Genomic DNA, 72,089 nt, shown 5'->3' with positions numbered 1-72,089 from the left:
TATGGTTATCTTAATATTTTGAATGCATTTTTATATTTCCTTGTTTTCTTGTTAATTTTAGTTATTTTGGTTGCTATTTGTATAACTTTTTGGTTTTATTTAAATTTTTAAATGTCTATAAGGTTTTTAGAATTTTTTGCTGTAGTTAAACTAAATTTCCTTTCTCTATTTTACTTAATTTCAGTTAGATTTTAACTTATTTTTCAAGTGACAAAATTATTATTTTAGTTTTAATTAATGCTCTAGTGACACCAGGGTCATGGGTACGAACCCTTGAAGTTGCTTTGTATAAAAGCACCATCCAAATGCAAGTGTAAGCATAAGTAGTTGATTTGAATGGTTTATTCTCCCAGTAGTTCAAGCCTCTCACCTGTTGGTCTGCAGTGAGTGTGTGGCCAGGAGTGTGAGGAGCAGTAGGAGCGCTAACACCAGCAGTAAAGCGCTCACCCGGTGCCTCCACAGCCAGCGCAGACCCATCTCCACAAACACAAGACTGTGTGGAGCTGCTGAGCGCTCAGCGTCTGTCTGTGATGTGAGGATTGTGAGGGCAGGACGGGCCGCGTCTCTCACGGCCTCCTCTCACCCCTTTAATCCTGTAGGCTGGATCAGAGAAACACACACACACACACTGACGCATCTCACAGCTTCTGTCCGTCTGCCACACAGTGCTTTAGATTCATCACAAGTCTTGTCACGGCAGTCTGTGTTGTGTTTTGTTTCAAATGTAAAGTTTGGGTTAGTTAACGTGATCTGGTTACCCCTTCGCTGGTAGATGCTGTAACTATACCTTCATAAGGGTAAAACATGTTTCCTTTCAGAAGTCCACATGGGATCTTCTAAAGTTCTCAAAGTGATTGCATTAATTGCTTCATGCACTGCAAAAATGCAACATCTTCCTCAGTGTTTTACTGATGCAAAATGAAGACATGTAGATGTGTTTTCTGAGAAACTGAATCTAAGCATAAAGCAAGAATCCAGCAGATGTTTAGTCTTGTTTTAATGGTAAACTCATCATTTAGTTTCTCAAGCAAATGCATCGTGATTTAAGAACCTTTAGACATTGGCAATGGAAAAATCCAAATATTTGTCTTTCTATTGTAGTTGTTTTAGTGCCTGGCTCTTTAGACAGCTCAGGACAGCTGAATTAAAGTGATTTAAATATCAAAAATCATATTTTTTGAGGTTTTTCTAAGTGTGCATCTATGCATGCTGATATTTCCCACAAGCCTACACTACTGAAGAGTTTGCGATGGCTCTCTGTGATTTATTTTGTATTTTTTCCAGTTTAACTGGTTTATTAGTTGTTCGCTGTTATTATTACTTGTATGCAAATGACACTCTTTTATTGCATTATAATGAATGATGAATATTGATCAGTGGGGTCCTCTAGTGGTGGTCCGTGATCTCAGCTTCACTCTTTCAAGAGGAATATTTCCTATCTTCTGTGTTTGTGTTGTCTGTGTAAAGCAGGAGCGACGAGTCTCATGCCATACATGCCACTCTGTTATTAAATAAGATAATTTGCATGTGTTTTTTAAGAAACGGCAGGTATGTATGTCAAGTGCATGTATGCAAAGGAAGATTCTTCTCTTAATCTATTTATTACACCAACTCTTAATGAGGAGTTCAGATGTAACTGTTCGGTTGACTTCATTCAGATGACTTGGATGACAACATCATTGTTTCTGGTTTATTGCCTGTGAAGAACATAGTTTTTACTCCCTGAAGTAGGTCTATTAATAGAAAGTTTATTGTTAAAACTTCACAGTAAGTTTCCATAAGTTAATGCTAATGTATAAACTAACATGAACAATACATTTATTGCACTATTAATTAATATTTGTTAATGTTAGTTCATGAAAATACTGTCGTTCATTGTTAGTTCATGTTAATTCACAGTACATTAAAGTTAACAAATAAAACTTTTGATGTTATTAAGGCATTAGTAAATGTTGGAAAGATTAGCTACTGTTACCAGTATATTTGGGAGAAAGAAAATGACTCATTTTTTTGACAATTAACATTTTTTAAAATGTTTATATTTTTGTTGATAGTTTTTTTAAATTAAAATTTAAGCTCATTTAAACTCATTTTATTTTCAAGACTGTAATGCACAATGTACATGTATATAATTTATATAATAAATAATATACAATATATAATTTTTTGTAAATATTTTGAATTTGATTTTATTTGTATGTTTTCTGTTTTTGTTTTAATTGTACATTTTTTGCATTTTTGTTTTTGTCATTGACATTTTTACTATTTTTAATCTATAATTTTAAAGCTTTAGATTTTAGTTTGAGTTATTTTAGTACTTAATTTAAAAGAAAATGAAAATGAGAAATATAAATAAAATGTGCTTACATACAAATTTTTTATTTACTGTAATTTTGACCTTTATTAATAGTTTTTTTTTTGTTCTAAATCAAAACTTGTATCTGTGAATGATAGTGAATGCTTTGTGAACAATTGTATTTTTATTAACTATCATTCACTGCTGAGAGTTCATGCCAACTTTAAAGGTCAGAAATTCCCAAAATGCAGGAGTGAAAAGATTTTAAACCCTCACTTATAAAAGAGGCTTTCGTGCATGAATGTCATTCATCAGCTCACATCCACACCTTTCTGCTGAATTTCACCCCAGCTTCACAAGCACAAGTCATGTTTTATATAAAGAAAGCACTTTGCACTAACGTCTGATTAGCTTACAATGAATAACAAACTTTTACATCATTTATTAATAAGATTTAATTACAAAAAATCTGTTGTTCCCAGTGCATTCACAGATACAACTTTGGATTTTGAAAAAAAAATCTATTAACAAATGTCAACATAACAGTACATTACACCATAAAAGTAAGGACTCATTTGTTTACATTAGTTCAAACATTAATGCAATCAGCAGTACATTTTACTGCATTTAATCATTAGTTTAAAAGATTTTACAGCCGTTGTTTGTTTTCGTTCACAATGCATTAACTGTTAACAGATGCAACTTTACATTTACAAATGCATTGAAAATAACAAATTAAGGTTATTAGATGCTGTAGAGGTATATTGTTCATTATTAGTTATGTAGACCTCTTTTAAGAAGACTATATTTTTTTTTTGCATTTTATTTTTGCGTGTGTGACATTATTGTCTTCAACAAACTTGTTGCAGTAATGAAAGAAAATATTTATCGTAATGCATCCAAAAATGTATTCTCAACATTTAATACAGTATTTTTTATTTATTTAATCAGGGCAGCACGGCAAAACATTTTTTTTTTCCAAAATTATAGGTTTTTTTTGCTTGAAATTACTGACAATCTAGAGATTAGAAAAGTATGATGAGAATGGTAATGCTACAGTTTTCTGCTTGACCTGCTGCAGAGGTGAAGGGCGAGGCCAGCATATTTCCAGCACTGTACTAGTGTAAATAAATACTGCAGAAATATGTGTGGAACGACACGATAGCGATCGGTCCTGTCTGATCGGCAGCTGAAGGTGTGTCTCAGACTTTACCTGCACTAAAAGTGAAGAGCCTTGACAAGATGTAGGCAGCTGACACTGTACCTTTCTGTGGTTTAAACGATGAGACCTCCACCTCAAACCTGCTGAGAAACACACACTTTCACAGCTCAGTTACACACACACACGGCCCTCACTGTGTGCTGATAAGTTTTGATTGTTGGTGTTATTACACACTTTCACCTCTGGCACACATCAGGCAGCGCTGCATTCTTCAGATGCTGTTATTTGCTGCTGATAAATGTCATTGTTAAGGGCAGATGCTCAGATGACAGACGCTGAAAGCTTGTATAGCAGGTACAGCGCCTCAAACACTTGGAGAATCATCAAAGTTTTTTAATGGTTAAACAAATGTCGTGTTAATACATGCACATTAACATGACAAAGTCACAATTCTTTCGATTTCGATACCACAGCAATTTGAGTTGAGTTTTTTAGCAGGCTATTTTACAGTCACTAGATACTAGGTGAATAGGGTCAAACTAACTAATAACCACGAGCTAATAACAAAGCTATGTTTTCCGATATGCAAATTAATATTTAAATATGCAAATGAAGACTTGACTAATTGAGTATGCGCTAATTTGCATAGAATTCCAGAACATAAATCTGAACACTGGATAAATTTAGGTTCAAAATTCTAAAGTTAATGTTTTACTGAAGTGATTTTGTAAATCAGAAAATTCTGTCAATAACAGTGTTATTCTAGTATTATTTATGTACTATTATAGTATTTATTTATATTTTGAATAAGCTTTTAACATTTTTAGTTGTCATTATAGATTAAGTTTAAGTAATTTTATTTATGTATTGTTTTTTTTATAATAATTATCTTTAGTTTTATTTCAGCTTTAGTCATTTTAGTACTTCAGCTTATTTAATTTCAGTTAGGTGTCAGAGCAACCTTTCTAATTTTCATTTAAGTTTTTTATTTTAATTTTTTATTTTTTATTTAATTGTATTCTGTTCTATTTTGGCTTCATTTCAGTGAACAAATATTATATATTTTTTTTAATATATAAAAAAATTAAAATAAAGAATGAAATGATATATAAAACATTTTTTTAATAATGTGAATGAACCCCACAGTTTAAAAACCTTTAGAAAATATATAAGAATAAAACTGTACAATTTGGTGTCTGTGTGTGGTGCTGACATGGAAAAAACCCTAAACTTTAAAATGTACCGTGATTGAAATCTACAGATGCAAATAGATAAGTAAAAAAAAAAAAAAAAACACTTATGTGAATGAAAACATATTTATGGATGCAAAATCTTTAAAGTGCATGAAAAGCTGTGGCCTCTTGTGTCTTACCTTCATTTAAAATTCCTATTTTAGATTTTAGAAGTTGCAAACGTGACACTAAAGACACGAGTCTCATCTAGAGACCTGAGGATCAGAGCATGGACTTTAAGACTCGAAACCGTAAATTACTCGACTGTCAAGCACAGTTAAACCACACTGGTGTTTTATTCACAAGATATAACGATCTCCTCTTCTGTGTTTATAATCAGCTGTAGTTAGTTGGTGGAGCTGGACTCATGTTTTGTAGTGATGTATCTGGGACTCTCCCTGTAGTTGTGTGTGTGTGTGTGTTATATAATTTCTCTTCAGTACTCTGAGTTATAAACTGTGTATTTAGTCTTGAATGAGCGTAAAATTGTTCTTTTGTGTTTGTGAGCAGAGCCTGCAGGGCAACAAGACTATTTGGAGAAAAAACAGAACAGTTATGAACATCGGTTATGATGATAAGTTATCATCAATGCCTTTTTTCATTTTATTTTATTTTATTTTATTTAACTTAATTGTGTACTATTAAATTTTATAAAACTGTAGTGTAGGCTACACTCATTTATTTTATGGAACAGGAAAATGCTGCCATTTTAAGAGTTGACGATTTTGTCTTAGTTCCTACAATGTAAATCAATGGAAAACATACGATTTAAAGAGGTAAGAATGAACCTCCGCCTCTAATTATAACCATAACTGGGGCACGAGGATAAAATTAAAACAAATTAAAGTGATAGTTCACTCAAAACTGAAAATATGCAATTAACACACTCACATTTTGTCTTTACTGTTCTTCTTAAGAAATAAGTCTCCTACATCTGAGATGGGAGAGTGAGTAAATGAACAGCAAATTTTCATTTATGAGTGAACAACACCTAGGTGGCGATTTATATGCCTTTGTACAATGCGAATAGTAACGTATTTAAAAAAAGGAAGGAAGCTCCGCCCCTAAATATAACAGGTCATTTTCATGTGCAAATTCATGTGCATTCACATTAGCAATATTTCACAACCGAGCATAATGATGTTTGAAACTTCTTCAGCCTCACATGAATCTCCCGATTGTGCAGATATCTGTATTAAAACAGAAATTTGGAGAAACAACAGTGAACGTGTACTCTCTTATAGCCACTATTTCTGCAAAAACTGAATCTTAAACCTGAATAAACAGCGACTTATGCACTGTGGGGACACATGGGGAAACACTTTTAAATCATACCGAATAAGTATTTTTGGGAATGTAAAAATGCAGAAAGTTTTCTGTGAGGGTTAGGTTTAGGTGTAGGTCGACGGAAAATACCATTACACCCGTGGAGAGTTCCCACATAAGAATCGTAGATGTATTTGTGTGTGTGTGTGTGTGTGTGTGTGTGTGTGTGTCTGTACCCAGGTATTTAGGTGTGTATCTGTGTCAAGTGCCTGTGAAGGGTGTGAAGGAGACGCGCCTGTTTCAGTAGTATGTCTTAAGAACAATAAACTGCATTTCCACTCACCATTCTTTACAAAAGTTTTTTTTTTTTCATGCAGAAACAAAGAGGATTGCAGATACTGTACGAAAATAAACACATGATGTCACACATATCGGACAGGTCAAGCATTCCACTCATGGTACCGGTTTAATGCAGTCAGTGATTGTTACTCAAGTTCGCTAATCTGTTGCTGTTCAGGAATACAGACTGTTTCAAGACAAGAAACAGGAAAATATCAGTGTTAATGTTGTAAAATTAATCAGAAATGAAATTATTTTTAGCAGATCTACTGAAGGCAGTAGTGTAGAAATAAGAAAAAGTAAAATAGATGCATTATTTATTGTAAAAACAAAAGGGGGGGGGGGGGGGGGTGAACAAAGCCGTTTACAGTTAATCATTTGGCAGATGGTTTTAGCCAAAGCAACTTATAAATGAGAACAATAGAAGCAATCAGACCAATGAGAGAACAACAACAGATAACTTAATTGACATGACAAGTGGATAATAAAATCCATGCTTCTGAATGACAGATCTTAATGATGACATGTAGATGGAGAAGAGAAGAGGTCCAAGTACTGAGCCTTGAGGAACCCCAGTGGCAGGAAGTTGTGACTTAGTAACCTCACACCTCCAAGACACCATGAAGGGCCAACCTGAGAGGAAGGGCTTGAACCACAGGAGTGCGGTTCCTGAGATGCCCATTTTCATGAGAGAATGAAGAGTGGTTAACAGTGTCAAAAGTAGCAGACAGATCCAGCAAGATGAGTACTGAAGATTTTGAAGCTGCTCTTGTCAGTCTCAGGTCTTCAGTAACCGAGAGCAGGGCAGTCTTAGTTGAGTGGCCGCTGTTGAAGCCAGATTGGTTGCTGTCCAGGAGGTTGTTCTGTACAAGAAACATAGAGAGCTGGTTGAACACAACTCACTCAAGTGTCTTTGCAATGAAAGGAAGACGGACTCCTGGTCTGTAGAGAATCCTTTTCTTCTGTATTAAATAATAACAGATGTGCATGTCATACATCATCAAGTCTTTGTTTTAAAATAAGTGAATGGCAAAACTATATTCTAAACAAGACAAATTTGTCATTCAAATAAAGTTCCGAATTTTGAATTCTGATTGGACGAATTTGGAATGTTCAGTAGATTCTAAAATGATGCAGTGAATTGGTACGTTGCTTGGCAACCGTTAACCGTCTCCTGTACAGTTACACTGACACTTATTTTTGGTTGTTGATATTGTGATTATTATGATAATTATTGAGCCTCTAAATGGCTTTATACACAATGATTCTGTAGTTAGTAATGAATGTTTAAATAAATATCTGCCAGTTCATTTAGAAAAATAAACGTATAGTTGACCCAAAATTTCTAATTTGCAGGTAATTTACTTTACTTTCAAGCCACCCAGATGTACTGTAGATTAGTTTGTTTCTTCATGGAAACAGATTTGCAGAAATGTAGCGTTACATCACTTGTTCACCAATGGGTGCTCAGCAGTGAATGGGTGCCGTCAGAATGAGAGTCCAAACAGCTGATAAAAACATCTCAATAATCCTCAAGTAATCCACACCACTCATGTCCATCAGTAATGTCTTGTGAAGTGAAAAGCTGTGTTTATTAGAAACAAATCCACCATTAAGATGTTTTTTTTTAACTTCATACCATTGCTTCTGACTAAATAACACTTCCTTCAGTGAAAATGTCAATCTCCTTTTGTCTCTTACGTCAACATCCACCAACATAATTGTGTAGAGCTAATTAGGACTGTTTTAAATCGTAAACGGAGCTTGATCTGTGCAGATTTCTCTCCTGATTCAGACCAGATTACTTTTTATTGGAGGAAGCAATATTACAGATAGAAGACTCGTGTTTTACAATGGATTAAAGTTAAACATCTTAATGATGGATTTGTTTCTTACAAACACACAGCTTTTTGCTTCTCAAGACATTAACTGATGGACTATTGTGATGTTTTTATCAGCTGTCTGGACTCTCATTCTGACGGCACCCCTTCACTGCAGAGGATCCACTGGTGAACAAAATAGTTAACTATGACACTAAACGCTCATTTGAGACGCCCTGCGGCCTAAACACACTCTATAGAAGAGCACTAATGCTGGGAACCTCACACTAACACGCCGATGCATGCATGACGGAGCAGGTTTAGATTTAATTTGTGCTTCCGGTGTTTCGTCTGCCTGTGGGACGCCAGTACATGTCAGGGTCAGAGGTCACGGGGTACTGTCCCTGATTGGCTTAATTACATACTGTAAGTTTGTCGTTTGTGGGTGGCTCAATGCCTCGTCTTTTGAGTTATGATGATAAATGAGCAGTGACAGAGAGAGAGTGTTTCTAAAGTTGATCTGACTGGATAGACCGCATTCCCGCTCCACCACACACCAAACACTCATGCATTTCCACACCTGTTATCAGGTGTAAGAGCAGATGAATATTTCTAAACCGAGAAACTGCAGGAGTGTTGATGAATCTAATGGTGTTTTTGGTTCATTTTAGAGGCTGTATGAAGTCAAGACCCCACAAACAAATACAATACTTACTGACTGTCTTCATCTTTAATGTTAGATCTGTTTTTTAGCATTTTATGATCCAATCATTCTCATTTTTGTACATTTTACATTGACATTTATGCATCTGGTAGACGTTTTTTCCCCAAAGAGACTTAATGTAGAGGTAGTGTAAGATTTGTAATGTTTTTGAACGAAGTCTGTTCTGCTCACTAAGGTTGCATTTATTTGAGATACTGAAATGTTTTTGTCGTTTCAATTAGTTTATTGCTGTGACCAATGCTGAATTTGTCAGTGTCACACGATCCTTCAAAACTCATTATAAATATGCTTGTTTGCTGCTTAAGAAACAATTCTGATGCTGAAAACGGTTGTTGTTTTGTAGAAACTGCAATATATCTCGTTCTTCAGGATTCTTTGCTGTTAAAAGAATAGTAATAGAAATCTTTTCTAACATTAAAAATGTCTTGACTGTCACTTTAGATAAGTTTACTGTATCCTTGCTGAATAAAAGTGTTATGTTCATTTTGAAAGGTTCATGACACATGTAATGTCTGTAGTGTCTGTGGTTCAGGTATTTCCAGAGGACAGTGAGCGTGCAGAAGAGGAAGAGTTCGCCGGAGGGATTCAGAGGGCAGGAACAGGTGCGTCCAGTCTGAATGTGACACACCTGTTTAGTGGGCGGAGCCACAGCAGGTGACAGACAGCCATAACAGAAGACAGACGGGAGCTCGACATCACTGAGCCCCACACAGACGCAGACGCAGGACCCGGGATGTTTAAGAGGAAGGAATACAGTCCCATCAAGCCCGAGCAGTGAGTTTCCATCACTTCATGTTTTATGTGAACTTATGTCTCGTTTCTGTTCGCTCTCGTATGATATTTATGCCTTTAGCAAGAGCCTTATGGCTCATTAGATCAGATCAGAGACACACACCTGAATGAATGAAGGCATTTTAGAGTAGAAATGCACCAGTGTTTATGCATTAAAACTGTGAGTTGACTGGATTTGTGTGTGATTTATCTTTATGAAAGGGGAGGCATTATCTCTCTTTCTCACACACACACACACACACACACACTAGCATTATCACAAAATAATGCAGGATGGGGCGATCCGTGTCTTTGGGCGATAATGAATGTGCCTGATTATTCTGCTCATTAAGCAACTAATTACCATAAAAAGGGCCCCGAATATTGTAATTATTTTATTTTGTGATGAGAAAAACCAATAATGCTTGAAGACAAGATTCCATTTGTTATCATTGCATTAGTTAACATGACCCGACAATGACAAACAGCATTTATTAATCAGTTAATAGTTGTTTCTGTGTTTACTACTACATTGAAAGTTGTGTCTGTTAGCTGTATTTAATGTACCTCAGAGTTAACAATTGTATTTTTAACTAACATTAACAAAAATTGATGAGGAGCTGAGTTTGACACCCTGTTATAAAGTCTTCCTGAAACCTCATTGCACATGAATATTAGATGGCGTCAGCCAATCAGAGTGCAGGATTCAGTGTGCCATGCAGCTCGTGAGGGGAACTGGTTATGACAGTGAGTCAGTGGTTAACAGTTTAGTGCTGTGTGCTGTGGGACGTCTAAACTACAGCGTCTTCTGAGGAAACGAGTTCATTTATCATATTCAAAGCACAGAAACACAGTGAACGACAGAGAGACGGCAGATGAGTGATCAGACACTGACAGCAGCAGCAGATGGCCTCGGGTGGAATTATTACACATGCATGCAGGCTTTATGATGCTATTAATTATGCATTAGGTCATTTAAAAATGGTGGCAAATCTTCTTTTTTTTCTTTTTTTTTTTTTTTTTTTATGAAATTTTATTATTGAATAATTATTGAGACAAATTTTTAAGTCTTAGCCTGCTAAATAAAGCATGTTCATGTTTAGTCTAATGGCATCTCTTGGCATCTTTAGACATATTCAAGGAATTTCAGAAATGTTGAACAGAAAAATGATTATGTGAAAGTGAAATTTTTATGTAATTATTATTATTTTTTAATTATTATTTAGATTTAAAAAAAAATCATATTGTATTTTTTATATATCATAAAACATATTTATAATTATATACACAATTAGCAATTTAGCAAACTGCCAAAATGAAAATACAGACATCAATACAGAAAATCATATACTTTTAAGTCCTGTGAGTTCCTGCATTAGAAACAAAAGGATTTGTTTTATTTTATTTTTATTATTTCATTTAGTTTATTTTATACATTCTATGTTTTGTTTTATTTTTTCATTTTATTTGATCAGTTATACTTTACATTTTTTATATTTATTATTTTTTACATTCCTTTTATTTTATTTTGTTTTATTTTTTAATGTTATATTTTCTATATGTTTCATTTTAGTATTTTTATTTTGTTTTGTAAATGATATTTGACCTTTTCTGTCAGTGCTGTGGAGAGGTCCCAGAACAGAGAGCTGTAGTAGTGCTCTCTGACACTGAAGTGGATCCAGCTGATGGTGTTTGAGTGTGTTTCCTTGTGTCATGCTGAGGCTCTAACTGCTGTTTGTGAAACACTATTGTGTGAGGGATTCAGGTGTGTGAGGGAGTTTTAGGAGGTGTGTGTTTAACCTAGAATTGAATTGTGTGCTAATCAGTGTGAGTTATTCATTTCCTCATGATAATGAGTCAGTGATTGTTCTAATTAACTGATGGTTAATTGTGTTTGAATGAGGAAATCTCTCTGTGTTTGAGCTCGACCCCCTAACAGAGAGAAAGAGCATTAGTTTGAGCACTGCTAGTTTCTCCTTCTGATCATTAAAACCTTTTTTAATCTCTTTTTTTTTTGTTTTTTTGTTTGTGTGCATTAAATGTATTTATGTGTATTTGTATTTATTAATTTTTTTATTTATTTTGTTTCTTTCTTTGTGTATGTATATTCTCAAATGGTAAATATGATCATTGCATGAATTAATATTTATAAAATGTATAGCAGTTTTTTTTTGAAGTTTTGAAATAATTAAATATTTATGCATTTGTTTTAATTATTTTTAAAACATGATTATGCCGATTGCATGGATTTTAAATAATTATTTTTTTTAAAGTGCAAGTATTTCATGCAGTCTCTCAGTTCATATTTGTACTATAATATTATATTCTTTTCAACATTTTTATCAGCTTTTAACTTTTTTAATCAAATATTTATTAATATATATTTATTTACTTGGTGATTATGGACTCGAATGGATTTTGACAAATTGATTTCTAAAAGTAAAGTAATTTTTTTAGAACATACGTGATGTTTATTATTTTTCACCATTTTTAATCACGTTTTGAGTCACTGCTGAAGTGCGCAGGCGGGAGCAGAAAGACTCTTCCCAGAAATGCATGGCCTTTAAAGAGCAGCCACACGCTTGATTATGTGTGAGACAAAGAGCCGCCCGCACGTCCAGGGTGTGACTTTACACAGCAGCAGCAGAGATTCCTGAAGAAAAGAGCAGGAATTCTGAGAGTTCCACCTCAACATTCCACAGACACGCCCACACACCTGTCAATCACTCTCTCTCTCTCTCTCTCTCTGTCTCTCTCTCTCGGTCTCTCTCTCTCTCTCTCTCTCTCTCTCTCTCTCGGTCTCTCTCTCTCTCTCTCTCTCGGTCTCTCTCTCTCTCTCTCTCTCTCTCTCTCTCTCTCTCTGGAAGGTGTGACCGTCAGCTCAGTAAAAGTGCAGATGAGCTGCTGACAGGGCGAGTGATTTGACAGATGAAGTCTGATACGGGCGGTGGAGAAAGTAGAAACTGAAATCTTATGGCATTTCTTCTGCTGAAGATGCCAAGACACCGATGAAAGCAGCAGAGACAGTGACTCTCACACTGTTAAACACGTTACATGAGCTTGATGTTTGAGAGTCACTGAAGCAGGTGAAGCGTCCAGGCGTATGAAAGGGCTGGAGCTGAACGTCTGTCGTGAGAGGCAGGAAGTGTAGGTCTAGCTCTCCCAGCTGCTTCCTGTTTTAACATTGCTGTGTTCTTGTCTTGTATTCAGTCTGAGCAGAGATTTCTGTGGTGTGAAGGAGATGGAGTTCACGCAGTTCGTAAAACAAGGTCTGTTTACCATTGATATACAGTACTACCATAGGTTTTGTTTATATTTTTAAATAGGTTTTATTGTATTGTCTGTTTCTTTTGTGAGTGTGTGTGTGTTCTGGGAGTTTTTATTTTAATTTCAAATAAAGTTTTCTAAATTTTTTGATTTTTTTTGTTGTTGTTGTTGTTAAAGGAACAGTTCACCCCAAAAAAAAGAAAATGTGAAAAATGTTGAAAATGTACTCACCCTCAGGCTATCCAAGATTTTTTTTTGTTCATCAGATTTTGAGAAATTCAGCATTGCATCTCTTGCTCAGCAATGGATCCTCTGCGGTGAATGGGTGCCGTCAGAATGAGAGTCCAAACAGCTGATAAAAAAAATCACAATTGCAGCTTAAACTGTAAATAAAAGTATATATGTGTACTAAATGTTAATGGATTTTGATGTGATAGACAACAGGAGATTGTCTTTTTCCAAAAGGATTGTGTTTGTATTTTAGCCAGAGACAACAGTTTAAAGTTAAAACATCTTAAAGATGGATTTTTTTTTTCTAGCAAACATTCAGCTTTTTTTCTTCACAAGGCATTAACTGATAGAGTGGAGTGGTGTGGGTTAGTTGTGGATTATTGTGATGTATTTATCATCTGTTCAGACTCTCATTCTGACGGCACCCATTCACTGCAGAGCAACCATTTCTGAACAAGTGTCTGTTCCCATGAAGAAACAAACGCCTGATGGTGAGTTATCTATCATGTTGAGTTTGAGTAGTAAATGATGTTATTTCTCCCGACAGTCGCTGTGGCCACCGTCCCTGACAGCGCGAAGGCCAGCCTCATTGACAGCCGGCTGGAACAGATCTATTTAGACCTGCTGAATTTAGAGAAAGACATGCAGAACCAAATGAGGTCTCCGTTAGATCGCGCCGCACCCATTGGAGACCTGTCCGCCAGAACCAAAGACCACGATGTAAGAGCGGGAATCAAAACTGGAGTTTTAAATCTAAATATGGTCTAGTTGGTTAAAGGAGAAACAAATGCTGGATAATATAGGAATTTGTAGGAAACATTGACTGACTCACAGTTTGCTTTGATTTCTCCAGGGTTTTGTCGCAACTCTAAGAAACCTGGAGGCCGAGAAAGCATCGGCTCAGAGGGACATGGAGCCCCTGATATCCCAGAAACCCCTGGGGCCCACCACATCCTCACTGCCTCTGAAGCTGAGCAAAGTCAACAACAAATTCGACAACATCACCACCCTCTCTGATCTCTACCACAAGAAGTAAGAAACAACACGAAGCCTGTATTATGTATTGTGGTATTTCTATGGTTTATGGACACATACTATGGTAAAAACTTGGGATTATTTCTTCAGGATCACGTCTTCCATGTTCCTGGAGAAACAGATCAAGAAGGTGTGCAATATGCTGACTGCGTTCGAGGATGATTTGGCTGCAGACCCTGGTGTGTTAGATGAACCCAATGCCATCCGCAATCACTCCGTACAGCTGCAGGTAGACACCACTGATCTCTAATAGAGAACTGAATGGCGTGACGTCATAAAAGTGAAGCCGCTGCGCCGCCATATTGGTATTCTCTGGTAGTACCATACAGTCTATTGAAATAATGGGAAATCGTACGATTTAGATGAGAAAACATCAAGTTTCAAGTTTCCCTGTACATTCTTACAAAACAAACGTCCGAAGCATGTAAACGGTTATTATGTGTCGGGAATTTCCCCTGCGTATTAAAAAGTTACATATCATATTCATCGCAGTAGCGTACATAAACATCAGCGGACGAGATCCTAAAAGAAATACGCATTTCAAATGACAAAGTGCTCACGAAATCTGAATAAAGGTTATGCTTTGTATACATTAACTCACCTTGTACATTCACTGTTTATGTAATTAGGTTTTATTTATTTTTTCTAAAGTAGGCTAACGGCAAATGTTTCAACAAAAATGTATTTAACAGCATTAATTTTGAAGCAGTTAAAGATTTATATGTTGGTACAATTAATAATTAATTAACCATACATAACATAACATAACGTTTTACTCCTGTTGAAAATGTAATGCTAGTAAAACTCCATAGAGTTCGCGCAATCTTGAAGAGTTTGAAATCGATAGTGCTCCATCGAGACATTAATAATAGATTGTATTATAACTTATTCAGCGAAATAATGCTGACTACGTATGCTACAGACTTCTGTTGGACATTAAGCTTTATTTCCAACCTAATGCATGGTAAGCTGTGAATTTCTGATATGCTTCAAGTGGGGGGATTTTAGGTCAGTGTTTTGGCTGTAACTTAATGATGCCCTCTGCTGGTAGGGTGTATCTTTATCTATAGTATTCTCATTTAGTTTCTTACTTTCTTAATATACATGAAAAATGCATTAACATGATTCGGTTTTATTTATTTATTTTAAAAAGAATTACATTTATCAAAATTTATCAAAAGTGACAGTAAAGACATTTGTAATGTTAAAAATGATTTCTGCTTCAAATAAATGCTGCTCTTTTGAACTTTCTACTCAACGAAAAATCCTAAAAAATAAAATGTATCATGGTTTCCACAAAATGATGAACCAGCATGAGCAAATGAGCATACTAGAATGATTTCTGAAGGATCATGTGACATTGAAGACTGAAGTAATGATGCTTAAAATTCAGCTTTGATATATATATATATATATATATATATATATATATATATATATATATATATATATATATATATATATATATATATTTAAATAGAAAGTTATTTTAAATTTTAATAATATTTCATAATATTACTGTTTTACTATGCTTTGCTCAAATAAATCCAGCCTCGTTTTTCAGAAGATACTTTTTTCAAAAACATTAAACAAAATCTTACGGATCCCAAACTTTTGAATGGTATTGTATTATGGATTATATTCAAAGTCTTCTTAAGCCTTATCAAAGAAACACACCAATTAAACAGTTCAAGTCATTTTTATCTACATTAAATATCTTCCTTTTTAGATTCAGTGCTGAAATTAAAGCAGGAATTGTTTAGATATGGTACAACTTCTCATTCAAAACATTGTATTGATTTGTTTGTATATCTACAAATGTTTTCTCTTCAGACCATGAGTAAAGAGGTTATATCCAAGAAAGATGACATTCAGCAGTTGAACCGTGAGTTGGCTGTCACAGAGCAGGCATGCAGCTCTCTGCAGAAGATCTTCCAGGAGTATTGCCCTGACATCACCCACCAAGAGAACGAGGTCAAGAACTTGAGGAATCGCTACTCCAACATCAACAGCCAGCTGCAGCAAAGGTGAGATGTCAAAAAAGGCATCTTCTTTTTTTGTGCTGACGTCTTTTTTGTTTATTGAGGCAAGTCTGATCTTTTACAGTGTTATAGTCTTTTAAAACTCTATCTGTAAACTTTTTACTTCACAGGACAACTCTGCTGCAAGAGGCCATGAATAAAAATACGGAATTTAACCGTGCCATCCAGTCGCTCACTGCTTTCCTCATCAATATGCCCAACAACGAAGTTTGGCCAGGTGAAAGTGTGTCGCAAATCTATGCCAAGCAACACTCTCAGTTGGTCAGTATTAAGTTTTATTGGCACAGCTTTAAAATGGTTGATTTTCATTAATTTGATTACTTTACATTTTTTATAATTATTAATATTATCGGATATATTTATTGTAAATATGTATTAATTCTTAAAGAAGAAATAATTCTTAAGACTAATGCTATTAGTATATTAATTGCTTATTTTTTTGCAATTCCGTTTAGTGCCACTAGTGGCATATATCATATCTCAGATATGTTGAATTATACTGTAATATCATGTGAAAATAATTTTGGTTGCAGAGGGCAGTTGAAGACATCAAGAGAAAGCAGGATGATGTAAACCGGGTGGTGAAAATTTCACGTGAACTGCAGGGCGTTCTTAACGTACGATGGCCATTTGAACATGATCATACTACTGCACATTTCGCATGTCAGTTCTAACTTGAATGTAAATGATTGCTTGCTTCTGTGTCTTCAGGAGTATGAATTGAATTCTAACAAATACCGCAGTGCAATGGGAAAACCAGAAATAAACACAAAAAGACTTGATTACATCACCCTGGCTGAAGCTGTGCAGAGGAAGGTAGGTTGCTTTACCATAATGACCATAATAACGACTTATTGTTTGTGTACATTTCCAAATATCTGTACAATTTGTTACTTTAGGAAAGGGATGTTGTGAACCTTTACTCTGAAGTATCAGCACAGAATAATCAACTGCTGAATCAAGTGATATTGGCCAAGGACCTCATCAGCAAGGTACTGTAATGTTGTTGAAGGATATAAAGCTACCATGAACTTCTTAACTTAACATAAACCAATCTTTTTTTTTCTTCCCATTAATAGAATGATGAAATTGTGAGCCATGTAGTGGTAAGGCAGCAACTTCAGATTCAAAGTCAGCAGAGGGACTTGGATGAAGTTGACGGTCTGAAGCGAGAACTGCATGAAGAAATATCTCGCCGTGCTCATGCCGAGAATGATTTAACGACCTACAGGAAACGTATGATGTCCCTGAAGAGTCGGAGAGGTGTTGAGCGTGTCGAAGAAAAGGAAACTGTTCATTACTACCGTGATCAGAAGCTGGAGGCCAACTTGGAAGCACTTAAGAGGAGGGTAACGGAAGAGATAAATAAACGATCCGAATTGCACACCGAAATTGAGATTGTCAACAAAAAAATTGTCAGTTGTGAACGTGAAATTGTCGAAGTGAAGCCCAAGCTGGTGACAAAGGTGCTTACTGAAATTGAGCGTGATCCCAAATTGGATATTGAAGCCAAGAGGATCAGGGAGCTCATGCTCAAGCTAAGGGAGGAAATTCGAGTGCACGAGAGTGAAACGGTACATATGAGAACAGAAGTTACTGTCCTGGAGAGCAAGAGACCTGTGATAAAAGAGAAATTGGTTTTGAAAGAGGTTGTGAAACTAGAAAAAGACCCTGAAATGCTGAAAGCTGTGTTAAACTTGAAGAGCGAGATCTCTAATGAAGGTGTCAGATGCCAGAACCTGAACGATCAGATATTCCAGATAAGGAGTCAGATCAATAATCTGGAGAGGATTATTCCAACTATACAACCGAAAACTATCATCAAGGAGGTGAAAAGGGTGGAGCAGGATGCTGAGCTCCTACAAGAGTCCAAGACCCTCCGTGTACACCTGGAAGAACTGGTCCGTGAATACAATATTATGATGAAAGAGTTCTCCAGCCTTCAGCTGCGCTACAGCCAAGTGGAGACCATCAAACAAAAGATAGAGTTTAATGAGATCATCCATGAGATCTACAGGATTGACCCTGAGACAGAGGTGGAACTGAGACGGCTGAGAAACGAGCTTCTTGAAATAAGCAGACGTCGTACTAGCATTGAGAATGAGATCAATGTGATCATGGTGGATCTGAAGACTCTGCGCTCCGAGAAGCCAAAGGTTGAACTGAAGGAAGTGACTCGAGAGTTGGTGAAAGAAGAGAGGAGTCCTGAAATTGTCAAAGAAATTAAGAGGTTGAATGAGCAGCTCACCATTTTGAGAACCAATTTTGACTCCACTATGAATCGGGTGATTCGTCTACGCAAGGACAGGGATGAGTGGAAGTCTGAAAGATCAAAGGTGGAGACCAAAGTGGTGACCAAAGAATTGATAAGGTATGAAAATGACCCTCTTCTGGAGAAGGAAGCTGAACATCTCAGGAGGGAAGTACGAGAGGAAATTCAACGTCGCCGAACGGTTGAGGAGAATGTGTTTGACCTTAAAAACAAGTACATTGTGCTGGAGAGACAGAAACCAGAAGAAAGGGTTGTGGTCCAAGAAATTGTGCGCCTCCAGACAGATCCCAGTCAGATTCTGGCCCACCAGAGGTTAGTCAAGACTTTGGAGGAGACCATAAAGGGTCGTAGGCAGCTAGAACTGGAGGTGCAGCAGATGAGATCTCTAGTCCTGGAGCTGGAGAAAAAGCTGGAGCTTGTGGATCGGCAGAAGAAGATCCAGGTAGAGACAGAGCTGAGACAAATCAAGGCTAGAATCTATGAACTTGAAACTTGTCCAACACCTGTTGAGGAAAAGATTGTTATAGAGGAGGTTTTGAAAGTTGAGAGAGACCCTACAGTTGACAAACTAATCACTGACCTTCGCGTTACCCTGGAAAATGAAAGTTCCAGCTTTTCCCGTCTGGAGAGAGAGATTCGAAACCTCAAAATCAGGATAGAGTCTCTGACCAAAGAGAAATCTGTGGAGAAGGTCATCCATAAAGAGGTTATTAGGGTTGAGAAGGACCAAACGGTGGAGGCAGAAAGAGAAAACCTTAGAGCCCAACTCACCCAGTTGAAGAATGCAAGAGCCCTCAAAGATGAAGAACTTCTGCGACTCAACAACAAAATAACTCGAATTCAGACAACCAGAACAACTTTCTCTCAAGAAGAGACCACCTTGATTGTGTACAGGGATAGAATCAAGAAAGAGATGAATGAACTTCTCCAGGAGTTGAGAAGACTAGAGTCCCAAAAACAGGAGATCACCATAACTTTCCAACATCAATCCAAGCTCTTGAGTGAGAGGAACCAAGTCAGCAGGCAAAACAGCATCAAGCTGGAGTCTGAAGTCCAGCGCCTGGAGAGAGAAATCCTGGAAGTGAAAGAGTTTATCAACCGACTGGAAATTACTATCATGGAGCTCCAGAAACAAATAAAGGAGACGCACCACACAGAGACAAACACCAGAGAGACCAACGTCTCCACCAAAGTCACAATTCTGGACCCAGAGACTGGCAAAGACATGTCAGCCTATGATGCCTATGTTGAAGGTCTGATTGATCGCAATCAGTACATCCACTTCCAAGAGCTTGAGTGTAGTTGGGAGGAAATCACAACCACTGGTCCTGAAGGTGAGACCACGCTTCTGCAGGATCGTAAAAGTGGAAAGCAGTACTCCATCGAGACAGCCCTGAAAAATGGCAGACTGACCAAGAATGAGCTTCAGCGCTACAGAGAGGGCAAAATGTCCATTTCAGAGTTTGCTCTTCTGGTTGCAGGGGAGAAGAAATCAACATCCCTCCCTCCTCTAAGTTCAACTCAAACAACAACTGTTCAGACACACGCCCCAACAAGCCAGAGCTACAACTCCTCTTCACTGACACGTCGCCTGTCCTACTCCAGCAATAGCAACTTAAACTCACTGTTGATCACCAGTGGAGATGAGCTTTTCCCGATTTCAGGCATCTTAGATGTCACCACAGACAGCCGCATGTCTGTACGAAGTGCACTTACACGCAAACTGATTGATCAAGACACAGCAATGAGGCTTCTGGAAGCTCAGGCTGCCACTGGAGGTATTGTGGACCTGAACAAGAAAGACAAACTCTCCATTCACAAGGCAGCAGAGTGTGGATTGATTGAGTCAAGCCATCTTCACAAACTCCTCAGTGCCCAGAAGGCCTTTACTGGCTTTGAAGACCCTGTGTCCAAAGAGCGAATGTCAGTGGGAGAAGCTGCCCGAAGGGGAATGATTCCCAACGACAGTGCCATGTGGTTCATGGAGGCGCAGATGCTGACTGGCGGACTGGTAGACCCGAAACGAGCAGGTCGTATTGACTTACAAAATGCTGTTAACACAAAACTGATCGATGCATCTATGGCCAAGCAACTTCAGGATGATTCGACCTTCGTGAAGAATGTGTTTGACCCCACCAAGAAGGAAAAGATCACATATAAGGAGGCCATGGCTCGATGCAGGAAGGACTACACCACAGGGCTGCTCCTGCTCCCTGCTGCCTCAACCGACACCGTTGACGCTCCATCCTATTCCAGCTACAATTTCTCCAAAAGATAAAGATCACCCAAAGAGTGATGACAGATATAAGTGCTGCATATCAAGGGGCTTTTAATTCTAGGGCTTTTTTCATAACCATATATAAAATAAATATTCTCTGGTGCCTCTCATACTGAGGAGTTTATCTTTTCCTGTCTTTGTTTTTAACATGCAGTTACTCATTATTTTCTGGTTCGTCTTGATGAATGGGCTGAATTGCTTTTTGAAATTAATATATAATAAAATATCCTACTTCACGTATACCTAAAGTGACTGTGTATGTTTTAATTTTCCAGCTAGGAAAAGTGACTATCTACAGCAAATTCAATCTCTGTTGAAAACGCTCAACACCAGGGTTTCCCAAATGTCCCCTGGAGGTTTGAAAGGGAACTGCAGGTGATTTGAGAGTCAGCAAAATTAATCATAAAAATCAGTTTAAAAAAATAATATTAAAATCACAATACACTTGCAAAAAAGTTGAAATAGTTACATGTTTCCCTGCATATCATGTGACTCCATTAACTTCAAGTAAATATTTTAACTGAGAGGGGTTCGGCTGACAAAAAGTTTGGGAATCTCATCAGTTTCATCAGTTTTGCTCCATAATATAAGGTTTCCCTCATAATAAAGGGGAAGTCATGGCCTAATGGTCAGAGATTCAGATTCGTAATCCAAAAACTGTGAGTTTGAGTCTTCGGCAGGCAGGAGTTGTAGGGGAGTGAATGTACAGTGTTCTCTCCACCTTCAATACCACGACTGAGGTGCCCCTTGAGCGAGGCACTAAACCCCCAACTGCTCCCTGGGTGCTGCAGCATAAATGGCTGCTCCCTGCTCCGGGTGTGTGTGTGTGTGTGTGTGTGTGTGTGTGTGTGTGTGTTCACTGCTGTGTGTGTGTGCATTTCGGATGGGTTAAATGCAGAGCATGAATTCTGAGTATGGGTGACCATACTTGGCTGTATGTGACGTCACTTTCATAAACATTAAACATTTTTAACCAAGAAAATGCTAAGAAGCATACCTTTTAATTCCACTCAAATAGTAGTAATATTACTTCAGTATTTGAACTGATTCACATATGTGATCTTAACATAAAAACAACATATATACAAAAAAATGTTTACCATCTGCAATTTTATTTTAAACATTTTCATATAAATGTATGACTGAAAAAATATAGAACATATTTTTTATATATATATATATAAATAGAGAGAGAGAGAGAAAGCATTTCACAGTACAGTTGCAATCATATGCACATTTTTAATCCGCAAACAAATCAAAGTACTTTAATTCAGATTGTTCCTGATCACCACAGAATCCCCTCTGATCATATACAGTATTGTGCAAAAATCAAACATCTCAAAATTATTTAAAATAATTATTCCTTCACCATAAAAAACAATATAGAGTGTTTACACAATTTTTAACCACGATACAATAAGTCTGACGTAAACTTGACTGCACCTTTCAAACTCATTCATTCATTGTCTAACAAAGAGCATCATCCATTCACAAATCAAAACTACGTCCTACGTCTGTTTAACACATGTTTATCATCTGTATGGCTTTAAACCTTTCAGTCATGGTTAGCCTGAATCTGTTCAGTGGTCTGTACAAGGCTGTAACAACATGTTCAGCAGGAAAAAATGTAAACTTACTGATGTAAACAGGTCGCTGAAAAAACATAACTTTGAGCTATATCATATCTAAGATACTGTGCTATTATTTGATATGATTTATTCAAAATACTTGAACCTGAATATTAGATGTTTAAAAATCCAGAAACTCAGTGCCAGATGAAAATGATATTAAACTTGTAATATAAAAACACACTGACATCATGAAACAGATTTGGTGTATGGGTGGCTAAGGTGTTACAAAATCAACAATACAAATGTATTAAGCAGTTATTTTGTATGCCATTGAAGAAAAAATAATTTCCCAGGAGTATCTAAAGGCAGCATTTTTGGTACATTTAAAAAAAACAATGGCTCATTTACGGCAGGCATCACAAAAACTTCAGACTGATGGAGATGATATTGAGATGATATTGAGATGATACCGTGGCAGGCGGCTGGTGAGGCTTCATCATAAACAAACATCTTCTGACAGTCAAACTGCTCTTAAATAATAATAAACAACACATTTTGATTTATATCATAAAATAATAAAATAAAGATGAACAACTATATCATATATTTTCAACATTGGCACTTCTGAAAATCACGATTGGTGGATCACAGCAGCATAAACTCTCACCCCCAAATCACATATTATACACCAAAATACATTTCACATTTACATGTACAGTACATACGTTAATTAGTTCTTTAAAAAATTATATTTTAGGGTTAAATGGTCAGAAAATAATGATTTTAGAGAGCTTACTTTATATAGAGTGAATAAGCTTTGCATTGGGAATGTTTGCAATTATTATTTGGAGTTTAATGATTTATTGTCATGAAAATAATGTTAATGTAAAAACTGACAATTTTCTTAATGCAAAATATAATTTCTTAGTATTTTATTTTTTTAATTATTTATTGGGGTGAAATGGCGTGGCACAAGCATCTGATTTCACTCCAACAGTCACAGAAAATAATTAAGAAAGTATGTTTTGCAGAAAGCAAAAACAGTCAAGCTTTATAAAAAATAAACTTATTAAAATAAGCAATTATTAGATTTTACATAAATAAAATTAAACTTATTTTGTGGATTAGATATTAATGTTTTTCATTGTGCTGTTTTTCAATTTAAAAAATTGTCAGGAAAATACAAAATAAAAGCCCATTTTATTAATGTAAAATATAATTTCTTTTGGATAAAATGCATCTTGAGCATGTTTTCAGATGCACAAGCATCAGAGATGATGAATCTCAACCTGTGCAGCTCATATTTCACTCTCAAAACCACAGAAAAAAATAAATTAGAAATCATGTTTTGCATGTGTGGTCAGAAAATCGCAAGTTGCTATTTATTTTCCGCAGCTTATTTTTAACATGAGGTGAATATGCTTTGCATTCTGACAGTTTGAAATAAAAATGTGGGATGTAATATGTCATGAAAATAGTGTTGGGATGCAAAAAATATCTATTTTCTAAATGCAAAACATAATTTCCCTTTATTTTTTTTACTTTCATTTTAGGGGCGAAATATGACCTAGACGTGTTTTTTTAATGAGATTTACTCAGTTACAATTCTTTAATAAAACAAACAAACAAACATTAAATTAGGGTGACGAAAAGTGCCATTTTCCAAAGAGAGCTCTGATCAGACGGCTTCTTGTGCTTCTGAATCGTCTCACAGTAATGAGATGTCAGACACCGATCGATCTGCTTCAAGTCAAACACTAGTATACACGTATTTGCATCGCTTTGACCTTTCTCTGAAGATCCCACCTTCATGCATGGGAAAATGGCACGTTTGGTCACCCTAATTTAATTCAAGTGTAACAGCAGGCAGTCAGGGTTGTGCGGTGGTGTAATGCTCCAGGTTTTAAACGGCTGGTTCACGCTGAGATGAGGCGGGCCGCTCCTCTGTGCACCTGCGCCTGAAGAGGCCCGTACTCCACGCGCTCGCCGTCCACCGTCATCACGCCGGCCGTACTCAGCGGCTCCAGCCTCAGCGCTCGTGCACGCCGGTACACCAGATGAGCGCAGCCCAAGTCCAGGTGCTTCCCGCTCTGCATGGCCCGGAAGAGCCGCAGCATCATGAGGCGTGAGACTCCCCCCGTCACGTAGAACAGGTGAATGAGTCCGTCATCGACCCGTGCGTCTGGAGCCGCCCGCAGATCCTCGTCCAGGTGCGCCTGGAACATGGCCAGCACCAGGACGAACTCCTGCTCCTCCACCTGCGTCCAGTCCTGCGGGACGGGCTGCTCCAGAGGGACCAGCAGACGGTCAGGCAGCCGGCTGTCTGCGCTACACCACCCAGCTGAGGACGACTCTCGCTCGCTTTCGGCAGGCAGGAACGCCAGCTTCCCCTGATAGACGCGTAAGGAGGCCAGACTCAGCAGCGTGCTGAGGAGGAAGCGCAGCGCTCCGATCGGCCGAAACCGCTCGCTCTCGATGTCCACGTCGGCCACGAAGCCCCAGGCCAGAGACAGGAAGGAGAAGAGACGAACGCCGGACGCCAGACGGATGGAGACCAGGTCCAGTTTCGACACCAGACCCTTACACAGCAAGAACCCACAGCTGGTGAGCAGATCTTCACCCCACACCGGAGACGCTCTGAAGAGAACAAGAAAACACACACACACACACACAACATGAGCACTAACTATAAAATATTAGAGGTGGACCAAACACCTACTACGACAGAGCTATTGTAGTATTATTTCCTATTACAGTATTTCTTATTATTCTGAATTAGATGTTTTTGTTTAAAGTGTAGCTTGATTTTGTCATTTTTATTAGTCTTTCCTTCTCCAAAAATATATATTACGCTTCATTTGTATGTATTTTTAACGAATACTTTAGTCATTTGTTTTAGTCAGTTTCTAATCTTCTCTATTTTAGTAATTTTAGTGCTAAAATGTTTATTTCGGTCATCTGCCAGGTTAACATTTCAACATCAAGTTTTTAAGTTCAGGTTTTTCATCTAATATTTATATTGAATTTATTTCAGCTTTACTTGAATAACAAAACATTTTTCATATTTTTAGTTAACAGTAACATCATAGATGAATTAGCTAATTACATTAGCGAAACTAAAATCAATGAAATTAAGTTTATACAAACAACAATATTAACCTTATAATATCCTTGCAATATAATATTTAATTAATTACTATTAATATTTTTATAATCAAATTTAATTTAATTTAATTCATTTATATTTAAAATTTTGGTTCTTTGTGCCATTTTAATTAGGTTTTTTAAATATTTTTATTCAGCTTTATTTTATTTTTTTCAGTTTAGTTTTAGTAATGGCAGCACTTCATCTTTAACTTATTTGATCTATTTTGATAAATTGTCAAGGCATCATTTCTCTTTTTTGTCAAGTTCACATTTGTTTCATCTAATATTTATTTGATTTCAGCTTTATTTCAGTTAGTGGATATTGAGGTTTATTCAGTAAATAGTGTACACAGTGCTAGTATTTCATCTCAACACATCCACAGTCTCGATCAGAGCATGTCACTTCACCGGACAGACATCATGACAAGACATTATCATCTCTAGTTGTTAAAGTACAGATTGTTTTAGCTTCTTTTGCTCAAAATAAGGACAAAACCGGCTCACATTACACCGCACAGGAATCAGGATTACAGCCGTTACATTAAGAGTTTCTATTTGATAATAACCGATAAGGTTGATAAACCAGGAAAATGGATTAACAAAGTTATTACTTGCACATCTGCAGTTCTGAAGTACTAATAAAGGCTGAAACATTGACTGTCTGTTTGCTGACAGTCTCATGATGTGACAGTAGGAGGCGTCTGTGCTTCATTAATTCATCTTTCATGCTTTCACTTCGTTTTCTCTATCAGCAGAACCGAACCTGTATTCTTTAGCTCAAAGAAATCCCACAGAGATGCAGCTCTCACAAACAGATGCTAATGACTGGAATAATGACTGCTTACATCGCAAACTTTAAACTGAGCGTCTGAACGAAGCACAGCACAGACTGAGTGTAATGGAGATCACTAATTCACATGAACACTGACTCCAGATCAGAGATTCAGAAAGGACTCGAGCTGGCTGGCTTTATTATTATAAGGAGTTTAGAGAGCTTATATCTGGGAAACTCTACAGAGGAAGCTGTGCTATTTTTATATCATTAAATTCTATATTAACGAGTTCTGTTTAAGACATTTAATGAGAAATGAATGAGATATCCAGTAGAGATGCACATTATATCAGAACCGCATTGGCTGCTCTTCTGTATCCTGTTCCTGTTTAATGGATGTGAATATTTCCCTCATTTTGACATTCAGATTATTGTTACTCTATTATCTAATGCTCATTAGAAACACTAAATAAGCCGGTTAAATGTCATTTTTAGAAAATTTCAAAATGAATTAAAATATGTCATACTGTGCATTAATGTTGTGGTGCCAAAATTCAAAATAATAATAATTTAGAATAAAATAAATATAAATAAAATTATATAAAATTTAATTTACTAAATTAATTTAATAGGGGTGCTCCGATCACGATTGGCCGATCGTTAATGCGCATCTCGTCAGTAAAGCCGGTTTTCTAATCAGCGGTTAATTCCATCAGGTGCGTGATTTCACATAGAGCAGCTGTTACTACACAGAGCCGTTGTTAATAGAGAAGATGCGCCAAAAAACGCTGAAAATGAAGTGGATTTGCGCATCTTCTCTATTTCTTCTCTACTTTTGACGCTCTAGCGGTTAATAAACAGAACTGCTTGCGTCTTGCGGAAGAACATCGTAGCCGGAACTACTTCTCTCTGTTTATGTCTATGAAGAATCACAAAGGTACTGGGTTACTCGGCCGCGGTATCCCCGAAGCAATCTAAAATAGTCCGAATATAAACACTTATTATAGGTGCACCCTAGTGATTCAGGACAAGCTAAAAACACGGTTTGGAAAATGGATTCATGGTGTACTCGCTTATTATATACATTTTTCTGCATTTTGAACACAAACAAAGTTACGGACCGCAGCTCTGATTGGTTGTTTCTTACCGGGAGCGATGTATTTCTGCAAATGGCAATAGGACACTGGGAGGAGCCAGAGGAGCTTGATTTTTTCACAGATTATCTGTTTCATATTCTACTGTCAGGACATAATGACAGGTTTAACAAATATGTAAAAAATATATTTTTACAAAAGTTCCCTACAGCACCTTTAAATTACATTATTTTTAATGAATTAGATTAGTTTTTATTTTATTTTTTATTTTGAATTTACATCGAAAAAAGAAAACAATTGTATTAATGGTCATAACGTGTGGGCTTTGGTCCAAATTTTAATACAGAATTTCATAAAATGTTGATTAAATTTATTCAAATATATAATTTATTTAAATCATTAAATATTTGAATTAAAATTTAGTTTTTAATTTTATGTCCAAAACAGAACATAATTTTATTATTTGCCATTGCCCGAATTTTGATACTTTTAATAAAACTTATATTAAATTACTAAATTAAATTTAAAACGAATAGGGTAATTCATTTAAATGGACTAAATTAAATTAAAGTTGAGGTTTTTTTTTTAGCATTGACATTTATTATTGGATTTAACACAATTTAAATAAATTAAAGTCAAATCTGAAATAAATTAGTTCTTTAAAGTAATGAAATGAAATTAAACTTTAGTTCGAAGTGTTTTATTTGTTAATTTCCATAGCTTATTTCATTATTGGCTGTAATATATTGCCATTGGCCAAAATGTTGATATCGTCTTTCATATTAACTCATCTCTAAACATCATGAGAAGAAGCAAGATCCGGTTGGTCCCTCTACATGTCAATCAGACAGCGTGGTGGGCGGTGCTTGTCCTGCATGATCTGAGGAGTTCTCTCTGATTGGCTCACCGTGTGTAGTGATGGACAGAAGCAGCCAGGGCATTTCCTGAACCCCCAGGCAGGATTCCCAGAGGAGTCTGGATGGCCTTTTCCCAATCCGGCCTATCCATTAGACCGTTCACCACCTAAAACACACACACACCCCTCTGTGAGCTGAGTGCACACACACACACAGAGACGGACACAAGTGATCTGCACACACCTCAAACAGCAGCCCGTCTCCAGACAGAACGACCAGAGCGTCCCACTGCGTCAGGTCAGCGCTCCTCACCAGATCCCGCGCGTGATTCTGACGCTCTGTAGGACACAGATCACAGCAGACGCTCAGATTTCTGAGAACAGATTCTGTCTGGTGCATTAAAACGTATAAAGGCAGCACTGGTGAGCTTAAATCACTAGCCCCCAAAGTTTTGAACACTAAACCTGGAGTGCTATGATATAATTGGCTCTTATGAGAAACTGCTTGTGATGTTCCTCGTTTGTAAGCTGTGTAAAGTATCAGCTAAATGAATGAATGTTAATTATTGCGTTATATACAGTTCTCAGAGCACAAGAAATATGTATGGAACTCCTTATAAGAGTTTCACAGTCTAAACTGTGTGAAGTTTTGATCCTTCGAGTGTGTGTGTGAGTAACATCACTGATGGTGTGTGTGTGTGTGTGTGTGTGTGTGATAGAAAGAGAGAGAGAGAGAGAGAGTAACAGCTCTGATGGAGTGTGTGTGTGTGTGTGTGTTTGTGTATGTGCGCGCGTATGTGTGTGTGATAGAGAGAAAGAGAGAGAGAGAGAGAGAGAGAGAGTAACAGCTCTGATGGAGTGATTGTGTGTCCATCATTTATCATTCTATCTTACATCATTCTATCATCCATCCATCATTGCATCATTCATCCATCCATCCATCATCCATCCATCCCTGCATCCATCATTATATCATCATCCATCAATGCATCATCCATCCATCCATCATCCATACATCATACTGTCATCCCTCCATCCATCATTATATCATCATCCATCCATCCATCCATCCATCATCCATCCATCCATCCATCATCCATCCATCCATCCATCCATCCATCCATCCATCCATCATCCATCCATCCATCATACTATCATCCATCCATCCATCACCCATCCATCCATCCATCATACTATCATCCATCCATCCATCACCCATCCATCCATCCATCATACTATCATCCATCCATCATTCATCCATCATTGTATCATCATCCATCATTGCATCATTCATCCATCCATCCATCTATCATACTATCATCCATCCATCCCTCCATTCATCATTATATCATCCATCATTCGATTATCATCCATCATTAAATCATCCATCCATCCATCCATCATTCTATCATCCATCCCTCAATCATTCATCAGTATATTATCCATCATTCTATTATCCATCCATCCATCATCCCTCCTTCATTCTATCATCCTTCTCTCCACTGTTCTATCATCATCCATCCACCCTCCATCCATCATTATATCATCATCCATCATTCTATTATCATCCACCATTTCATCATTCATCCATCCATCATTTTATCATCAATCCCTCAATCATTCATCATTCTATTATCCATCCTACAATTATCATCCATTCATCCTTCCATCATTCATCCATCCATCCATCATTCTATCAGGGTTGGGTCAAAAAAGAGCCACAAAAAACTACGGATAACTTTAAAGAAGATTAGAAATATTTACAATAATTTTAATTTCTAAGCCTAACAAATGTATTTTTATGATCTGGGTAATTATTTAAAACAAAACCACACATAATGTTTCTACTGTATCTCTCTGATATTTAGTTCAGATGAGTGCTGTCTCTCACTGTCTTTAATCAGTTCTGTTAATGACTGTATGCTCATTATTTATAAAGTAGCAACAATGTCGTTTGTAAAGTACAGTCTTAGGCACATTAGTATTTTCACCCCAAAAAAGGGTTTTAAGTTATTTACATATTTTGCTATAGTGTGTCAGTATGAAATACCAGTTTACAGTTTTAACATTCATTTTGTCATTCATTATAATAATAATCTAGTGAGATTCAGTATGGCAACAGCCGGTGCTCCACACAGAGATCTGATCTCACATTCATCGAATCTGTCTGTGATTACATGAAGAAACAGATGAAACTGAGACAAACTAAATGTAAACTGATATTTTCTACTGACAGACTACAGCAAAATAAACTGGCCGAACATGAAAATACTAATGTACTGTTTTACTAAATACTAATGCATGACTTTTGCACAGTAGTGAATGTGTAATTAAATGAAGTATATTAAGTATATTTAAAGTAAAACAGCTGTGTGTCATGAGCGGTGAACACAGTGAAAACTTTACAGGAGATGGGAAACCGATTGCTCCCTCCTGACCTTTTGTAAACTGTATTTATGACAAAGAACTGCACAGATACAGATTTTCTAACAATCTTATCTATCGACAAACACACACCTTGTGTCCTCTGTTTGTGTTTGAGTCCGCTCACGCTGCTCCCCTGCGGTCTGAGGATTGAAGAGCAAGACTGACTCTGAGGCGATCGCGAATTTGCTTAGCGAAGCCCATGCTTCTTGAGTACATTTCAGAGAACCAGGACAAATATTTCAAACGATTGCTCAGGCATTTAAGAGGCACCGAAATATCCGTTCAGATTTGGTTTGGTTCATACTAGTTCCATAGGTATGGCACCAGGTTTAGGTACCCAAACCTAATCATCCATCCCTCAATCATTCATCATTCTGTTATCATCCATTCATCCCACCTTTGTTCTAAACACAATGCTCTACCACTGAGCCACAGGAACTCTCTCTCTTTGTTGTTTAAAATGAGCTGAAACCACCCTGCCTGCTGTTCATAGCAGATCATATAATGCCATTAACAAGCTGAATCTGTCCAGAGAGCTTCTGTGTGTATGTGTGTGTGTGTGTGTTACACACCTGTGATGAAGAGTGTGTGTGGTATATCTGCCTCAGTGAGCATCCGCTGTATGTGGCGGTTATAGAGAGCCATCGCCTGGCCCTGTCCACTCTGAGGATTGACCAAAACCATCATGCCACGCGGTCGGCGGACCTCAGATAACAACACACCTGACACACAGAGAGAGAGAGAATCACATTTACATAAAAGACTTAAAGCTGAAATCCATATGTTTTGCATCTTTGTTGCCATCTCTGTTTGAAACCTGCGACTGCAGATATTTGAAGATTCTTCTTCATTGGCATGGCTCCTCTTTATGGAAGGCCAAAAGGGTCAAAAACAAGCGATTGTTAATGCGTCAACAACATGTTAATTAGGCATAAACAACACGCATTTAACGCGTTAAAATTCATGTGTTTTTGACCCTTTTGGCCTTCCATACCTCTTACCTGGGTTTCATTACCATCGTGCACTGTTTGATTATTCCAGGCTACAATTGATCCGGCAGCTGGAGCATTCACACACACGATGAGTACTGATGCAAAGACGAACGACTCAAATTAGAAAACATTATCACAAGCTTACCGTTGTGAATCGGGCTAAGGTCATGACGGCAATAGTTTTGAACACTGTTCTTTTGGATAATTTTTAACCAAGGTTTAAGACTCAAAATTGATAATACTAATACTAAAAAAGAAAACATAACAATATGAATTATTAAATAAATGTTCTGTGTTTTAGTGTTTAGTTAAAAAAATAAAATGATTACTTATAACATAAATAAACATCTAAACATAACACAAATAAATATACTAATAAAGTAAAATTTAAATATAGTAAAATACAGTAAAACTATAGCAAAAATGTAATTCTAAAAAGAAAAATGAAAATAATAAAATAATACATTTACAAAGCGAATAACATAAAATTATCAATTATAAAAAATAATAATCAATTATAAAATAAAAAATAAAATACAATTAAAATATAAAACTATAGCAAACATTTTGTGTTCTCATGCTGTAAATGTGGTGCCAAACGTGAGGTGTGGGGTGTTTATTTCAATGAAAACATTGTGAAATATTAGTTAGACAGACAGTGAATGACTGAGCTGTGTACATAATTATTAAACATCAAAAAATGGAGTGACAAACATATTCAGCTGCACTTAAACTGTTTTGTTCCTCATATTTGAGATGAATATTCCTCATAGTTTTGTCGTCACATTGAGTTCTGGAGTAAAAACATAATAATAAAGTATCAGATGACATATTTCACTGGAAAAGTCATTCAAATATGTGATTTATTCAGTTTATATCATGTGATGATGCATTGTTATGAAGATACTGAAAAACTAGTGATTGCTGCTGACATTTGTGCTATTTATATATTACTTATTTATTATCGTTAAAATTATTACATTTTAAATTAAAATGCATTTTTATAAAATAAAATAAAAAATGAATAAAAATATATATTTTTTGCATGCATTTTGTATTGTTTTATACTAATGCAATAAATAATTAAAGCTAAAGATTGTCCTGCTGAACTAATTTCCTGTTTTTGGTCTGGTTGTTTCGACATCTGTGGGGTAGAAGATTTGAATCAAGTGTTGGAAACATGATTTTAATTCTCTTTAAAAGGTTTTATGTTTGATGAATAGAGTAAGAAGAGAGAGCATGGTCTCGGACGGGTGGCAGCTGGAAGCGCTAATGCTAAAAACACACGAACAGAAGTGGCTTTGTCTTGATTTGGTGTGATGTATAGCTCTGAGAGTGTTTATGTATGTTACAGGAGCTCTGTGCTTCTCGTGGGACGGCGCTCGGATCATCTGGTCGAGCGGGACGGACTGGTTTCACGGGGAACGGTTTACTCGCGGGACGATGACCCTGATGACAGGTGAGGCGTGAATCCAGCACTCAACAGACAGCACACGCTCTTTTAAAGAAGACACACACACCTTCACAGAGATACTCATGAACACACACAGAAGAAGGTATCGGTGTCTCAAACAGGTCCTGGATCTTTACTCATGGCACAGTTTCAATACATCACAAATGATTCATGAGGAGCTTTGGTTTATTTATTTATATCACTGCTCCTGTAACTCATCCAAATGGACAATTACACAATGAAATCAGTTTTATCTGTTTGTGATTTTTTAAGTGGGTTTTAATCACCCTGCCTTTTTATAAAAGGTAAAATCACTCTAATGTAATTTAAAATAAATATTACATTTTTTATTATATGAAATATATTTTATACATAATATAAATACATTAAAAAAATCTTTAAACAAAATTTATAAAATAAAACAAATGTTTTTTCACTTAATAAACGAAACTTTTTAGAATAATAAGAAATAAAATAAATATTAATGCATATTTTAATTCACAATAATAGTACATTTAACAATTTATAAAATCAACAACAGTTTTATAAAGACAATAAACACCTTCTGTTTTTTTTTTTTAAATGCTCTGCATCATTTAACACTGGTAAAAACACTATAACGCTCCTATTGCATTAATAAATGATCTCAGCCACTTCCTGTGGACTGAAACCGTTTTAACCTCCAGCAGCAGGAGGATGTTTAACCTGAGATTCACCTGTTACCCAGAATCCTCTGGGGCTGAAAACAACAGCCACATGAGCCCTGTGCTTTCACAGTGAGACAGTGCAGATTCACACTGACGGACTCTAATTAGCAGCAGAGCGTCTGTCAGCATCATTAACTCAAACTACAGCGCTTCCCTTCATGAACAACACATGAACCAGCAGAGACCTCACACAGGAACACCAGGGAAACAAACGCTGACTACGAAGAGAACGAAGCTGCAAACATTTACTCTTTAAAGGAAAGGAGGATGTGAGGCATTTCATATCATTTAGATGCAATAAAATAAAAAAATACTTACATTTAGCAGACACTTGTATCCGGAGCGACTTACAGTGCATTTAGGCTACACTTTTTTTTTTTTTACCAATATGTGTGTCCCCCAGGAATTGAACCTTTTGCGATGCTAACACAATGCTCTACCACTGAGCCACAGGTACAATACTAGATATTTATTATAAATAAATATATTAAAAGAGAAAGATAGACAGAGAGAGATGTATAAGTGCTTAATCTCTTACACTGGAGATGATCTCAGCATCACAGCTGCTGAATTGTGAACACATGATAAGGATATACGGAGGTGTCTGTGTGTGTGTGTGTGTTTACACATCTATATGTGTGTGTGTGAATGAGAGTGTGTATGTGTGTGCGTTTACACATCTCTAAGTATGTGTGTGTGTGTGTGTGTGTGTTTGTGTGTCAGTACAAACACCTTAAACTATCCAAACACAAAAACACAAGTATTTAAAAACTTCTCTATGAATCACGCAGAACCTGTCAAGAACCAGATCATTTTTCACAACAAAACCAAAACATGAAGGGCCTGCATTCAGACACATTCACATTTGTTTACATTCATTACACTCAAACACACTCATCATTTTACAACATTAAAGCTGCAGTAGGTAACTTTTGTAAAAATATATTTTTTACATATGTATTAAACCTGTCATTATGTCCTGACAGTAGAATATGAGACGGATAATCTGTGAAAAAATCAAGCTCCTCTGGCTCCTCCCAGTGTCCTATTGCCATTTGCAGAAAAACATCGCTCCCGGTAAAAAACAACCAATCAGAGCTGCGGTCCGTAACTTTGTTTGTGTTCAAAATGTAGAAAAATTTATATAATAAGCGAGTACACCATGAATCCATTTTCCAAACCGTGTTTTTGGCTTGTCCTGAATCACTAGGGTGCACCTATAATAAGTGTTTATTTTCGGACTATTTTAGATTGCTTCGGGGATACCGCGGCGGAGTAACCCAGTACCTTTGTGATTCTTCATAGACATAAACAGAGAGACGTAGTTCCGGCTACGATGTTCTTCCGCAAGACACAAGCAGTTCTGTTTATTAACCGCTAGAGCGTCAAAAGTTACCTACCGCAGCTTTAATATATATATATATATATATATATAGACAATACATATACTGAGCTGAGCTACATGACATAAATTGTAGCTTTTAACATAATATCTATATTATATCTTTTATAATCTATAATCTATATTGAATTACACATCATGTATTCAGACTACTTTTTGATTACTTTTGATCAAATTTGCAAGAAAATATATTCCATCCTTTATTAACATCATGTATAAAACACACACACACACACACATATATTTATAATTTTTTTAGAAGAAGAATTTGGGTAAATCTATAAATTCTGAATCATTTACTGCCATTGTGTGAATTTGATCTTTCTGTTCATCAAAGAATCCTGAAAAATAAAACGTATCACAGTTTCCTTTCCATTCAGATATTCATCAGCACAACGGTTTTCATCATTGATGATAATCAGGAATGTTTCTTGAGCAGCAAACCTTCATATCAGATTGATTTCTGAAGAATCATGTGACACTGAGGACTGGAGGAATGATGCTGAAAATACAGCTTTGATCATTTTTATAATATTTCACAATATTACTGATTTACTGTATGCTTTATCAAATAAATGCTGCCTTGGTAAGCAGAAGAGACTTCAGACTTCAATCTTCTGTCACATTATAAAGACAAAAGCAGCTCAGCAGCTTCATTCACCACAGATATAGCGTGTTTCTAGCGTGTCCTTGTGTAATGAATGTCTTTGTGTGTCTGTGACCTCTGTGTGCTGACAATACCAGCCTTCAAAACATCATGCAACTGCTTCAACCACATTCTTTAGAGAAACGAAGGCTGCTCTTTGTGTTGAAGTCTCGCTGACCTTGTTGTAAGATATAAAGGCATGTAAAATAACTCTCATCCAGCAACATCTGAAAATCCTGAAAACACATTCATCAGGAAATACTGTACGATGCAGGAACACTCATCATTAAAGCCTCCGAACCACAGACATGAGACCATTACTCCAATAATAATGATGTGTTTGATATAACGAAAAAATTTATGAATTATAAAATGTAAGTAAAATATTTTTTAATATATGCAAATAAATACAATTAAATCATTTTAATTTAAATTAAATCAAGAAAAATATTATACTTTATTAAATATTACATTTTAGCAATGTAAATGATATCATTTTAAATATAAATAAATAAATACATTTAAGAATATTTAAATAAAATAACAAAAAAATAAATACATTAAACATTTTAAATATTTTTTTAAATAAATAAAATAAATACATCATACATTTTAAGTAAAAAAAAATTTAAATACTTTTTTAAATATAAAATACATGCATGAAGAATTTAAGCAAATAATTTAGAAATTATTAAAATAAAATATAAAGTAAATTAAATAAAATTCACATAAAAAATTAATGAAATAATTTTAAATCATCATAAAAAAATACTAAATAATAATAGTATGCTATATTTAATCATATATATAAAAAGCTACAAAGCTGACAATAAGTGCACCCAAGCCTTCTGTCAGAGTGGTTTTACCACATTTAATAGATGTGATGAAATCACTAGACCACATGAATATGAACATTACTCCAGATTTACAGCAGAAGACCGATGACATGCAGCTCATGTACAGCGTGTGTTGTGACCAAAGGGCTCGTGGGAATGTGATCTGACGCAGCCTGACAGCATCAGAGGAAAGGTCAAGAGGTCAAAGGTCAGCGCAGAAGCAGATACAGATCCACACACAGCATCAGCAGATGAGACGTGTCTCTCTGTCTCTGCAGTAACTGTGTCTTCAGTGAGTTCAGCGCTAATGAAGACGCTCCCGAGTTCTGCATGAGCGTGCATTATTAGCCACGAGAGCTCAAGAGCCTGATGAACAGAACAACCGCTGTCGTCTCACACTCATTTCAATTAACAGCTCTTTATTGTGACTAAAAGCTGCCCACTAATAAAAAGACTCTTGCTCTTACTTCAGAAGAGTCTCATAAAATCATCCATTCAGATCAGAGACGGCTAGATCGTATCCAGTTTAGTGTGCACTATGGATTCAACTGAAGACTCAAAAGATAAAAAACGAAATACAGTATGGGCTCTTTAAAATCCTCCACTGATGAAGTGTAAACGTCGACGACAATAAAACAACCCAACTCTATAAAAACAGCCCCAGAAAGGGTTTAGTCTTCCGTCATCTAGCATCAAGAGCGTCTCGAATGAATCACGATCAGGACATCTTCACATGTGACAGCTCTCTGCTCATTTAAAATACATGTATTCTGTTAAATAGTGTATTATCGTGTGCTGTGGATCACACATGCTGAAACAAGCTCGTCCATTAAACATGTGAATGCAGTATGAGTGAGCAGTAGATGCCAAGCTGTGTCCTAAACACTGAACCCTAACACTATACGACCGCTAAAACTCACCAGAGTCACATGATCTTCAGAAATCACTCATATCTGCTGATTTGATGCTCAAGAAACACTTCTGACTATTATCAGTGATGAAAACGGTTGTGCTGCTTCACATTTTTGTGGAAACTGTCATACATTTTATTTATAATTAAATCTATTGTAACATTATAAATGTCTTTACTGTCACTTTAGATCAACTTAATGCATCCTTGATGAATTAAAGTATTACTTTCTTAAGTAAACCCTTGCTTTGCATGCACATAAGTGTAAACATGAACAGTGTATTTAGTTTGGTGTTGACAGTGGTACAGAAACTAAACACTTCATCTTTAAAGTCTATGAAGACGCAAACATTTACTTGCACTTGTTTACAAAGTACCTTGAAATCAAGAGCTATTTATAATATCTAGAAGTTAAGACACTGATATCATTGTCTTTCATTCTGTATAAATACCACTGTCTTGGCAGCAAGAAATATACAGAAATATAGAGACAACAACCATCATAAATATTCACAAACGCACATGAATATGCATTGTTATGAATTCTTTGATGTCTTTGATGTAGGGATATTTTGGAGTTACAGTGTTTAATTTGGCTCATTCTTTTCACTCTTAAGTGCAACGTGAGGACAAACAGTGTGTTCAAGGAATAGTTTACACAAAAATGAAAACAGTGGATGCTCTGCAGTGAATGGGTGCCGTCAGAATGAGAGTCCTGTTTTTTTTTTTTGTCATGTTTTTTTTTTTTTTACTTCAAACCATTGATTCTGGCTAAAATACGGATCCATAATCCATAATCCCGAGTGTTTTACTTGTGGATTACTGTGATGTTTTAATCAGATGTTTGGACTCTCATTCTGATGGCACCCATTCACTGCAGAGCATTCATTGGTGAATGAATGATGCAATGCTACATTTCTCCAAATCTGATGAGCAAACAAACTCATCTCCATCTTGGATGTCTTGAGGGTAAGTAAATATAAGCAAACTTCCATTATCTGCTGAACTATTCTTTAAACACATTGGTAAGAGGTTTGTTTTGTCCTCACGGTACCTCACTATTCCTTCCACTATAACTCTGAGTTACAACAGTATCCTGGACTCATCATTAACACGAGCTCATCGTTCAGAACTTCCTCAGGTCAGTTCTAGAAGCCCAGATGTGTCTCATGATCAAACATCTGCAGGAACCAGGAGTTTGAGTCTCTGTTGTGTGTGTGTTTCCAAAAACTGAAAAACGCTCACGAATGGCATCCGACGAAACTTGTCTGTCCTATTTTTCCGTGTTCAAAGATTCAAACAGCTGAATTGTTTATGCTTGACATAATTACAGTATCTACTGCCTAAATTAAGCCTAAATAGTGTTGTCTTGTTGCATCAAACAACAACAGTGATTTTGGACTTTGCAAACCATAAATACAAAATACAGTTAGTTTAACCCTATAAACCCTTCTGTATATTTCATACACACATTTCGAGTTTCTGATCATAAAACATGAAAAACCTGTTGTGCACAATCTAATCTTAAAACTCATTGTTTAAGATCAGCTTATAGTTGCTTTTTCATTCTTTCATTTATGTATCTTTGTAAGGTTGTCCTCGAGTGTCTTGAGATGTGATCAAAAATAAAATGAATTATTATTATTATTATTATTTATCTACTAAATGCCTTTTTGTTGTGAAATCTTTGCTGATTCGTATCAAGAAATCATACGAATAACTTAAAGCCTCCAAAACATCTCCTATCTCATCTTTAGAGGAGCGTTTATTATCTCTCAGTCATCATTGTATTGCATTTCATTATATGTTTCAAAACTACAGAGCTTTGATCATCAAACTAATCATCTTACTAAAGATACTTTTGTAAAGATTTCATTTGTCCATATCAACATCTGCACTTAATTGCATAGTTTAGCTGAAAATAAATAAATAAATAGGTGTCTTCCTACATATTATCACTATATCAGACTAAATGAGCCATAAAAGCCTGGTGTATCAGATGTGATAATCATCAACAACAACTAAAACATGCAAACTTTTTTTTGTTTGGTCTAAAGGTTCATAAACTCTTTCATTTATACAGAAAAAATAATCTGATTATTATGTGTCTCTCAGCATCTCTTCACATCTGAGCATCAGCTCACACACACACACACATCATCACATCTCTTCATGTCCCAAATGAGCAAAAACAGCTCAAATCTGACCAAGTAAGATCATATCTACCTCTATCAGTGTTAAAAACACACACATCTCAGGTTTGTGATCAATTACAGTAAAGACTAGTCATCCAGCAGGTCAGACTAGTTGTCTCTGTTCCTCCTGGCAAACTGTCACACCTCATCCTCTCTCGATGAACCGGAGGAACATATTTACCAGAGTACTGAAGGATTATAGTGCTTACATACACAGATCACTGTATTTTCACTGTCAGACACTGACTATAAAGTGAGTTCTAGCAACTAACCAGCTAACAGAACGTTCTGGCAAAGTTCTCAACGGTTCTTAACAGAACGTTCATTCAGAAGTATCTGGTCTTTAACAATGTTCTCAAAACATTAACATGTAATAACGTTAATTCCACACGTTTGTGGAAGTTTCATCCTAAAACATTTTTTAGAAAGTTCGTGTAACGTTTTAGAATGTTATTACTTGTGTCAGAGAGTTCCGAAAACAACATTTTCGCAAAATGACGAGATGGAATGTTTTCTTGAATTTCGAAAGACCGAACGTTCAGAGAAAGAGAAGCATGTGTTCAAAACCCATGATATTTGCATGATCATTTTTTAGAGCTGTGTAGTGTTTGTTGATGTTATATTGTTGCAAAGTGTTATCGAACGCGCGCATAAAAGCCTGTTTATTGAGTAAAGAGGAGTTTAATCTCTGTAGTAAGTTGGTTTCTTACCGTGCGCGTGTTCCGCGCGCTGCGCGCTGTTGATGGCGCGCGCCCAGCGTTCCGCCTCGCGCAGGTTCGCGTCCTCATCATTATCATCCGTCCTGAGCGCGAGCCGAAAGCGCCGCTCGTCCCTCTGGCGCCCCGGACCCCAGGCCATCCAGCGGCGCCGGTACGGGTAGAGATACACGCAGAGATACGCGTCCTGGTCCTCGCCCCGGTGCGCGCGGCTCCACAGGCAGTCGCGCAGGTCCAGGTGCTCCGGCGGTGAAGAGGAGCTGATGTTCTGCACGGTCAGACAGCTGTCCGACAGAGTCAGAGCGTGTGTGAGCCGCCCGGTGTCCGCGTCCGTGAACTGCCCGTGCATGCGCGCACCCGCGGCTGGCCCGTTCCGCTGATGCAGCGCGCCCGGTTCATCCATCCCACGACCGGACAGTGATGCGGTGAGTGCGCGTGCTGCCCCGGGACGCAGTTTGAACACGTGTGTGTGTGTGTGTGTGTGTGAGAGAGAGAGAGAGAGAGAACGAGAGAGAGAGAGAGAAGAAAAGAATGAAAGAAAGAGTTTGCATATCTCTCTCCCTAGTGACGGAAAAGCGGCATGACAATAAAATAACGCATAAGGCAAAGGGCGTGACATTGTAACTCTTAAGACATGACACTTCAGAGTTGTTTTTTCGTAACTATGAACACTGTGATGATAACTGTGATCTCGGAAGTGGAATTCAAAGAAAACCAAGACCGTGTGTGAAAGCACTTATCTACCACACACACACGTGTGTGTGTATATATGTGTTAATATATATATATATATATATATATATATATATATATATATATATATATATATATACATACATATATATATACATACATACATACATACATACATACATATATTGTTATTATTTTTATTTTTATTTTTAGAAACGTTCCGTTATGCCCAAAGCATACTGTCCCAGGCTGTTGTTTAACAGTCGGGAAAGAAACGGAGGAGGGGATTAAAAGAGACCCTCAACTGCAGTTTAAACTAGTACAAAGATATATTTATCGTTCATAATGTTTGTAGAGAAGACAATGTTTGTAGGCAGACACTGGACAATGATCAGATAGAGGATAGCGACGTTAATAAACTGTGCAAAAAAACCTATCGGATTCACGCGTAATATAATGTAGGGGGGGGACTGGGAAAATAGATTCCAAAAATTAAATACTTGTAAATAGATTCAATTACATTTTAAAATGCGCAAAATCAGCTAGACTAAAGTTAGTTTTTTTCTGATCGCATATTATTATCACAATTGCAAATACATTATTCATAATTTATTGAATCTTCCTAATTGCTCTTTTTTCATATTTTAAATTTTGCTAAGTTAGACTACTGCTTATATACAGTAGACTCAGAAAGTCTTCTAGTTTTGTGGACATTCACACAGAGATCTGTCACTGGTCAGGCATTTGACCACTGGATTTATGGAAATCATCTTCATTTTAAGAAGTATTTTCTCAACATTGCATCAACTATAGGCTACCGAGGAACACAATCATTTTTTTTTATTAATATTATCTTACAATGGGTTATTTAACCATGCATCATGTCCTTGGAAATCTTTTGTCTTTTACACACATTCAAATGCACAAATTCACCTTGTTTCTTATGTAATGCAGAGATTCCAGGGATTTTGTCATGTGAACCTCTTTCACCGAATATAATGTATTTCACTAGAAGTACCCCACCAGAGATTGTAAAATAAATATTTTAATATTACATTTGCATGTTCACGGTTTTCTGATGTTGTTTAATGGTCAAAAATAAAATATTTATATTTAGTAAGCATTTTATTTTGATTGATGTTATTTTAAAATGATTTGTTTTCATTTTAATGATTTAATTAATTGTGAGCTTTTCATTTAACTCACAAGCCTCCTGCAGTTCCTTCACAAACCCCAGTTTGGGAAACTTTGATGTAATGTAGCCTAATGTTTAATGCACTTTATGTTGTTAATAACAACAAATGGAATATATGTTATTTTATAGATAGATAGATAGATAGATAGATAGATAGATAGATAGATAGATAGATAGATAGATAGATAAAAAATTTAGTAGTTATGTGACTTTCATTATTTTGTCTGTTCATTTGTTTTAATGACCTTTATTTTGTAAATAAATAGGGATACTATTTTTTTATTGTGCAGCGGATAAATAAATGACACATGTTTACCACAGTTATACGATTATATATTTAAAATTATAATTACAATTAAGTAGTAATAATCAGATTTCTATGTTTTTGAATGATCTGTTTTTATACAGTTTATGTCAATTAATATTTTTGAACCTTTATTTTGTAAAACGCTTCACTTGCCCAGCGCGCTTCACGGTTTCCACATGACATTTCCTGCGTGTAAAACTCATTAATGCAGTCTTCGTAGTGCACTTGAAAGCGAAACATTAATGATAGATACGCTGTAGGGTCCTTCCAAACATAATTCAATACACGTGTATTAATAAGTCAGTTCCAGATGACCGTTATTTCGAACGCTCCAACTCTCACTCCTCAGAACTCAACTGCGAAGGGAACAGGGCGCAGGGATGATCGCTACAGAATTGAACACAGCCCTAGTCACGTGGTCCGTGACGTCCCTGCGCTATAAAAGCAGCCGCTCGCTGCTTTTCTTTCTCTTTCTTGCGCACCTCGTGGTTGCTAGCCATCTCTCTGCTACTTAAGCGATTAAAACGTGCGTACCGCGTTACACGCGAGGAGCAGGTCGCCACGCGCCCAGACCACCGTGATAGATGTAAGCCTGATGATCAAAGCCGTTTTATTATTGGTTTTTCACTTAATTATAGCATAAGAACGACGGTCATTGTTCTCCTTTGTGTTCCTGCAGGTTGTGACTTGATAGTGATTATCTACTGGATGGGTTCCTGTGTGATTTTTAAGCGCAGTTCAATGAAATGGTTGACTTTACAATGTAAGTCTTTTGTATTTTTAGTGTTATTACTATATTTGTACTATATTGCTTAATAAAGCTATACAAAACTGTCGGTTTTCTCCCGTACCAAAAGGAAACGCGTTAGTTTAAGTTGTGTTCTGTGATGAAACTGCTACATAGGAAGTGCCGTCTGATGCGATAACTGACGATGGCAAAGCAAGATCAGTCTGAGACACAACGTGCAGATGTGAGGTGTTTCACTGCTCTGGAGACAGCAGATGTGTGATCACATGTTTCTCTTCTCCACAGGTGAACATCTGATCCTGGACCCTGCTTCAGCACTGAGCTGGTCAATCTCTTGCTTGAATCTTCCTTAGATGAATCTGTTTCCAGAACCCGTCTGAAGCATGTTTTCTGTCTATAGATCGATCAGAAGCCACCGTGAAGTCTCTTGATTCACCTGGATGCAGTGCTGTACGTATAGTTTTACTATAACTTGTCTTAAATGGTGTAATCTAGTTCTTTTTAGGTCAGAATAGCCGCTTGTAAAGGGAAAATCTGACCCAAGATCAGTTTAGACAGTTTATTTAATCAAGCCTGTGATGAGAGAAGTTATCCCTGTCTGAAAAACACCTGTGGAGTTTTGGTATTCTGAGGCTTGAGTTTCATAATGAGTTTCATAATTTATATTTTAATTATACAAATATTTAACACGAGTGACTCTCGTTTTGCAGAAGCGCTCCATGGTGACCGTGACGAATGCTGGAGATTGACGTCAGACCAAATGTCTTTACAATGTTTATTAAATAAAAACGATGTAAACTCTTCCTGTCTCTGTGTTCATGTTGAAGACTGAGTTGTAGGAGGTTTTCTTCAGCGTGTTCAGGAAGTCTGTCCTGTTAGAGAAGTGAGCAGAAACCACTTGGTTTGTGTTGGGACATTGTCTGTTTCAGAGAAATGGTTGCTCTTGAGGTAATGTCTATGCATTACCTCAAAGGAGGTTGTTCATGTATTCTAGGGCTTCCTAACGATTTTTGTTTTATGCAGCTATCTACAATTACTGTGGATCTTAACATTTCTTATTTAGATTCTTTAATGCACCGATCATTTGTGGGATGCACTAAAAACATATTGCGTTCTATCTGTCTCAAATGCAGTGATCAAAAAATTGTGAAGAAATAAATTTTTTACAGGAATGTGCCTGAAAGTGATAAACGGGCCTCGTTTTTACCTAAATGATTTATAATTTTAATGTATAAGGAGTGCATTGTAGCTGACACCTAGATGAACACATTACAGTTTTATGACCACAAGTATTTATCCTCATATTCTATAGAGCTTCAAATTTGCATTTGAGCCCATGTGAAAAAGTAGCATAATTTACATATGATTTAGTTTAATAAATATCAAACATTCAATTCAATTGTGCATTACAGCTGACACCCAGATGAACAATTACAGTTGTTTTTATGACTAAGTCATTCTCCTCAAATGCTACTGACGTTAGAAAAGTGTATACCAAATATCGCATGGAACTTTAGCGACGCTCCCTAAATTTGAGACTCTCGAAAGTCCAGCGACAAGCCAACTTTATGGCTTTTTTTTTTTTTTACTTTCTGTAGTTTTCTTTTCTCTGCGCCGGATTGCTGATGTCCTTTACCTGATGTCCTTTACCCGAGCACAAATGTCCATCCATCAATTATGAACAATCAGCCGCAAACATGAGGTGCCAGTGGTCGTGACTCGTGAGCGCGGATGGGAGAATAGCGCATGTTTTTTTTTTTTTTTAGCAACTGGGATGGTGCCCCCTCTGGGAGTTGCTGCCCCTAAATACGAAAGTGAAAGTTCTGACACAAAACTATATTCGCGAAACGCGATTCGGAGTCCAGATCTGAATGTTTTGCGAATTCCGAAGCCCAGATCAAATGATTCGCGAAACGCGCTTCAGACGCATAGCTGCCAACTCTCACGCATTCAGCGTGAGACTCACGCAGTCGACCCAAATCTCACGCCACACCCCCATATTCTCACGCAGACTGGTGCAGCAGTGAGGAAAAAAAATCGCGCCTCATGATTTCGCAAAGCAGCGCACAGAGAGACCAGACAGACAGTGTAGTGATTTTTTTGACAATTGTGAGGGAAATACTTTATTCCCATAAACTGTGTGGTAAGCCGTCCTCCCTCCCATCTGCACCTTGTGAATTGTGAACGCAGGTAGAGGACTGCATTGGGTTTGGGGACCCCTGGGACCCAACGCAAATCTCGCGGGACCTGGCAGTTTTACCTTTGCTGCGGGCGGGAGTGGGCGGTCATAAAATTTCGCGGGAGACCCGCTGGGAACGGTGGTGTGTAGTAGAAATGCAGTCAACACAAGAAGTTGAGAAGAAAATGTAAGCTGCTGTTTACTTAACAAAATCAAAGTAAGGAAACAAAATGTGTATTATTTTGAGCATTGCCAGAGCATGTGAGAGGATCGGAGTGCTAAAATTTCCTGAAGAGCGCTGAGCGCTTTCTGGAGATTCTGCTATGCTCGCTCAACCCAGTCATTAATCTATGCGTTTTTTAAGTGGATTTTATCTTGTGTGTGCTTTTCACAGGCTTTATAAATAATCTAGGTGTATTTTGTAAAGATCTATGCACATTTAATCTCGTGTGTGTGTGTTTGTGTTTAATGAGCCTGTTTTGAATGTTCTATTGCACAACGACAGCTGCTATTTTCACTGAAATAAACTTAAAGTGAACGAAAATCAAATAAATTTCTTCAGTGTTTGCATTTCAGTTAGGCGGTTTGCTAAGGTTTGATTATTATTAATAAAATACATTTTAATTAGCCTAATACAATTAATAAAATTAGGAAGAATGTAAGAATTTCGTTTTGAAAAATTGCTATTTATCAGCATGCATTATTTTAGACAATTAACCAAGAATTTCTACATAAAATTTATCTAGTAGACCTAATTGTTTATATATATATATATATATATATATATATATATATATATATATATATATATATATATATATATATATATATATAGCTAGTATTAGGTTTTTAATTTTTTATTTATTTTGTTAAAATTATATCTAGCTTATTTTCTAAGTTCTCTAAAAGTAAACAAAGTGTTTATTTAATTTTAAAGTTATTTATGTTTGGTGTATGCAGTAGGCCTAGCCTGTGTTTAAAAAATGAAGAGCCGCTTTTGGTTTTGTTTTAACGATTTTTATCATGCTAATAAAAAATACCCAATGTTTTTGCCATGTGTGGTGCTTTGGTTTAGCATCGGTTACTTCATATTATTTAAATGCAATTATGTTTAAAATCGGTTATTCTGGATGTTAACTTGAACAAATATTTAGTCTGAGTAGCCTACCTATTTGTGTACATTTAAAGTCCGCAGGCGCGGGCACATTCAGCGGGAGCAGGCGGGAGTGGACCCAAACATTGCGGAACAGTCCCGCGCAGGGCTCTAAACGCAGGCAGGTCAGTGAGTTAAGGGGTGCTCCGTGTCTCCGTCCAGTTTAGGCTTGGTAACTAATAGGCATATGCTGTTATATAGTTTATATATGATTAAGTTAGCATTAGCAGAGTTGTTTGTTTTGCAGCACTGAGCAGTTATTTTACATAACTTTATCATAACAAAACAGTACAAAAGCATTTCCAGATGACAAATATCTGGACATGCCTAGTAGTTATTGTTTTCTAAAAACAGAATGTCAAGTCAACGACATCCCATATTAGAAAGATTTTATTTATATCAATCAACTCATCAATCATGTCCAGATATTTGACTGGTGGTGGTGTCAGTATGGATCAGTGGCGTAGCCATGGGTGTGCCAGGGTGTGCCTGTGCCACCCACAGTGGCAGCTGGCACACCTAAAAATAGATGCAGAATTATTTTTTATATAAAATATATATATATATTTTTTTTTGTTCGCGACTCGGTTGATTCAGATCGGCACTTCGGAGCCTGTTCGCGACTCAGTTGATTCAGATCGGCACTTCGGAGCCTGTTCGTGACTCGGTTGATTCAGATCGGGACTTCGGAGCATGTTTGAGATTTTTTTAAATTCAGATCTGGACATCGAAGCAGGAAGTGTTTGTCAAACAGTTAATATGTGATAAATGAATATTTGGACTTAAGGCTTTTTTTTACCTGTCGATTCAGCATGTACATGGACCCACACACAAAGGTGGACACACTCTAGACGGGTGTGCCAGGTAGGGTGACCACCCGTCCCGCGTAGCGCGTGCGCGCACAGCGTTTGAGCCCAATACATGCCTCCCACAAATTGAGACTGTGTCACGCATAATCAATGCTTGCTCAAAAAAAGTTGGTCGCTATATCTGGAGTCACCAACCCGTCGATCGCGGTCGACAAGTCGATCTTGGAAGCATTTTAAGTCGATCACGAAGATTTTTCAAAATCTGAGAAAAAAAGTTGCCTCCGCTGACTGCGCGCGCACCTCCCGAAACAGACGAGACATTTATACTTGACACAACTGTTTTAAACTGAAAACCAGACCATACATCTGATTTAGACGCGAGTGCCGGTGTGATGAGATGTACTAATATCCGTCTGCTCGGGCATGATTGTTTTAGGCCTGTAATTGATTGATTATTGAGGTAATAGGGATGGCACGGTTCGCTGAAATAAAAAAACCAAACCGTTCGGTTCACCACACACGGTTCTGCACGCGCTTCAACTTAAATCTGACCAGTGGCGTAGCCAGGGGAGGGGCCATGGGGGCACTGGCCCCTCCTGAAAACTGATTGGCCCCCCAGTGTGCCCCCACCCTTCTACTTGTCTGTCACTCACAAATTTAAATTATAATCTTTCAGTTTAGTAAATAACTCATGATTGCGTCGCGATGCTTCTCAACGAGGACCAAGAATAGCGAGCTGCTATAAAGCACCTATTTTAAATAGCTTATGTTTTTCGATTAGCGAGTTGTTGCAGTGCAAGAAGTGTCTGTTTGTCTTCAGTAACATGTCTTCTTTCAAAATACACATATAGGTCTTTATTTTTCTACACCTTTAGTCTATTTGCATCTGTAGATTCCTAATAAATTAAGTTGGCGTTCTAAATCATCATGGAAAGCTCTCTCTCTAGCTCTCTCCCTCCCTTCACAGAAGTTATTGACAAAACGTCATTTGATGACACCCAGAAACATTCTCAACAAAATCATACATAATTATTTAATGCATGATTAAATAGCAAAATAAATAACTAATACTAAAATAACACTGGACTAATTAAGCTATTTTAACCTGTTTTATAGGATCCACATATTTTACATGTTAAATTAAAGCTACCTTTTTGAACAAGCAGCTTTCTAACAAAGTATGGATATATGATATTTTTAAATCAATATGCTCAAGATTAATTAGCCTTGACATAAGTAGATTTTGTTTATTCATCAATGCAAATTTACTGCAACTCCTGCAATGCAAATTGAATGGGATGTGGATAATAAACAAAAACATATAATGAAATTATATTAAATTTATATTAGTTATATTAATTAATTAATTGTGTATTTATTTCTATGAATTATTAATGTTATTCTGCATTTATATAAATAAGGCTATTATATAAATATTATATAAGGCTATTATAAATAAATTATATTATTATTATTTGTGAGTTGTACACTATTCATACATTGGATTATTTTATTTATTACAGTTTTTCTTTCACTTTTGTAATGTGAAAAGTTAATACAAATTGTATTTGATTTTTTTTTTATTTAGAGCAGTGAATAACTGCTATTAAAATATAATAGGGTATCACTGTTTATTACTGATTTTAAAGGTTACTGAACTCTTAAAATGATTTGGATATACAGTTCAAACAACACAATATTGGCCCCTCTGTATTAATCGTGGCCCCTCTTGTGCCCCCCAGTTGAAAAAATCCTAGAATCGCCCCTGAATCTGACAAAGCATCTGTAATATCATCTGTAATATGTCTTGCTATAAATGGCACGTAAAAAAAAAACTACAATTCATTTTAATCCTATAATTATATATTATAATTGATTTAAAGTGAATAAATTGTAATGAAAAATAAACAAAATGAAATAGCTAAAGTTCAAAATTATCGTATTTGGAAGAAAATTATTACATTTAACAATTAACTACATTTTGACACGACCTGCAAATTAACACTAGGAGAACACTAGATGATGCTGAGGTCACTAACAGGTGAGTAGATGATGCTGATGTTAGTAGCAGGTGAGTAGATATATATTGTATATATTGATGTTAATCTACTCACCTGCTAGCCTGGTCAGTACCTGGATGGGAGACCTCTGAGAAAACTAGGTTGCTGCTGGAAGAGGTGCTAGTGAGGCCAGCAGGGGGTGCTCACCGTGTGGTCTGTGTGGGTCCTAGCGCCCCAGTGTAGTGATGGGGACACTATACTGTCAACAAGCACCGTCCTTCGGATGAGATGTTAAACTGAGGTCCTGACTCTCTGTGGTCATTAAAAATCCCAGGGTGTCTTTCGAAAAGAGTAGAGGTGTGACCTCGGCATCCTCGCTCAATTCGCCCATTGGCCTCTGTCCATCATGGCCTCCTAACAATCCCCATATCTGCTGATTGGCTTCATCACTCTGTCTCCTCTCCATCAGTAAACTGGTGTGTGGTGGGCGTTCTGGCGCACTATGGCTGCCGTCGCGTCATCCAGGTGGATGCTGCACATTGGTGGTGGATGAGGAGATACCCCCTGACTATGTAAGCGCTTTGAGTGTCTAGAAAAGCGCTATATAAATGTAAGGAATTATTATTATTATTATAGTGACATCAGCCTCATCTACACACCTGCTAGTGACGTCATGCCCCTCCTCACCTGCTAGTGACATCATGCTTCTCTTCACCTGCTAGTAACTTGTCTGCTTTGTGATAAGCAAATTTTGCTATCTTCTAGTAAGTTTAAGATTTTGTTACCTTCTCAGCCAGGGTTTCAACCAACATTATACATATAATCTTTCACATACTTCTCAGTGTGCTTTTTTTTTTGCTGAATTTAATGCTTAGATTTTAGGGGGAAAATTTAAGTCAGAATGTTTTTTTATAAAAATCTAACTCTTTACTTTTACTTATGATCTGCAATATCGTTTCATATTCTGAACACATCAGAAATCACCAACCCCTCCTGACATATCTTTCCAGTTTGGGGTAGGTTTGTTGCAACAACATAACATAAATAACAATAAAATATAATTAATTGAAGCATGACTTATTGGGGTAACTGTTTTTTCTTGTAATAGAACACCATAGAACTACATTCACTATAGAATAGTAACATCATTTGTTTCATCAATTTTCTTCCTAGCAAAAAATTAATGTATATGCCAAAGTAGAATTCAACAACTTTAGCCGTGATCTCTGTGATCAGCTCATCATCTCTCCATACCCTCTCCACATGGAAGTCACCTCTTGTACTTGTCACTAGATCACACCAGGTTAACTAAGCCCGTAACCATCAGCTGACCGTGGAATGCCAATTGTGTGTTTCTTTCTCAGTTTTGCATGGTCCCCAATAAACTCAACGTGGGATGCCTCTCCGATTTCTTTCACATCAGGGCACTTAACCTCTACCAGGCCACAGAGAGGTTCTTCATTTGGGTCCACCACTGTTCCATCTGCACCAAGGTGTGGAGCATCAGGGTGGATGATGAGACCAGATGGAAGAACGTTAACGTCAAAGGTCTCCTCATAGCGGTGAAGAACCTCTGGCTCAAGTTTTAATTCTCTACACATCGCTCTCTAGAGACCCCGACAGTTGTTTACACACACTGTTTAATGCAAGATATAAATACATTTAACCTGCAATTACAAATGCATAATGTTCTGATGTTTTAATCCCAAAATCCCACTCATGTTTATAATAAAAGATGACATAATCATTGATAAAAAAAACTTAAACCCAGCAAAGAAATAATGGATGTTGCATTAAGTAATTTATTTTCTCATTACATACGTACAGTCAAGTATATTACAGATCTCTTCATACTCTATATAAAATTAGATTCAGTGACATATATATTCAGATTTGAGAGGTTAAAGGGCAGAGAGCATGATCACTATACAGCGGATTCCTCACTGCTTCCTCACATCAGCAATAATCTGGGGAAGAAAAAATGATTACACTCTGTATTCCAGTGCTAATATATGAACATCGTGAAACCAAGACATTTGCAGGAGATGCATAATGACCTCAGATATTAATTTTTCTTAACTACTCAATATATTTATTTTTAGATTTTTATTGGTTAATTCTTAAAACGGGAAAAAAAATGCTGCCAAAGGTGAAAACTATTGTTTTTCTTAGCCGCTGACAGATATTTGTTCTTGTTTTAAACATGAACTCATTTATATTTCAGTAAATGCTTCTCGATTTAAGGATGTTCAGATATTTGAGCTGGAAAACAAGAGGAAGAGCATCATTCTCTGCGGTGAAGAAGAACACCATGACCTTCATCAAATTAAAATCTCTCGTGTTTGTGTCCGAGTCGAACGGTGGCAGGTAAAAGAAAAGAGTAAAAAATAAACCCTGGAAAATCTTCCTAAAACATACGTCTGCAGGAGCCTCGATGATTTAAATATGCTTTATCTTTATCACAGTATTATTTCATCAAGCCTTGTGTTCAACTCCATATTTATACTGAAAATAAAAGTAGCTGTGATCTTATTCTAGTTAGCGGCTCTGAAATCGAGTGACAGCTGATTGGTTGATTCACAAATGTCTTCACACACAAAGTGCTTCATATTCAAACACAGTTTAGATTAACACTCATATAACTGTATTGTCTGTGTGAGAGGAATCAAACAATCAAATCCTTCGATCGTTTACTCTTCCTCAGCCTGAACAAGTGTTTTTTTTCCTGCTGAACACTAAAGAAGATGTTTTTTTTGAGAGCGAACAGTTGACGGCACCCATTGACTTCTATGCTACAGGAAGAAATACCATGGAAGTGAATGGGTACCATCAGCCGTTTGGTGTTTAAAGCATCATCTTTTTAGCATTCAGCAGAAGACAGAAACGTACAAAAAATATATAATTTTTAATTTTTATTTAAAAAAATAAATATGTAAAATAAGCACACACAGTTAAACTTTTATTTCTAACTAGTAATTCCCAAAGCAACCAACTATGTGTCACTGTTGTTAACTAAGACTGAAACTACTAAAAACAGTTTTCTGTAATTGAATTAAAACTAAAGTAAAATGATATAGATAAATCGTGTAAGCTACTACTAAATATTGTAGAAACTTAAATTTCTGTAAAGTTGCTTTGCAATGATTTGTGAAGTAAAAAGCACTATAAATTAAATGAAAACAGTACTAAAATTAAAGTAGTAACTTTTTGCAAAAAAGTTGAAATGCTAATATTATTAAAACTGACATAAGCATAAAGGCTAAAAAAAATAAAATAAAACGAAATCCTAAACCTCAAACTGCAACCATGAGGCTAAAAGCTATGCTATGTGTCACTCTGAGTAAGTGCTGTAACAGTTTATAAAGACCTTGATGTTGTTTGGACGCCAGAACCGTGTGTTTGTGTGTGTGTGTGTGTGTGTGCGTGTGTGTGTGTGTGTGTGTGTGTGTGTGTGTGTGTGTGTGTGTGTCCACCTGGATGTTCCCGTGATTGGCTCCTGGGATGATCTGAATCCTCTCAAAGTCCCTCCCCAGGATGATGATGTCACAGCCAGAGTAGTACGCCTGTCCCACGAACAACACACACAGTCTGACACTGATAATCACAGAGTTTTACAGATCATCTGAATCTAATGTTTTGCTACATTTTAATTTATTTTTTTAAATCGAGGAATCAGAGTTTTAAATGTTTTCATTTACGGTTAATAATCTCTGCTGCTGCTGTTACACTCACAGTCACGAACAGCTTGAATCATCTGGACTTTCTGAGTCAAATATTTTGGCAAATTTTTTTAGCATTTTTATTTTATATTATTTCTTAACATATCAGACAATATCTGCCTTCATTTTGCATGCATCTTGTTTATTCTCGCTTATAAACTTTTTGTTGCTCTTTTTGTTGTTTTTGTTGTGTTGTTTTTTATCCTCATTTGTAAGTCGCTTTGGATAAAAGCGTCTGCTAAATGAATAAATGTAAATAAACTTATCAAATTATGGCTTTGTTTCCTTACATGAATATCGAAATATTCAACTCAAATAAATACTTGTATGATGAAGTATTAGAATTAGAATTTAATTTGGGGTCCTGAAATACCCTGAACACTGCACAGAAGTTAAGATGACCATTGCTACAAAAATAAATAAAAATTGAAACTCATCCTATTTTGTTTTAATTTTCCCTTACTAAATTATACAGTTACTGATGCTATGGACTGTGGGATTACTAACAGGGTATTCACAAAAATCCGTCTCTAAACCTCTTTTTCTGACACACGTGTGTGCCCAGCGGAGTTGGCGGGAGGGTCTCGCGCTGTTGGTGGACGGTGAATGGCGGGTGGACGTCAGCGCAAACGGAAACTGACTCCGTGTCAGGTGGATGGCAACAGCTGGGCTGGGAATGGTCAGGAGATGGAGGAAGGAAGTGACGGAGTAGTAAGTGAGACAGGAGAGGTGGGGAGCATTGGAGAGGTGGAAGACAGCGAGGGTAAAGAAGAGTGGAATATTAATCAAAATAAAAAGAAAAAGAATAATACAACTGACTGTGGTGAAAGTGCATCTTTAAAGTATGGTGGGGAACAATATAAGGTATTTGTTAAGTTGGGGCAAGAAGGTACCACGTTCAGAGAGTGGAATCCGATACAACTTACAAAAGGTCTAAGTAAAGAAATTGGAGAGGTAAGGAGTGCAAAAATATTAAGAAATGGACAACTTCTGGTGTTTTGTAAAAACGAAGAACAACTCAAAAAAGCAGTTAAGATGAGTAAAATTCACGGTAAACTAGTGCAATGTTCAAAGGCTAATGACAAAAAGTTAGTCAGAGGAGTCATTACAGGCATTCCGGTAAATGTAGAGACGGATGCTATAATAGCAAACATTAAGCAGGCCAAAGTATGCGAAGCTAAAAGACTTAAAACTAAGAGATTTGGAGACATTTGCGACAGCTTATCAGTTATGCTTACGTTTGAAGGAGAAACTTTACCAGATAAGGTTTTTGTTGGTTTTATGAGTTATGTGGTTAGGTTGTACATCCCTCCACCACTTCGATGTTATAAATGTCAACGGTTTGGGCATATCGCGGCTGTATGTAAAGGGAAAAAGAGGTGTAGTAAGTGTGGAGGAGACCATGAGTATGATGAATGTGACAAAGCTCGCAATCAATGCTGCAATTGTGGAGGGGAGCACAGTGCAGCATACCAGGGTTGTGAATTTAGTAAAAGAGCCAAAGAGGTACAAAGAATTAAGGTAACTGAAGGCATTAGCTACTCTGAAGCAGTAAAGCTGGTCCCCAGAGTGAATGTAATACCAAAACAAAATGAGGGCATTGGAAATGACATAATAAATGAAGAGGATGAAGAGATAAGGAAAGACAATTTAGTTGTCAGCAAACATGATTTTGTGATTTTTATGGTTGAAGTTATCAACTGTTCTGCACAAACAACGAGTCGTACCGAAAGGATTACAATTATTGTGAAAGCAGCTGAAAAATATTTGGGGATAAAAGGAATGGTTTGGGAAACAGTTAGGGATAACTTAAGTACAGACACACAATCTACCCAGCACAATGTTGGTATAGACTAAATGGTGGTAAATGTAGGCATACTACAATGGAATGCTAGAAGTTTAATAGCTAATGGCCAAGAATTTAAGAAATATGTAGATGAGTTAAAAGAGAAACCAAATATAATATGTGTACAAGAATCATGGTTGAAATCAGAGTTAGATTTTATCATTAAGGGATATTCAGCAGTTAGGAGAGATAGAGAAAATGGTAGAGGGGGAGGATTAGTAACTTTTATACAAAATGGTTTAAGCTATGAAATTATAAATATAAATGATAAGAATGAATCAGTTACCATAAGGATATGGACAAGTAAAGGTTAGATGTAATAAATTATTATAATCCTTGTGGGAAAATAGAGCGAAGTATTTTGGAAAATATTGTGGGATCACCACTCAGTGAGGTTATATGGTGTGGGGATTTTAATGCACACAATACATTATGGGGAAGTAACAGTACAGATGCAAATGGTTTAGCTTTAGAAGAATATATTGATGATAAATGCTTGGTATGTCTTAACAATGGTGAGGGAACACGGTTTAACAGCATAAACAATACAGAATCAGTACTTGATTTAACTTTTGTATCCAGTGCAATAGCAGGTATTAGTACGTGGAGTGTAGATAAGGAAACTACAATAGGTAGTGATCATTTCCCTATTCTAATTAAAGTTGGATCAGGGACGTGTCAAGAAAGGACTAAGAATATTCCAAGGTGGAAAATAGAGAATGCGAATTGGGAACAGTTTCAGATCATTTGTGCAGAAAAATGTCTTAAACTTAAAAATGAGGATAAAGAAATAGGAATAAATGAGTTTAATAGTGTATTAGTAAATGAAATAATATTGTCAGCTGAGGAAACAATACCTAAAAGTAAAGGAAATAGGAAAGGTAAGAATGTACCATGGTGGAATGATGTGTGCAGTAAAGCAGTTAAAGCAAGAAACAAAGCTTTTAAATATGTTAAGAAATATCATTCTCAGGATGTTTTGATAGAGTATAAAAGAAAGCAGGCAGTAGTTAGGAAAACAGTTAAGACACAAAAACGCAATTTCTGGAGGGAATTCTGTAATGATATAGGAAGGGATGTGAAGTTATCTGATATATGGGGAATGATAAGGAGGATGGGAGGAGTTAGAAGGAATTATGAATTACCTGTATTAAATAGTGGTGATAAAGTGGCAGTTACTAATTTAGAAAAAGCTGAAGTTTTAGCTCAAACATTTAGGAAAGTGCATAGTTCTGAGAACCTCACTAAGGAAGCACAAGTGAACAGAAGGAAAGTTTTAGAAAGTTTCCCAGATGTTTTAAAAAAGAAAGGAGATTCGGGAAATCCATTAGATGTACCTTTAAATATGTTTGAGTTGAAAAAAGCAGTCCTTAATGCAAAACAGACTACTCCAGGAAAAGACATGGTATGTTACAAAATGGTAGCAAATATGACAGATGGGACATTAGAAATAGTACTAAAAATTTTTAATAAAATTTGGGAAATTGGTCAGCTTCCATCAGTGTGGAAACATGCAATTATAGTACCCATTTTAAAGCCAGGGAAAAACCCGTCTGACCCGTCTAGTTATAGACCAATTGCCTTAACATCGCAGTTGTGTAAAATAATGGAAAGAATAATTACAGATAGAATGACCCATTATTTAGAAAGCAATGACCTTTTTTCCCCATATCAGAGTGGGTTTCGTAAGGGGCGAAGTACAATGGATTCATTATTATGTTTAGAATCCGATATTAGGAAAGCGCAGACTAATAGGGAGGTGGTAATAGCAGTTTTCTTTGACGTAGAGAAAGCATATGATATGCTTTGGAAAGAAGGGTTATTAATTAATTTACAACGATTAGGAATTGGTGGTAAAATATACAATTGGATTTTGGATTTTTTGTTTAATAGGAATATTCAGGTAAGAGTAGGTGCAGAATTTTCTGAGATATATACAGTAGAGAACGGAACTCCACAAGGTAGTGTATGTAGCCCATTATTATTCAATATTATGATTAACGATATATTCTCAAATATTGACCAGAAAATTGGAAAATCCCTGTATGCTGATGATGGAGCATTATGGTTTAGAGGCCGTAATGAATCTTACGTTAAATCAAAAATGCAAGAGGCAATTAAGGAAGTGGAAAAATGGACAAATAAATGGGGATTTAGATTATCAGTGTCAAAAACACAAGTCATATGTTTTTCAAAAAAGCATAAGATCACACCAGTATCCTTAAAATTGTACAGTCAGCCTCTTGAGCAAATGAAGATTATTAGGTTTCTTGGGATGTGGTTTGATGAAAAACTGACATGGAAGATTAATTTGGAAAAAATGGTTAATAAATGTAAAAAGATTGTTAATATCCTACGCTGTTTATCAGGACAAGCATGGGGAGCAAGTAGGGCATCCTTAAAAAATATATATTGGGCACTAATGAGGTCTGTCTTTGATTATGGGTGTATAGCATATATGTCATCAGCAGAGTCTAACATCAAAGCTTTGGATGTTATGCAAGCTCAGGCTCTAAGGATATGTAGTGGATCTTTTAAAACATCCCCGGTATCTTCTATGCAAGTGGAAATGGGTGAGATGCCTTTGAGGATCAGAAGGATACAACTGATGTTAGCATACTGGATTAATGTGAAGGGACAAGTTGATAGCCACCCAACTAAAGCTATCTTAAAAGATTGCTGGGAACATGGAAAGTCCAATTACAAAAGTTTTGAGTGGATTGGCGATGCGAAAGCTGAGAATATTGGGTTACATAAATTACAGTACTGTTCAACGGTTTCAGTCCCTCCTATTCCGCCATGGTTTTTCCCTATACCAGATGTAGATTTAGGCATCCATAAGAAAATAAAAAGTAAGTCAAAGGAAGTAGCAGTGAGGGATATTGTTAAATATTATCTGGATATGCATTTCCCTGAAGACACATTCATATTTACAGATGGTTCTAAGGATCCAAAGACAGGACACGCTGGGTCAGCAGTATATATTCCAAAGAATGGGGTAATATGTCAGGAAAGAATAACAGATAATTTGTCAGTATACACAACAGAGCTGGTTGCAATTTTGTTGGCCTTGGAATGGGTAGAGGGAAATTAGTTAAATAACTCAGTGATTATATCTGATAGTTATTCAGCTTTAGAAAGCATAAAAAATGGGAAATCTATAAGAGATGATATAATTCATAAAATTTTTATGGTTTTGCATAAGTTAAATGCAAAGGATTTAAAAATCAGGTTTCTCTGGGTACCTGCACATGTTGGAGTGAAAGGGAATGAGGAGGTTGATAAACTTGCAAAACAAACACTGAAACACAATAGAATATTACAAGTTCCATATAGTAAATCTGAAGCTAAAACATTCATTAAAGCATATGCAAGATCAAAATGGCAGGAGTATTGGGTGGATGAAGATAAAGGAAGGCATTTATATAATATACAATCAGAAGTGGATATAGGAAGGACAGAGTGTAGGAGTAGAAGAGAAGAAAGTATAATTACACGGTTAAGAATAGGACACACTGGGCTCAATTCTTCATTGAAGATAATAGGGAAACATCCAACAGGGAACTGCCAATATTGCAGTCATTTAGAAACTGTAGAACATATTTTATTTCAGTGCACAAAGTATAGCCAAGAAAGAAACCAGCTTTTTCAGTCTCTCAGAAGTGTCAATCAGAATAATTTTACAATGCAAGGTTTATTAGGGAAAGCATCCAGTAACATTCATCAATTTGTTTTTAAGTTTCTTAGAGACACCGACTTAGCCAGTAGGATTTAATTATTTTATTTTCCTTTTTTTTTTTTAAGATCCAATATCTCCTGATTCACACTCCAGCCCAGTCGGTGGCGGTAATGCACCGTTAAGTTGGTTTGCCAACCGCCATAAAAAACTAAAGAAGAAGAAGAAGAAGAAACCTCTTTTCTCTTTATTCCCCTGCCTGTTGGTGTCGCTGTTGGACAGTGTTTTCTCTACTTCCTGTTGGCCTTCTGTAGCTAATCGTAGCTCCGTGTAGCTAGCTGTTTTTATTTTATTTTTTCTCTATAATCTCTCTTACGATCACTGTCTGTTTGTTTGTTTGTTTGTTTTTTAAGTTGTAACATATAACTTAATTCACACCATATTTCTGATATTATCGATTAATCTTATCAGATTAACTTTGATCGTTCACTTTTCCGTGAGTGCAGTACACCTGCAAAGCGTTAGCACTCGTTAGCTTGTCATTAGCGTTTTCTTTTCTCCTCTCCTCTCCTCTCTCACGCTGCAGTTTTTCACAAGTTCATCAAACAACCGCAGTAAGAATATTTCATCAAGCACGGTGAGTAATGGCTTCGCCTGCTATCGTTATTTGCACCTATTGTCACATGTACAGTCTATCTATCTCTGTCGCAGATGAGGGATTCACATGTGATAAATGCAGGGAAATAGTTAGGCTGACAGAGAAGATTTCAGAATTAGAGACACGCATCCAAACTTTAATTGAGGACAGTAAGAATGTTAGGGCTCTAGATATGGCTTTGGATGCGTCTAGCTCAGGGACTCCTGTACATTGTTCGGTTCCGGAAACAGAGCCAATGCAGCAGGGCAACTGGGTGACGGTGAGGCAGCGTAGTCGTGGGTCAAAACACCGCTCTTCTGTTCCGATCAAAACATTAAACAGGTTCTCCCCACTCAGTGATGCACCCACTGAGAAACCTGATGAAAGTGCTCTAGTTATTGGCGATTCTATTGTACGGAACGTGAATATAGAGACACCAGCCACCATAGTCAAATGTTTACCGGGAGCCAGAGCGCCTGACATCTTGGCAAATTTAAAAGTGCTGGCTAATGCTAAACTTAAATACAGTAAGATTGTTATTCATGCCGGCGCTAATGATGTTCGACTTCGCCAGTCGGAGATCACAAAAAACAACTTTAAAGAGGTGTGTGAACTTGCAAGCACGACGTCAGACACTGTAATATGCTCTCGTTCCCTCCCTGCTTACCGTGGTGATGAGATGCATAGCAGATTGTCATCACTCAATGGCTGGATGTCTAAGTGGTGCCCACAGCATAACATAGGTTTCATAGACAATTGGACGAGCTTTTGGGGCAGACCTGACCTGTTTAAAAGAGATGGTCTTCATCCCTCCTGGGGTGGCGCCACTCTTCTCTCTAGAAATATGGCAAATAGTCATTAGAGTTCATACTTGACTAACTCGGGCCCAGGTCAGGAAGCAGAGAGACTGGCTAAACCGACCGTCTGCTAGCTGCCTCCCGTCACAGAGGTCAGTTAATTCTCAGCACATAGAGACTCTTTCACCTAGATATCACACTATAGAGACGGTGTCTGTTCCCCGAACTAGAAAATACAAAAAACGTCCAAACCAAGTTAAGGCTAACAATTTAATTGAGGTTCAACAAATAAAAAACAAATGCAATATGGATAAACAAATTATGAAGCTTGGCTTATTGAATATCAGATCCATTTGTACGAAAACACTTTTTGTAAATAATATGATAACTGATCATAATATAGATGTGCTCTGTTTGACAGAAACTTGGCTAAAACCTGATGATTACATTATTTTAAATGAGTCCACCCCCCAAGATTACTGTTATAAACATGAGCCGCGTCTAAAAGGTAAAGGTGGAGGTGTTACTTCAATTTATAACAACGTTTTCAGGATTTCTCAGAGGGCAGGCTTCAAGTATAACTCGTTTGAAGTAATGGTGCTTCATATAACATTATCCAGAGAAACAAATGTTAATGATAAATCCCCTGTTATGTTTGTACTGGCTACTGTATACAGGCCACCAGGCCACCATACAGACTTTATTAAAGAGTTTGGTGATTTTACATCCGAGTTAGTTCTGGCTGCAGATAAAGTTTTAATAGTTGGTGATTTTAATATCCATGTCGATAATGAAAAAGATGCATTGGGATCAGCATTTATAGACCTTCTGAGCTCTATTGGTGTTAGACAACACGTTTCAGGACCTACTCATTGTCGAAATCATACTCTAGATTTAATACTGTCACATGGAATTGATGTTGATAGTGTTGAAATTATTCAGCCAAGTGATGATATCTCCGATCATTATTTAGTTCTGTGCAAACTTCATGTAGCCAAAATTGTGAATTCTACTTCTTGTTACAAGTATCGAAGAACCATCACTTCTACCACAAAAGACTGCTTTTTAAGTTATCTTCCTGATGTATCCAAATTCCTTAGCATATCCAAAACCAACAACTTGATGATGTAACAGAAACTATGGACTCTCTCTTTTCTAGCACTTTAAATACAGTTGCTCCCTTACGCTTAAGGAAGGTTAAGGAAAACAGTTTTACACCATGGTATAATGAGCATACTCGCACCCTAAAGAGAGCAGCCCGAAAAATGGAGCGCAGATGGAGGAAAACAAAACTAGAGGTATTTCGTATTGCTTGGCGGGAAAGTAGCATATCCTACAGAAAAGCATTAAAAACTGCTAGATCTGATTACTTTACTTCTCTTTTAGAAGAAAACAAACATAACCCCAGGTATTTATTCAATACAGTGGCTAAATTAACGAAAAATAAAGCCTCAACAAGTGTTGACATTTCCCAACACCACAACAGTAATGACTTTATGAACTACTTTACTTCTAAAATCGATACTATTAGAGATAAAATTGCAACCATTCAGCCGTCAGCTACAGTATCGCATCAGACAGTGCACTATAGACCCCCTGAGGAACAGTTCCACTCATTCTCTACTATAGGAGAGGAAGAATTGTATAAACTTGTTAAATCATCTAAACCAACAACATGTATGTTAGACCCTATACCATCTAAGCTCTTAAAAGAGGTGCTTCCAGAAGTCATAGGTCCTCTTCTGACTATTATTAATTCCTCATTGTCATTAGGATATGTCCCCAAAACCTTCAAACTGGCTGTTATTAAGCCTCTCATAAAAAAGCCACAACTTGACCCCAGAGAACTTGTTAATTATAGACCAATCTCGAATCTCCCTTTTCTGTCCAAGATACTAGAAAAGGTGGCATCCTCAAAATTATATTCCTTCTTAGATAATAATGGTATATGTGAGGATTTCCAGTCAGGATTTAGACCGTATCATAGTACTGAGACTGCTCTCCTTAGAGTTACAAATGATCTGCTCTTATCATCTGATCGTGGGTGTATCTCTCTATTAGTTTTATTGGATCTTAGTGCTGCGTTTGACACAATTGACTACAACATTCTTTTGCATAGACTTGAACACTTTGTTGGCATCAGTGGAAGTGCATTAGCATGGTTTAAATCGTACTTATATGACCGCCATCAGTTCGTAGCAGTGAATGAAGATGTATCATATCGATCACAAGTGCAGTATGGAGTACCTCAAGGCTCAGTACTAGGGCCGCTACTATTCACGCTTTATATGTTACCCTTGGGAGATATCATCAGGAAACATGGTGTTAGCTTTCACTGTTATGCTGATGATACGCAGCTCTATATTTCCTCGCAGCCTGGTGAAACACACCAATTTGAAAAACTAATGGAATGCATAGTAGATATAAAAAATTGGATGACGAGTAATTTCTTACTGCTAAATTCTGAAAAAACAGAGGTGTTAATCATAGGGCCTAAAAACTCTGCTTGTAATAACCTAGAACACTGTCTAAGACTTGATGGTTGCTCTGTCAATTCTTCGTCATCAGTTAGGAACCTAGGTGTGCTACTTGATCGCAATCTTTCCTTAGAAAGCCACGTTTCTAGCATTTGTAAAACTGCATTTTTCCATCTCAAAAATATATCTAAATTACGGCCTATGCTCTCAATGTCAAATGCAGAAATGTTAATCCATGCATTTATGACTTCAAGGTTAGATTATTGTAATGCTTTATTGGGTGGTTGTTCTGCATGCTTAGTAAACAAACTACAGCTAGTCCAAAATGCAGCAGCAAGAGTTCTTACTAGAACCAGGAAGTATCACCATATTAGCCCGGTCCTGTCCACACTGCACTGGCTCCCTATCAAACATCGTATAGATTTTAAAATATTGCTTATTACTTATAAAGCCCTGAATGGTTTAGCACCTCAGTATTTGAATGAGCTCCTTTTACATTATACTCCTCTACGTCCGCTACGTTCTCAAAACTCAGGCAATTTGATAATACCTAGAATATCAAAATCAACTGCAGGCGGCAGATCCTTTTCCTATTTGGCGCCTAAACTCTGGAATAACCTACCTAACATTGTTCGGGAGGCAGACACACTCTTGCAGTTTAAATCTAGATTAAAGACCCATCTCTTTAACCTGGCATACACATAACATACTAATATGCTTTTAATATCCAAATCCGTTAAAGGATTTTTAGGCTGCATTAATTAGGTAAACCGGAACCGGAAACACTTCACATAACACCGTACTTGCTACATCATTAGAAGAATGGCATCTACACTAATATTTGTCTGTTTCTCTCTTGTTCCGAGGTCACCGTGGCCACGAGATCCAGTCTGTGTCCAGATCAGAGGGTCACTGCAGTCACCCGGATCCAGTACGTATCCAGACCAGATGGTGGATCAGCACCTAGAAAGGACCTCTACTGCCCTGAAAGACAGCGGAGACCAGGACAACTAGAGCCCCAGATACAGATCCCCTGTAAAGACCTTGTCTCAGAGGAGCACCAGGACAAGACCAAAGGAAACAGATGATTCTTCTGCACAATCTGACTTTGCTGCAGCCTGGAATTGAACTACTGGTTTTCGTCTGGTCAGAGGAGAACTGGCCCCCCAACTGAGCCTGGTTTCTCCCAAGGTTTTTTTCTCCATTCTGTCACCGATGGAGTTTCGGTTCCTTGCTGCTGTCGCCTCTGGCTTGCTTAGTTGGGGTCACTTCATCTACAGCGATATCATTGACTTGATTGCAAATAAAAACAGACACTATTTCAACTGAACAGAGATGACATAACTGAATTCAATGATGAACTGCCTTTAACTATCAATTTGCATTATTGAGACACTGTTTTCCAAATGAATGTTGTTCAGTGCTTTGACGCAATGTATTTTGTTTAAAGCACTATATAAATAAAGGTGATTGATTGATTGACAGTCTTTAATGGATGGATGAATTATGGATTATGGAGTTTTATTGAATACATTGTTTTTACTGCTGTTGTTTATCCAGGTAAGCACATTAATATATTCCTCCAGTGCTTTTTCAAGTGCTTTTTTCACTGTCATGACTCCGCTATATGATGACTTATGATATTAAGATGGATGCTGAATGTGTCGTGTGACGAATATCTGTTTGTAGGACTGAGCGCTTTAAAAACACTTTAATATCAAGCATTATGGATGAAGCTAATCATGAATAAGTACATTTCACACTGCACATATTATGAGTGAATCATAATATTAGCAGAATTTCATATTTTTTAATTTAAATTAGTTTTTGACAGTTGAGTTTTGTCTTGAGTAACATAAAATGAGCTGTAAGATTTAGTTAAAAGTCAGAGGAAACGGGAAGTCTGTGTGATTAGACTGCTGAATATGCAAATATGATTGATTACATTTACTGCCATTAGAAGCTCTGTTTCTCATAGAAACGTGAGATGTGCACATATACGATTTTTTAACATTTGAGTGTATGAAACATTATTTATTTGAAACAGATTTTATTGCAGATTTAAAAACATTTCAATTACTTAATTTTGAGTTTATCAAGCAGTTTTTTTTATTTTATTTTATTATTCCCCTATTCAAATAGATAGGACTTTTTGGTTTGGTGCCTGAAATTTCTACCAGGAGGCTTGAAAATTTGATCTCAGAGAAAACAAACTTTATATATCATATATATCATTTATATATCTTATAATATATAAATGATACTTATATATCATTATACAATATATTTGGGTTTGATCATATAATAATAATAAACTATGTCTAAACTTGTTTAGAAAGAGCCTCTGTACATATTCACTGAATACAATACATAGGAATCTATTTTATTTGCATTACCATAAACAAACATTGTTACATTATATAATTTATACATATATTGTAACAAAAAAGGTTTATTTAAACAGATCAGAACATTAACGTCAGTTCATTGTTCTTCATTCAGGGTTATTTAATCTTTAAATGTGTATTAAAGGCAAAGTTTTCTAGTATATGAATGTGTGATTTTGCAGTCCTTAATTTAAATTCATTATTTTTATTTGATTTTATCCCCCTCTTTAGTTATTTTTAAATATTCTTTTAATCAAACTTGGGATACTGTTGATGACCTTATGAGCTTAATAGGAGCTACCTGTGGAATGATGCTTTTGTGTCTGTTAGTGTACTGTGAGTACCATTATATTTCATTGTTTAAATAATGTTCATTGACAAAAAATTGGTCTGATAATAAAGTTAATTTTCATTAATGAAAGTGAAAGTCGTGACATTTGCCAAGTATGGTAATCCATACTCTGAACTGGAGCTCTGCATTTAACCTGTCCAAGTTTACACACACAGCAGTGAGAAGTGAACACACTGTGAACACACACCCTGAGCAGTGGGCAGCTATAGATCCAGTACCTGGGGAGCAACTGGGGGTTCAGTGCCTTGCTCAAGGGCACTTCAGCCATGTATTGAGGGTGGAAGAGAGCACTGTTCATTCACTCCCTCCCACCTACAACTCCTGCCAGCACTGAGACTCAAACCAGCAACCTTCTGGTAACTAGTCCAAGTCTCTAACCATTAGGCCACAGCCGGTCCCACTTTATATTGTCCATAAAACCTGTGTACTTACATGGTAACTAGATGTGTACATGGTATGTAATCACAGTGTAAGTACGCATTGGTACATAATATCTACAGTTCTAATGTTTGTGTAACTACACATATGTAACAACCCTCAGAATGGTATGTGGAAGTACAGATGTGTAACAGGACATTGGTAACAACACTTTTTGGTAATAAAAGTACAAATGTGTATAACAGGACTAATAGTACCTTTTGGTAAAGAAAGTGTTACACTTTATATTAGATTTATCATGTTATTACTCTGATGTTACACAGCAGCGGCCAGTAAGTTATGCTCTACATAGAAATTGTGGTTGGTGTCCAGAATGTTACACTTTATATTAAGTGGACAGTTCCTAAGGAGTTACCATGTAAGTACACTGGTTTTACAGTGGTCCAACTCATCCCACTCCCTCTAAACCTACTCATCTCCAACCGGCATCAAATTGTTTCTGCTACTCTTATACATGTTGTTACAAAATGTAGTTATATAGGTCCTGTTCCACATTTGTAATTACACAAACCCTTCAGAGGGTTGTTACATGTGTGTAGTTACAGAAATATTTCAGCTGTAGATACTATGTACCAACAGCCGTGTTTCCACTGTCGAGCTTAAACCGTGCGTGCCAGGGCCAGTCACGTTTCCACTGTCACTTCCGGGGCTTGATCATGCCTCGTTGAGGCTTCCTCAGGAAGTTATTCCTCAGTTTTTTTTTTGCCCGACAAACACCTTGGGCCAAAGTGGGCCAGCTGGGGCTAAAGGAGAGGTTATGAACAAAGGCGGAGTTTCTCCGTGTCTGAAAAGCGCCAGCGCTGTTGATCATTTCAGAAAGTGAACAGCTTTAACACCAGTATTAAAGACTTTTTAAAATAAGTTGAGCTCAAAACTCACTTTCAGTCAGCAGCGAGCATTTGAAATAACTTGATCTGATGTGGATTATATTCACCATATAAGGCAGGAATATTTATAAACGATCCAAAAGTGCATGCTAGGCATTAACATTACCATAGTAAACATGGTAAATATGACTGCTTGAATAAATCATACGGCAGCTTCTTGTTCTCTATCACAATTGTGTATTTATTTAGTATCATATTTTATCTGTCATAAGTCTCGTCTTATTTAGTTTTTGTTTGGGAGCTTTTATAAAAAATATTAAAATTATTTCTGTGTGACCAGATTTTCAATCCTGATAAATTAATTATGATGCATCAACATATTATAGTAAAACATCTATGCTTTTGGATTTAAATATTTAACAAATCATGCAAACAAACTGTCGCTTTTATCATGTTCGTTTTGTGATCGCGCATGTTCCACTGACTTATTTCTTAGTTGTCTGATAACTTCTCTTTGTTGGTGAAATGATGAGGTTCTGTGACGTTGTTCTGAGAGGCATGTAAAGGGCGTGTTTTAGTGAAGTGGAGCTTCAGGCCCTGACTGTGGAAACCCTGCGTTATTCTGGCCTCGTTGCTACTGGCCCGAGGCTATTAGTCCCGCCTGGCCCGCTTTAAGCCCTGGCTCGCATTGGCCCGACAGTGGAAATGCGGCTAATGTGTACTTACACTGTGGTTACATATTACGTACACATTTAGTTACTATGTAACTATACAACAATTCATCATAGAATTTGTTGGTATTTGTGAATAAACTCAAACTCAACAGGTACTAGGGATATTTAATATAAAGTGGGACCAAAAAGCCATCCATTCATTCATTCATTCATTGTTAGTCACTTTAAAATCTTCAGCCTGAAACTTCCATTATGTAATAATACAGATATACAATTATTAATAATAATGATAATGATAATAGTAATGATAAATATAGCTGCAAGCAGCAATTACGGGGCCAAGCCCTCCAGTAGCAAAATTATGAGTTAAGCATGGGATGGAGCATCAGACCAAATGCAACAATGAGTAATAAAAGCAATTTTAGAATGGTTTTAATTGAAATGGCTTAAAAATCATAAATTCAACTTCTAGTAATATGATTAAACAACAGTTGAGGAGGGCTGGGCAATATGGCCTGAAAAAAAAAAAAAAACATCCACAAAATAATCAGGTTTATGATTAAAATAGATTTTTCCCCCCTACTTAAAATCAATTTTCAGATCACAAAGTTCTAATATAACTAATATAACTTATCATTTACCAGTCATATTCATAACTGAGACAAGATGATAAAAAAGGGAAAAAATGCAGTATTATGTTAATGCTGGAAAGATCTTTTTTTTTTTTTATACTAGCCCATAATGCATCTAACCATCCAAGTGCACACTTGGCATTAAGAGCTGTTAACAGAGTTGTAGTCAAGTCCAGCTTTGTTGAGTCAAAGTCAAGTCCAAGACTAGGACTAGTTGAGACTGAGTCGAGACCGAGTCCAAATGAGACAAAGAAAGGGTCCTCTTCGAGACCACATACTTAACTACTGATAATCCATATGATGTAAGAGACAGCATATCTCCTATTCTAAGAAAATAATGTTAAATTATTATTTGTAATGATCAAAAAGCACATGCAAAGAAACAAATCTGTAGGACCGGGGTCTCCAAACTAGATCCTGGAGGGCCAATGCCCTGCAAAGTTTAGCTCCAACTGGCCTTAACACACCTACTGTATCTGGAAGTTTCTAGTGTGTCTAGTAAGAGCTTGATTAGCTGATTCAAGTGTGTTTAATTAGGGTTGGAGCTAAACTCTGCAGGACACTGTAAGGCATATGTAAGAAAAATACAAATACCAATATTTTGATCTTGACCGTCATGTTCATTTTGTGTGGTTTCTGAAGTGGTCCTGTCCCCTTGCATTATATGGACTAAAAATCTTTGCTTGTGTTTCTGTGAAGAAAGAAAGTAAGTAAATGGTGAGAGAATTTTAATTTTTGGGTGAACTATCCCTCTGAAGTGCAAGATGTGATGGAGAGGCTAGAAATATATTCCAGACCGAAAACAAGAATGTGTTGAATTAATGAGGAGAGTCATACAATTAAAACATACAATGTTAACATTTTTAAAGGCCAATTTATTTGTGTTGTCTATTCAACATCACTGTGAGGATTTGTGTACCCAGAAAGACACAGGGAGAGGGAGAGATCCAAATGCAGGTAAGATTTATTATTCAATAAGGGTAATCCAAAATCGTTGTCAAACAAGCCGGGGCAAAACCAGAATGCAGTCCGAACAAAACAAACAAGAAAGGAATAGGAAAGGGAACGGAACGGGAACTCAGAATAGGAGGAAGAATCTCGGGGAACGAGAAGGCTGGATACATACGAACGGCAAGGACTCCATACAAACAACAGGGAAAGACTGGTATTTATAAGGAGGCTAATGACAATAGATTGCCTGCACCTGGTGCAATTAACTGGAGTGCAATTACTGTGAAGACAGGACCAGACTAGAGGAATTCTAGTGCCTATGTTAGTGCCTAAGGGGAAGTGAGCCCACTAGTTGACACCCAGGAAAACAGAGACTAGACAGCGTGACATTACCCCCTCCTCCACGGAGCAGCTGCCAGATGCTCCAACCGAACCCAAAGGAAAACCAAACAGACAAAGAGACCAGGAGGGAGGTGGAGCGGCAGAGGACTAGGGGGAGGGATGGAGGGCCAGGTAAAATGGGGAAAACATGGACAAGAGGACCAGGTAGAATGGGAAAACAGAGACAAGACGACCAGGTAGGATGGGAAACCAGAGACAAGACGACCAGGTAAAATGGGGAATCAGAGACAAGAGAAGTGCAACACAAAACAAGAAATCCTGGAGGGTGGCGGACCGGCGGAGGATCAGGGGGAGGGACGGAGGGCCAGGTCCTTAGAGGGAAACCGAATGAAAGACACAGACAAGAAACCCAGGAGGGAGGTGGACGGCGGAGGATCAGGGGGAGGGACGGAGGGCCAGGTCCTTAGGAGGAAGACAGACAGAAAAAAACAAAAACATAAGTCCACAAAGGACATCACATGACGCCCACCAGAGCGGAGCAGAAGACCACCACAACTGTGAGGTCAAGGCAGAAGCCCCCCAGGGCGGAGCAGAAGACCACCACCACCATGTGGTCAGGGCGGAGCAGAAGACCACCACAACCGTGTGGTCAGGGCGGAAGTCCCCCAGGGCGGAGCAGAAGACCACCCTCTCCTTGTGGTCGGGACAGATGCCCCCCAGGGTGGAACAGAAAGACCACCACAACCATGTGGTCAGGGCGGAAACCCCCCAGGGTGGAGCAGAAGACCACCACAACCGTGTGGTCAGGGAGGAAGCCCCCCAGGGCAGAGCAGAAGACCACCACATCCTTGTGGTCGAGGCCGAAGCCCCCCAGGGCAGAGAAGCAGACCACCATAACCGTGTGGTCAGGGCGGAAGCCCCCCAGGGCGGAACAGAAGAGCACCACGTCCGTGTGGTCGAAACAGATGCCCCCCAGGGCAGAGCAGAATACCACCACATCCTTGTAGTCGAGGCAGAAAGCCCCCAGGGTGGAGCAGAAGACCACCACATCCGTGCGGCCGGACCAACGGGAGGACAAGTCTGGTTGGGTAAGTCTGAAACATAGAACATGGAAATGTTAGGAGTAGCCTCCGTGGCCACAACAGGAACAGTCCGGTGCTCTGAGAGTTCGACTGAGACATGATGAGTCTCTGGAAGTTCCGCAGAAGCGAGGAGAGACTCTGGTAGTTCATAAGAGCCGTGGAGAGGCTCGAGTAGTTCCACAGAGAAGTGACGAAACTGGTAATCCCATGGTGTTTATACTGGATTCCAGAAGATCGGTGCTGACTTGACTCTGCTCATGAAGATTATTGGTGACTTGCATTTGTTCATGAAGATCATTGGTGACTTGTAATTGTTCATGAAGATCAGTGGTGACTTGCGTTTGTTCATGAAGATCACAAGTGACATTTCTCTGTCCTTGAAGATCACCAGTGACTTGACTCTGTCCTTGAAGATCACCAGTGACCTGACTCTGTCCTTGAAGATAACCAGTGACTTGACTCTGTCCTTGAAGATCACCAGTGACTTGACTCTGTCCTTGAAGATCACCAGTGACTTGACTCTGTCCTTGAAGATCAACAGTGACTTGACTTGACTCTGAAAGGTCAACGGTGACTAGCCTTGACTCTGGAAAGTCCATGGTAACTAGCCCTGACTCTGGAAGGTCAATGGTGACTAGTCCTGACTCAGGAAGGTCAACGGTGACTAACCCTGACTCTGGAGGGTCCACGAGCACCTGACTCTACTCTGGAGAGTCCATGAGCACCTAACTCGACTCTGGAGGGTCAACCGGAACCTGACTCAACTCTGGAAGGTCAACAGGAACTAGCCCTGACTCTGGAAGGTCAACGGTGACTAACCCTGACTCTGGAAGGTCAACGGTGACTAACCCTGACTCTGGACGGTCCATGAGTACCTGACTCAACTCTGGAGGGTCCATGAGCACCTGACTCGACTCTGGAGGGTCAACAGGAATCTGACTTGATTCAGGAGGATCAACTGGAACGTGACTCGACTCTGGATGGTCAACTGGAATTTGACTCGACTCTGGAAGGTCAACAGGAACTAGCCCTGACTCTGCAAGGTCAACGGTAACTAACCCTGACTCTGGAAGATCGACGGTGACTAACCCTGACTCTGGAGGGTCCATGAGCACCTGACTCAACTCTGGAGGGTCAACCGGAACCTGACTCAACTCTGGAAAGTCAACGGGCACCTGACTCGACTCTGGAAGGTCAACAGGAATCTGACTCAACTCTGGAGGGTCAACGGGAATATGACTTGACTCTGGAAGGTCAACCGGAACCTGACTCAACTCTGTAGGATCAACGGTAACCTGACTCAACTCTGGAGGGTCAACAGGAATATGACTCGACTCTGGAAGGTCAACCGGAACCTGATTCACCTCTGGAGAGTCAACGGGAACCTGACTCAACTCAGGAAAACCCCCTGTAGCTACCATTCTCTGCAGTGGCTCCAGGCTGGCGGCCGCCTTGTGCAGTGGCGCTGAGCTGGCGGCCATCTTGTGCTGTGGTGTGGGGCTGACTTCCATCTTGCCTCGTGGTGCTGGGTTGGCGGCCATGCTGCGCAGCGGTGCTGGGTTGGCGGCCATCTTGTGCAGCGGCACTGGACTGGCGGCCATCTTGTGCAGCGGCGCTGGCTCGGCAGACTTGTGCCTCCTCTCACCTCTCTGTCCACAGTGGGAAGACGGTGGCTCCCTTCCGAACCCAGGGTCGACGGGGGCCACAGT

The 72,089-nt window shown here is 37.4% G+C and overlaps 3 protein-coding genes, 1 long non-coding RNA gene and 2 other non-coding genes across 6 annotated transcripts in view; 4 read left to right on the top strand and 2 right to left on the bottom strand.

Moving 5' to 3' along the window:
- Positions 1 to 610, bottom strand: part of LOC127941929 (galactose-3-O-sulfotransferase 2) — a 4,380-nt gene extending 3,770 nt beyond the window's left edge. Inside the window, exon 1 of the mRNA XM_052537422.1 lies at positions 371 to 610. Within this exon, the coding sequence (XP_052393382.1) occupies positions 371 to 477 (107 nt within the window). The 5' untranslated portion in view covers positions 478 to 610. The remainder of the gene's footprint in view (positions 1 to 370) is intronic.
- Positions 1 to 20,975, top strand: part of LOC127941920 (envoplakin-like) — a 70,342-nt gene extending 49,367 nt beyond the window's left edge. The window contains exons 2-12 of the mRNA XM_052537405.1: positions 9,358 to 9,613; positions 12,821 to 12,879; positions 13,656 to 13,828; positions 13,962 to 14,140; positions 14,234 to 14,372; positions 15,977 to 16,170; positions 16,296 to 16,446; positions 16,719 to 16,802; positions 16,897 to 17,001; positions 17,085 to 17,177; positions 17,265 to 20,975. Coding sequence (XP_052393365.1) covers positions 9,573 to 9,613; positions 12,821 to 12,879; positions 13,656 to 13,828; positions 13,962 to 14,140; positions 14,234 to 14,372; positions 15,977 to 16,170; positions 16,296 to 16,446; positions 16,719 to 16,802; positions 16,897 to 17,001; positions 17,085 to 17,177; positions 17,265 to 20,735 — 4,689 coding nt within the window. The 5' untranslated portion in view covers positions 9,358 to 9,572 and the 3' untranslated portion in view covers positions 20,736 to 20,975. The remainder of the gene's footprint in view (positions 1 to 9,357; positions 9,614 to 12,820; positions 12,880 to 13,655; positions 13,829 to 13,961; positions 14,141 to 14,233; positions 14,373 to 15,976; positions 16,171 to 16,295; positions 16,447 to 16,718; positions 16,803 to 16,896; positions 17,002 to 17,084; positions 17,178 to 17,264) is intronic.
- A 2,560-nt stretch (positions 20,976 to 23,535) lies between these two features.
- LOC127941919 (sphingosine kinase 1-like) lies at positions 23,536 to 40,943 on the bottom strand. Its single transcript, XM_052537398.1, has 5 exons — positions 40,454 to 40,943; positions 31,175 to 31,324; positions 28,420 to 28,514; positions 28,227 to 28,342; positions 23,536 to 24,943 (listed from the first exon to the last, which is right to left on the bottom strand). Exons 1-5 carry the CDS (start codon positions 40,860 to 40,862, stop codon positions 24,223 to 24,225), a joined length of 1,491 nt encoding a protein of 496 aa, XP_052393358.1. The 5' UTR covers positions 40,863 to 40,943; the 3' UTR covers positions 23,536 to 24,222.
- Positions 40,944 to 43,103: 2,160 nt separating this feature from the next.
- Positions 43,104 to 44,203, top strand: LOC127941918 (uncharacterized). Its single transcript, XR_008149170.1, has 4 exons — positions 43,104 to 43,240; positions 43,334 to 43,417; positions 43,688 to 43,852; positions 44,113 to 44,203. It is a non-coding gene; the product is annotated as an uncharacterized LOC127941918 (long non-coding RNA).
- LOC127966351 (small nucleolar RNA SNORD49) lies at positions 43,535 to 43,611 on the top strand. Its single transcript, XR_008155597.1, has one exon. It is a non-coding gene; the product is annotated as a small nucleolar RNA SNORD49 (small nucleolar RNA).
- Positions 43,970 to 44,040, top strand: LOC127966346 (small nucleolar RNA R38). The gene has a single exon (XR_008155593.1). It is a non-coding gene; the product is annotated as a small nucleolar RNA R38 (small nucleolar RNA).
- Positions 44,204 to 72,089: the final 27,886 nt, after the last annotated feature.

This window comes from Carassius gibelio, chromosome A3, assembly GCF_023724105.1.
Source record: "Carassius gibelio isolate Cgi1373 ecotype wild population from Czech Republic chromosome A3, carGib1.2-hapl.c, whole genome shotgun sequence".
NCBI classification, from domain to species: Eukaryota; Metazoa; Chordata; class Actinopteri; order Cypriniformes; family Cyprinidae; genus Carassius; species Carassius gibelio.
The sequence above is the reverse complement of the archived record's forward strand: the minus strand, read 5'-3'. Positions and strand labels throughout refer to the sequence as shown.

What these genes read in the sequence shown, in the direction of transcription:
- LOC127941919 (XM_052537398.1), bottom strand. Translation starts at nt 40,862, where the DNA reads ATGGATGAACCGGGCGCGCTGCATCAGCGGAACGGGCCAGCCGCGGGT. An exon ending in ACACACACTCTTCATCACAG is followed by an intron (nt 28,515 to 31,174) that starts GTGTGTAACACA and finishes TGTGTCCTACAG; the next exon opens with AGCGTCAGAATCACGCGCGG. An exon ending in GAGACGGGCTGCTGTTTGAG is followed by an intron (nt 28,343 to 28,419) that starts GTGTGTGCAGAT and finishes TGTGTGTTTTAG; the next exon opens with GTGGTGAACGGTCTAATGGA.